Genomic DNA, 62,550 nt, shown 5'->3' with positions numbered 1-62,550 from the left:
TAACGACAAGCCAAGTCATAAAGGTAGCTAACCATGAAAATAGCGGCAATAAACTCCAAACTGCATGAAGCTGTCAGTGTATACATCAAGTTGCTCGAAAATATGGAAGACGACTCAGGCCATCTCCAATCAAAAGGGCTAAAAATAGCCCCAGGGCTAAATTTTAGCCCTGAATTCTGTACTATTCATTTATCTGACAGCAACCATCTCCAACCTGTCAAGGCTAAATTATAGCCCTAAAATATATTTTAACATTTTGGATATGTTATATATATATATATATATATATATATATATATGTTCTTATTTTTTAAAGTCAATTGACTTATAGTAATTGAAATAATTTTTATGATAAAAATTATTTTTTCGGCTGTATATTTTTTTTAAAGAAAAATAAAAATATCTTTAGCTAATTTTGAAATGGAATAAAACTGAAATCATATTTTTAATATTTATTTTATTCATGACAAAAGCATTTAAAAAGGAACACAACAAAGTAAGAAAATGCAAACACTTGTCAGTGACAACCCTAACAATTTTTGTTGGACTTGGACCCAAAGACCATCTTCCGATTGACTTGTACCATTGACGAAATTTTGGGATACTTTCACGAAAGCAACGGTGAGTGCTTCATCTTCCAACAGTAACCTATTCACACTTTTTTTCGACGAACTAACCATTTTTGATAAAAGTAAAATAAATGAGAGATTAAGAATAGGGAGAAAATGAAAGATTTAGAATAGAGATATATATATATATATATATATATATATATATATAGAAGGAAGATGTGAAAAAGAAGGTTGAAGTCATATGTATTTATAGTGTAAAAGTTTTTTTTTTTTTTTTTAAACCCAACGGCTAGCTGACGTAATGCTTTTATCATATTCCACTCCCAGACGTGGGCCACAGCATTCTGATCTAATTTTTTTAAAGGGGCATGCTTGGGGCTAAAAATAACCCTTTAAACTCACCTATAGCCCTAATATTTAGCACTTTGGCCCTTAACTTGTTGGGTTGGAGTTGAATTGGGCTAAAAATTGCCCCCTTAGCACTTTGTCCAAGTGGGTTGGAGGTGGCCTCAGATCCCTCCGGAAAGAAATCTTAGCAAACTCAGGAAGTGAAGAGCACCAGAAACTCTACTGGAACATAAAGAAACGGGTCTCTTCAACAAACGCGGTTTTAATATTCTTGTAGAAATTTTCTAGGTTTACCATACATATTGCAAATTTAATTATTGTAACCGGTGGTCGAGTTGGTAACAACTTTTAGGTACCCCCGATCTATTTTAGGTGACTGGAGATAGGACTGTCAATTCTGACACAACCTGATAACACGACTCGAAATCCGCACAAAATAAAACTGGTTGAACCCAAACGATTAAAAAACTGATCGATTAGTTGCGGATCATCTCAGCATGACCAATTTAATAAATGGGTCAGCCGCAGGTTCACAAAGTGAACCTGCATAACCCAGTTATTAAATCAGTTTGGTTATATATTTTATATAATCCGTGTAGACGATCCATTTAAAAAAAAGAAGAAGTAATATTATATGTATATAAGGGTCGAATAAGTCTTTTCTTACTTTAAACTAGGATTATCATTTCACTGTATATATTATAAATTCTCAAGTGAATTATGTGATATGGATAAATTAATAATAATTTATTAATATTATAATTTTTAATTTAAAAGTGACTTGGAAATTATTTATTTGTATTTATGTTGTTAGAGCCCAAGTCACTTCTCGTAGGTAGTGAGTAATCTACCTATAGAGAGTGAAATTTGGTGAGAGTGAGACATATAATAGGTCAAAATTTGTTGACGTGGGCCTTCATTACTTTTACCTATTCCAGGCTAGCTATAGTACGTCTATTATATTTTACTTTTTTTTTGGTTAATGGATATGGACCGGCATGTGAATCGAAAGGACGAGAAGTGAGGAAAAACAGCAGCAATAATGACGTCTGTTTAGTTTTTTGCTACTTGTTTCTTTTTTCATTTGGAGTTTTTTCTCCTGCTCTTTGTAGTTTGTTGGTGTACCCTTGCTTTTGTCAGAGAGGAAAGATCGCACATTGGAAAAGTGACAAATAAAATATAACTTATAAGTGGGTGGATCACACCCAATTGTACTGAGGTCTTTTGTAATTAAAACCCAACACCTAACAGGTGGTTAAGTGGGGATAGTATCGGTACAATGGTCGGCCACGGGCCACGCTTGTTGCTATTTAACATGGTATCAAAGCGGGTCTCTCTCCAATTGCGTCTCCAATTGTCATGAGCCCAAATTTGAGTTCCTTATATTGCCATCGGAATATTCGGATTGGATTGTTACCAAGTGTTCAATGTGAGTCTTAGATTGTTATATTGACCAAATATCCAATATGAGACTTGTGTCATAATTTCCAATGTGGGAATTGGATTGTTAATTAATTTCACGTGCAGACCTAGAGCTAGGTTGCACGTGAGGGGGGGGGGTGTTGGAGAGGAAAGATCCCACATTGAAAAAGTGAAAAAAAAAATATAACTTATAAGTGGGTGGATCACACCCAATTGAACCGAGGTTTTTTGTAATTAAAACCCAACACCTAACAGGTGGTTAAGTTGGGACAGTATCGGTACAATGGTCGGCCATGAGCCATGCTTGTCACTGTTTAACATGTTGGAGATGAAAGATACCACATTGGAAAAGTGACAAATAAAATATAACTTATAAGTGGGTGGATTACACCCAATTGTACAGAGGCTTTTTGTAATTAAAACCCAACACCTAACAAGTGGTTAAGTTGGCACAATATCGGTACAATGGTCGGCTATGGGCCACGCTTGTCGCTGTTTAACATGGTATCAGAGTGGGTCTCTCTCTAATTGCGTCTCCAATTGCCATGGGTCCAAATTTGGGTTCCTTATATTGCCATCAGAATATTCTAATTGGATTGTTACCAAGTGTCCAATGTGTTTGAACCCAAAATGAGCATTTTGGCCTGACAAGGCGTGTCTTGGAGAAATTGAGCCAATGTCAGTGGCTCAAGCTATATATTGTCGACGAGTTCGAAATATATTATTTAGAGGCTAAATAAAGCCTATTTGCAGAATTATGGAAGATTATGTGAGCTGCAAGAAAAGGAAATGATGGAAGCATGAAAATGAAAAGTCAACTTTAGCACATTTTCCTACTTCGGCTAGGAGAAACCGAGCTAAATAAGGAAGGAGGGGCGGCAGATTAAACAAACGAAATCCAAATGAGATAAAACTTTCTAGATTTATTCTAGACATCCCAAGGATCATTTCTTATGAATAGTGCAAGAGGTAGTTTGGAGTGGAAAACCTTCAAACAATCAATCCAGTTTTCTAAAAGACAAAAATGGAAAACCGGACCTGCAAGGAGTCCAACAGCGTTTCCGGCCCAATCACATGGAAGTATAGCTCTGAAATTTTACCAGAATGATCTACACTCATGGTGGATCATTTGATATGAAGAAGTCAAAGGCCCATTCTGAATTCTTGGTGGAGATATAATTAAAGGAATAAAGAAGCAGAAAGTGACTCAAAACTCATCATTTTCAATTCCATTAGTGCTCCATTATCTCCATTCAGTGCTCCATCATGATTTGTTTAAGGCCAACCACTTTGGCATGGTAGCCTATATATAGAGGCTACAATGAAACAACACACAACACAATTCTCATCAACTAATCTCTACTAATCTCTTACCGATGATCACACTCCAGTCCTAGTCTTCTCAGGAGCTGACTGTCAGTGCCACCAAAGCCTCTGTCAATGTACTTCAGTCCTAGTCTTCTCAGGAGCCGACTGTCAGTGCCACCAAACCCTCTGTCAACGTGCTTCGGTCCTTGTCTCCTCGGCAGCCGACTGTAGTACCGCGACCACAATGGTTACATAACCAGCCAAGCAAGGGTAACGCCCTCGCAAACCAAACAACAACAAAATTCATCAACTAATCTCTACGATTATCCAAGCCTCTCCGAAGCAATCCCCCTCCTTCTCTTACCGGTGACCACACTCCAGTCCTAGTCTTCTCAGAAGCCGACTGTCAGTGCCACCAAACCCTCTGTCAACGTGCTTCGGTCCTAGTCTCCTTGGGAGCCGACTGTAGAACCGCGACCACAACGGTTAAGGAACCAGCCAAGCAAGGGTAACACCCTCGCAAACTAGCCAAGTTAAAGTCACGCTTTAGCAAGTTCTCCCCACTTCCCAGTGATTTTCGCTATGCTCGATCTACGACGTCAAGTATCGATTTGGTGATTTTGAAGAAGCTTAGTAAAAGTCCTCACCACGAGGCACAAAGAATCCCGCGACGAGGTTAGTGCTCTCCTTGTCCACAATCGCTCGAAAGAAGTAAGGTCAAGGGACACCCCCAACGATCGCACCCAAACGGTACTGGCACGCCCGCGCAGAAAAGAGACTATTGACCAGCTGCAACAAAACTGGAGCCAAACACAATGTGGGACTTGGATTGTTATATTGACCAAGTATCCAATATGAAACTTGTGTCCCAATTTCCAATGTGGGAATTGGATTGTTAATTAATTTCACTTGCAGACCTAGAGCTAGGTTGCACGTGAGGAGGCGTGTTGAAGAGGAAAGATCCCACATTGGAAAAATGACAAATAAAATATAACTTATAAGTGAGTGGATCACACCCAATTGTGCCAAGGCTTTTTGTAATTAAAACTCAACACCTAACATGTGGTTAGGTTGGGACAGTATTGGTACAATGGTGGGCCACATGCCACGCTTGTTGCTGTTTAACAGCTTTTGCTGGGTTCTAGCTCTTTTTTGTTTCTCCTTGTTCTTTTAATAAATTTGAACTTAAAAAAAAAAAATTAGATAACTGAACTTTCTTTTGCACCCTTTGTAGAGAGGGGGGAGAATGGTGAGTCAAGCAGAGGTGCAAGACCAAGCAGATGAAGCGGAAATGTTTCACAGTTGTGAGCAGAAAAGTATTCAATGCAATGTAGATCTGAGATTTGCAGTTCCACCACTGATAAATTTCACCCTCCGTGTTCTAACCTCTATATATAGGTGATTCTATAAAGCCCTGGGGTTCTGCTGTGGAAATTGATGAGTCTCAAAACAATCGGAATGATCATCAACCGTCTATGAATATGGCTGTTGTGTTCTTTGGTGGCCTTACCCTGCTGCTTATCCTCGTCACCTCTTTCAAAGTTCCTGTGGTCCTCCAACCAATCCATTTGAGAGCAGGAGAATTCTCAAGTTCTTTTTGTACTGTGTTGTTTGCCTCAATCTTTTTACCACCACGTTTCTTCTGGATTGCCTTTCTCATGGTTGCAATCCTAAGCCCCTGGTATCAATCACTGAAGCGCATGGTGAACTATGTTTATAACACCCTTCCAACGTATGCCAACTCTCCAATTCAGTTGCACCACCCAAAACCAAGGTTCTGGATCAACTGACAATGAAGAGGTCAGTGCTACGCAAGTTGAGCTTCCCAATTATCAAGTCTTGTTCAAGGTGCATCAGGGCTTCGTCCACCAATGCTCGAGAGTGTCATCATTGATGCTGCGACTCAGAAACTTCAGGAGTGACCATGCTAGGCGTTAAGATGCCTTGATGTGATATCGTATACACACTTTATGGCCCCACTGGTTACTGTGTATATACTTAGAAATTTGTCATTATATTATTCTCGATCTGTGAACTCTGAATCAATGACACTATGGATTTATTCGTTTGTTTATATCTAATTTTCTTTGTTTTAGCTCTTCTATAGTTCTATATCTATTTCTCTATTTTCTAATCCTATTTGGTAACATTTGCAGAACAGAGCATCATTTGGCATTTAGTATGGTACTACACATCCACCGTTGTGGAAGGTAGTGACCGATGGCAGTCCATCAAGAATAGATTACTGGGTTCCACCTCCGCCTATGTACCCACCTCTATCACTATATCCAGAGACTTTCTGGGTTGTAGGATTATCCCATTTACTCAAACCTTCACTTATCTGTACAACCCACATCCCAATTACTACTCATAAACCACAACATCCTCATTGCAATGGAGAACTACACTTGGCCTTTGATTCCTCATCTATGGTTTGAATATCTCGTGGGGTGAAAAGAGGATAGCTTGGCTGGAATGGATTCTTTCATTCATTATTCGTAGATGTAACTAATAGAGTATTAATTGTACAAGGAAACTATCTCTACAATTACGGAATACATATGGCAGCAAATAACTAAGGATAACTGCATCCCTAATATACAGGATATACAAGATTTACTTCCTAACACTCCCCCCCAAGTTTGAGAGTGGATATCTCGAACTCCCAACTTGCGAATCATAGGAAAGAAAATTTCATTTCCCAAAGCTTTTGTAAGAACATCAGCCAACTGATTTGAAGAACTTACAAGTTTTGTAATAAAGGAACCATCTTGAGTTTTGTCTCTAATGAAGTGACAATCCATCTCAATGTGCCTCGTTCTCTCATGAAAGACGAGATTAGCAGCAATATGTAATGCTGCCTTGTTGTCGCAATATAACAATGCAGGTTTCTGATGTAATACTGTTACACCCCACATCTGTTGTACCATTTTTACTGAGTTACACGAATTTCTATATGTTTACCGTTCGCGGTTATAATTTTAACGTTTAGGGGGTGGTTAAAAATTGACTTTTTATGGGTTAATAATTTGAGAAGATTTCCTTCATGAAAGTTGTAGAGGACGTTAAACCGAGCGCGTGCATATGTGGTACGTAAAAATCGGAGTTCGTATGCAAAAGTTATGAGTGAAATACGGAAGTTACTATTCATGGTAAAATTTGGATAAATATAGAAAGTTACCTCTTTCTCTCTCCTCTCCCCCGATTCTTCTCCCTTTCCCTTAGGGTTCTCTTCCTCCCTTCGATTCTCCACTTTCCGGCCACCAACCGGCGTGTAGCCGGTCACCACAGGGGCGCCTCAACCCTCTCTTGACACTAGCGACCTAGGATTTTGGAGTTTTGGTCGTGAAAGTCTGGTTCGAAGCAAGGATTGCTCCGGTTGCAGTTTTGGGATTTCACCGATTTCCGACCATTCCGGCCACCTCCGGCCACCAGGTTAGCATCGAAGGTTCGGTTTTTGATGGAGATCATTTCCCCTAAGGTAGTTCATTCCAATTTACATTGTAGAGGTCGAATTAACGATTTTTCATTTCTAGGGTTCTTGACGTTTCGGGGCTTTTCTTCACCGGTTTGATTCGACCACTTCGAGGTAAAATTGGATTATGTTGCAGTTGGGAAAAATTTTGGGCCTGTTGTGTAGATGCTAATGCCGGAATTTGGTGGTCATCGGAGGTAGTGGTCGCCGGCGCGTGGACCCCACGCGCTGCCACTGTAGGTGGCGCATGGTGGCGCGTAGAGCTGCATTTTAATTGTAGTTTTAGTTCCATATATTCTATAATGATTGTAGAATGTGATGTATGAAGTTTGGTGGAAATCGGAGGAATTACAAATTGAGTTTAATCGATTAATTATTGATTTTCGCGAATTCGATCGCTGAATTTCCTCGAATTCACTTTAGACCTTACATCGATGAATGGTTAATGTGGGAGTCTTAAGGATGGATTTTGTGGAGAGTTAAGGAGATGGATTTTTGGAAAGGGGGATGTTTTGAATTTCCAATTATAAGTATCGTAAAATTAAAATTCCGTCCTGTGAAATATTTATATTTATGAATGCTATTCGTACAGGACGAGAGGAGTCTCCATACGAGGAAAATCACGAGCGACGTCAGGATTGACCGCATATTGTGAGTGGATGTGACGTCTCGAACCCGAATTCACCGGGTTACTAGTCATTTGGACGGTAAACAACTTTTACTTTCACTTTTACTGTCGTTTCAATGCTTTTAGGGGGCCCTAAAAGTTGACTTTTTGTTTGGGTCAAAATTTGAGAAATTTTCCTTCATGAAGATTGTAGAGGACGTTAAACCGAGCGCGTGCATATGTGGTACGTAAAAATCGGACTTCGTATGTGAGAGTTATGGCCAAAAATGTGAAGTTACTGTTCATGGTAATTTTTGATTAAAATAGAAAGTTACCCCGGGTAGGTTTCCATTTCCGGAAACCCACCCTTCCTCTTTCTCTCTCCACCCCCCCGAGCTCTCTCTTCTCCGGTTCGGCGATTTTTCTCCTCCCACCGATTTCCGGCGATTCCGGCCACCAACCGGCGTGTCACCGGTCACCAGAGGAGCGCCTCCTCCCTCTGAGCACCCTAGCAACCTTGGTTTTCCACGATTTGGCCGGAAAACCACGGATCGAAGCCAAACCCCACCGGCTGCAGTTTGGAACTTTTGCCGATTTCCGGCGATTCCGGCCACCTCCGGTCCCCATTTTTCCGTCGAAGGTTCGGTTTTCATCACTGATCATTTCCCCTATGGCCTTGTATCACGATTTGTTGTGTAGATGCCGAATCGACGAATTGAAATTCTAGGGTTCTTGAGGATTTCTGGGTTTTTGTTCATTGATCGATTTCGGCCGTTTTTAATTGTTATTTGGGAATGTTGTAGTTGAGAAGTTGAATCAGTGTGTTGAGAAGGTGCTACTGTCAAATTTTGGTGGCCATCGGAGATGGTGGCGGCGGCGCCGCCACTGTGGGCGGCGGTAGCGGCGGCTAGGGTAGCTTATAAATTTCAATTTTTAGCTAGTTAAATTCTATAATTATCATAGAGCTTATATATGAAGTTTGGTGAATTTTGGAGGAGTTTGGAATTGTTTGTGAATTTTCAAAGTTTGGAGTTTTGTGGTGGAATTATGGGAAATCCGACGGCCGGATTTCCCTCGTTTTCATTATGGAATATGTAAATTGAGGAATTAGAATTGTGGAAGAGATTTGGGTTGAATTTGAGAAGTATTGGAGATAGGGATTTTCGGATTTCGTTTAAGTTCGTAATTATTTTATCGGATTGCCGTTTACGGAAATATAATTGTGTACAGGGCAATGTCGCGAGCTACGGTTAGATGAAGGAACTCGTTTGCGTGGTTGCCAATAGTACTGTGAGTGGACATTTGTTTTTAAACTAATTCCGCATGCAGTATTATTATTATTTTCTTCCAATTGAGATTTAATTATGTTTTGAATATTTGAGATTTAGTTTTATCGAGATTTATTTATGGATTACGAGATTAGTATTGAAATTCCTTCCCGAGGGCTTTTAGTAGATTTTTGAGATAGTCAATCATGAGTTATTGAATTGAGGAATGATTTTCGGGAAGTGACTGATTCAGAAAATATTATGAGGATTCACGAGTACGAATGTTTCATCGAATATTTGAGCATGATTGATTTATCGAGATTTATTGAGCTTTGAGCTCCGTACTTATCAGCTTTGAAGTTACATTGAGTTTTCTTCCGAAAGCATTTATTGATTTACAGAGTATTTGATTTTATGCTTTCGAGGATTTATTGAGATATTGAGGTTTGATTTAGTGAGTTAATCCTGAGTTATGCTTTCGGTGAATTATTATTGATTTATTGAAGTAATACCGAGTTTCTTTCCGAAAGCAAGTAATTGAAAGCGGTTATTTTCAGTTTCTTGAGGAGGCTATTCAGTTTATTAAGGAGGCCAGTTTTGGCGCATGCGTATCTTACCTAGTTGGCAGTCCCTTCTAGGTAATGGTCTGGTTGGCAGTCCCTTCCAGACTACAGCTTGGTTGGCAGTCCCATCCGATGCGTCACCTGGTTGGCAGTCCCTTCCAGATGACATGAGGTAGTTGGTCGGCAGTCCCGTCTACTACCTGTGGTTAGTCGGCAGTCCCGTCTACTACATGTGGCTAGTTGGCAGTCCCATCTATCCACCGCCTCCTATTCCGGTTGGCAGACCCTTCCGATGCGTCATCTGGGTGGCAGTCCCTCCTAGATGGCATGAGATGACTAGACAGCAGTCCTTTCTAGTCATCAAACGAGCCTCATGAAAATCATGTTTTTATAAGGATTGAGGATGAGATTTTAAGAGACTTCAAGATGTTCTTGTTACGCGATTGAGATTTCAGTAAAGAGGATGATTAAAAGTATTTCCAAGATTGTTACTGCATGCGAGGTTTTAGAGAATAACTTGGGAAAGCATTAAGTTTTACTTATTCATTTGAAATTACTTATTTTTCGTCCACTCACTCTAACGGATTTTAAATGTTTTCCCCTGGGCCCTTCGGTTTTAAATGCCCAGTTTGCAGGCCAGTTTAGCTTGAGGTCGAGCGTACTTGGGGTTGAGGCATAGCTGTCATAGCTTCCGCATTATATAAAGCATCGGTCATTTATCTGGCTTTCTATTCTCTTGTTCGCCTGTATATTAGATTGCTCTGATAACCTATGAGATTAATATTCTTAAATTCAGAATTGTTTATGAAATGAGATTTGTGAGATGTTGTGATATAGGGAGCAGGGTGGCTCCAGGAGAATAAGGATGGATGATTTAGAAGTGTGGATGTTTTTTTCTACAGGTGTTGGGTTGTCCATTTTTAGGGGAAATTCTGTCAAATTTTTGGTAGAATTCCTTCTAAAGTGGGCCCCGCAGGGCCTCTTCGGATTTCAGGGTGAAAACCGGGGCGGGTCCTGTCAGTTGGTATCAGAGCACTAGGTTGTAAGATTCTGTAGACTTGTTTCGATCTGGTTACCTTATATGCTTGATGTTACTCAGTACCTCCCGAGTGATGGCCCGACTGCAGCGGTTCCCCATCGTTTACTCTTCGGTGCTGAAGTATTCATCAATTATGTAAGGTACGTGGTTAGTTGATTTTCCTTCAGGTGCTATGCCTCTTATACGCCGACCTCATAGGGATCTGTCTGCATATCAGATTGTTTAAGTGTCTTGCACCTTTTCATGGTGATGGTGATGTTAGATTACTCTACAGGTTTGAGTTATGTTACGAAATGTGATCCGAGGGAATGTGGTGGTTATCTCTCCCTCGATGCCAACAAGTTTGTTGGGGCAAGGTTTAAGGTGCAAGACTGGAGTTCGATTTCATGTTTGATTGTTAGAGTTGAGTGGGCATAGATTTGGGTTGTCTCAGTTTACTATAAATTGCTTTAGAATCAGAATTTTTGATGGAAATGGAACTAGTAATATTAGTGGTTCTGACGTTGAACCAAGTTTCGGGAAAGATATTTTGTGATGTGATTGGTTGTTAAGTAGCATTTGAACATTATTGGAAGTTTTTTTGTGGTTCTTTGGGAACCTCAGTGTTGGAAACCATTTACAGAGAAAATTGAATAATTATTCTGGGTTGTTATGGCTAGAGTCTTTGTTTTCAAGTGACTTTGGTCACTGATGATGGCAAGTGAGAAGTAATGATAGTAATTGAGAGATATAAGTAGGACGAGATTTTTAGAAATTGTCATTTTGGGTCGTTGACCTAACCAAGGGGTATGAGCATAGTTTTGCTTGAAATAAAAGAGATTGATTTTTGATATCATGACTTATAGTTTTGTCTATCTGAGTCTTGTATGGTAGCGAGTAGGGAGATTAACAAGAGTGGGTTTTTGCAGTTATGTGCTTGAAGTGCAAGAATTGGAAGAATGCTTAAGGTTTTATATTAGAGTTACGGTTTTGGTCGGTAAATAATTGGGAGAGTTGGAATCAACTCTTCGTATGTGGTATTATGCAAATGGATTCTTTTGTTTATCCATTTATGAGTGAAACGGTTGTACGTAAATTTGGGGAATAGTGATAGTGATATAGTTGGGTGTTCTTAGAAGTTCAAACGGAATTACTTTGTGATACGGAATCTGATTCGAGTTTTGAATCTCAGAGCCTTGAAGGTTGAATTGTGATAAACTCTTAGTGGAAGTTTGTCGGACGAATGGGTTGTGTTATGATATTAGTGGATGGTGGAATAACTTTAAGGAAATAAGTTTTCAGTTGGCTCTGGAAATGTTTTAAGTTAAGGTTTGACCAGAATTCTTGTTATATGTGGGTCAGACGTAATGCGGTTTGTCTTGGCAGTGACGTATTTCAACAGTGATTAAATGGAGGAATTGGATCGCCAGGTGGTTGGAAAAATTTCAGATCCAGGTACCGCTTTGTGTGAAATGAGATGTTGGACGGGTGTCTGTTTTACATCAAGGTTGTTGTTCGAGGAAAGACTCTGTGAACGGTGTTTGTCATCTAGGAATTTTGGTGGTTGCTTGAGTTGCATACATATACTAACAGATTGCTTTGAAGGAATTAAGTGAATTTTACTACCTTGGTACCGTTACTGGTGGAATTGGTTAAACTGTTTGAGATTTAATTCACACTTTAATTGATATTTCTACCGTATGGTGGCCCATATTTGGAGAAGTACAGGAAGTTGTTAGTACGATTTATATTCGGTCACCATCACGGGTTTATAGGTACGTTGACTTAGCGGGATGTTGGAGTTGAGTTTGGAAATTACTTGTTTGGACCTTGGGTTTTATCAAGGGTTTCAATTTACTCTTGAAGTACTAAATTGTTGAGCGAGTATGGTTGAGTTGTGTTGTTGGATTTATGCTTAGCGAGATGAGGATTGAGAAATTTTGGTGCAATCTTAGTTAGCGCGGATTAGTTTTTGAAATTGTTGTTGTAGCTGGAATATTATTGAATAAGTGTGCTAGAGGGTGGATCTTCAGCTACTTTATCCGCAGTTTAGCGATGACAGCGTCGCTTGGGGATACCGGCTTTAAGCCATGTCAGGAGAGTTCGCTATACTCAAGTACTTGTCTGGTACAGAAATTTTGAACATGAACAGGTGTGCGAAATGTGTCGCCTTATGGCCAGCAAGGTATATATCGAAGAAGTTTCTCTAGTTAACTTAGATGTCATCTCAAGGCTTTGATCAATGTTTTAGTTGGGTATCAAAGTAGCGCAAAGTAGCGCAAAGGAAGTGTAGTGACCCGATAACGTACTTGATTAAGAACTTATAGGTTGGTTCGAAGCTACTCTTTGATATGTTTGACGACTATGGGATCTCTACGTGCATGACATTCGATCAGAAATCCAAGCACAAATAGACAAAGAGGAAGTGTGGTTTTTGTGGTTGCTAAGGAAATTGGTTGTTTCAGACATGTGGGTTATCAGTGAGCATCTTGTGGTGTTTTATTAACTGTTGGACCTTCCATAAAACCGTGTAGGAATTGAAATTGTATTAAGTGTGGGTAAATGTATTATCATCATGTTGTTGGTGAACAAAGTGGATCTTCACTGTACGAGTTATATGAAAAAGAGTATGAATGTTACTATTCAAACTGAATAGTTTGTGATATTGATACCATGAGTTATTTGGACTAGTATTTGACCTAAATTTCTTGACGTCGAAGTTGTGTACTTGTGAGTATGTACTACTATATAGTTAGGTAAGACAAGGGTATCCAACTTGGAACATTGATACATTTGGGGTTCTAAGTATATGTTTTTGGTTGCTTGTGTAATCGAGATTGTCGAGATTATTAGCTACTCCAGTCGTTGACTTAAGATTGCAAAGGGAAAACTTAATCCAAAGAAGATTTGATTTTCGTTATGCAGTTTCAAGGTGTAGTTCGTTCAAGTAACATCGACCTTGATTTAGCCTTGAGTTTTATTCTGGAAATTTTAGTAGGTGTTTCTGCTCATATAGTCGAACCATTTACAGGTTGCTTCAAACATAATGCTTTGACGATGTTCTCCCTTAGTTGTTAGGGACTGTCAGTAATGAGTGGAAGTAAATCTACCTACTAAAACACTGAATTTAGTAAGAACGCTGTGGGAATTATTCATATAGCAATAATTGGCTAGATTTCAGCTAGAGAATTGTTTCTTATAAGGGTTGATCTCCATGTTCTAATTGGTCAAGTTTTGGATCAGTTTTGAAGGTAATTTCTACATGATTTGAGCAGACTTGCACATCTTTTCTGTGCTTTATCATCGCCACGGCCGTACGATTGGTGTGCTATTCATCTTGTGACTGTTTACTATGGATTGGCGTGTGCACCCATCTCTACTTCAACAGTATGGAATTTCGAGGACGAAATTTTTATAAGGTGGGGAGATTGTGACGTCTCGAACCCGAATTCACCGGATTACTAGTCATTTGGACGGTAAACAACTTTTACTTTCACTTTTACTGTCGTTTCAATGCTTTTAGGGGGCCCTAAAAGTTGACTTTTTGTTTGGGTCAAAATTTGAGAAATTTTCCTTCATGAAGATTGTAGAGGACGTTAAACCGAGCACGTGCATATGTGGTACGTAAAAATCGGACTTCGTATGTGAGAGTTATGGCCAAAAATGTGAAGTTACTGTTCATGGTAATTTTTGATTAAAATAGAAAGTTACCCCGGGTAGGTTTCCATTTCCGGAAACCCACCCTTCCTCTTTCTCTCTCCACCCCCCCCGAGCTCTCTCTTCTCCGGTTCGGCGATTTTTCTCCTCCCACCGATTTCCGGCGATTCCGGCCACCAACCGGCGTGTCACCGGTCACCAGAGGAGCGCCTCCTCCCTCTGAGCACCCTAGCAACCTTGGTTTTCCACGATTTGGCCGGAAAACCACGGATCGAAGCCAAAACCCCACCGGCTGCAGTTTGGAACTTTTGCCGATTTCCGGCGATTCCGGCCACCTCCGGTCCCCATTTTTCCGTCGAAGGTTCGGTTTTCATCACTGATCATTTCCCCTATGGCCTTGTATCACGATTTGTTGTGTAGATGCCGAATCGACGAATTGAAATTCTAGGGTTCTTGAGGATTTCTGGGTTTTTGTTCATTGATCGATTTCGGCCGTTTTTAATTGTTATTTGGGAATGTTGTAGTTGAGAAGTTGAATCAGTGTGTTGAGAAGGTGCTACTGTCAAATTTTGGTGGCCATCGGAGATGGTGGCGGCGGCGCCGCCACTGTGGGCGGCGGTAGCGGCGGCTAGGGTAGCTTATAAATTTCAATTTTTAGCTAGTTAAATTCTATAATTATCATAGAGCTTATATATGAAGTTTGGTGAATTTTGGAGGAGTTTGGAATTGTTTGTGAATTTTCAAAGTTTGGAGTTTTGTGGTGGAATTATGGGAAATCCGACGGCCGGATTTCCCTCGTTTTCATTATGGAATATGTAAATTGAGGAATTAGAATTGTGGAAGAGATTTGGGTTGAATTTGAGAAGTATTGGAGATAGGGATTTTCGGATTTCGTTTAAGTTCGTAATTATTTTATCGGATTGCCGTTTACGGAAATATAATTGTGTACAGGGCAATGTCGCGAGCTACGGTTAGATGAAGGAACTCGTTTGCGTGGTTGCCAATAGTACTGTGAGTGGACATTTGTTTTTAAACTAATTCCGCATGCAGTATTATTATTATTTTCTTCCAATTGAGATTTAATTATGTTTTGAATATTTGAGATTTAGTTTTATCGAGATTTATTTATGGATTACGAGATTAGTATTGAAATTCCTTCCCGAGGGCTTTTAGTAGATTTTTGAGATAGTCAATCATGAGTTATTGAATTGAGGAATGATTTTCGAGAAGTGACTGATTCAGAAAATATTATGAGGATTCACGAGTACGAATGTTTCATCGAATATTTGAGCATGATTGATTTATCGAGATTTATTGAGCTTTGAGCTCCGTACTTATCAGCTTTGAAGTTACATTGAGTTTTCTTCCGAAAGCATTTATTGATTTACAGAGTATTTGATTTTATGCTTTCGAGGATTTATTGAGATATTGAGGTTTGATTTAGTGAGTTAATCCTGAGTTATGCTTTCGGTGAATTATTATTGATTTATTGAAGTAATACCGAGTTTCTTTCCGAAAGCAAGTAATTGAAAGCGGTTATTTTCAGTTTCTTGAGGAGGCTATTCAGTTTATTAAGGAGGCCAGTTTTGGCGCATGCGTATCTTACCTAGTTGGCAGTCCCTTCTAGGTAATGGTCTGGTTGGCAGTCCCTTCCAGACTACAGCTTGGTTGGCAGTCCCATCCGATGCGTCACCTGGTTGGCAGTCCCTTCCAGATGACATGAGGTAGTTGGTCGGCAGTCCCGTCTACTACCTGTGGTTAGTCGGCAGTCCCGTCTACTACATGTGGCTAGTTGGCAGTCCCATCTATCCACCGCCTCCTATTCCGGTTGGCAGACCCTTCCGATGCGTCATCTGGGTGGCAGTCCCTCCTAGATGGCATGAGATGACTAGACAGCAGTCCTTTCTAGTCATCAAACGAGCCTCATGAAAATCATGTTTTTATAAGGATTGAGGATGAGATTTTAAGAGACTTCAAGATGTTCTTGTTACGCGATTGAGATTTCAGTAAAGAGGATGATTAAAAGTATTTCCAAGATTGTTACTGCATGCGAGGTTTTAGAGAATAACTTGGGAAAGCATTAAGTTTTACTTATTCATTTGAAATTACTTATTTTTCGTCCACTCACTCTAACGGATTTTAAATGTTTTCCCCTGGGCCCTTCGGTTTTAAATGCCCAGTTTGCAGGCCAGTTTAGCTTGAGGTCGAGCGTACTTGGGGTTGAGGCATAGCTGTCATAGCTTCCGCATTATATAAAGCATCGGTCATTTATCTGGCTTTCTATTCTCTTGTTCGCCTGTATATTAGATTGCTCTGATAACCTATGAGATTAATATTCTTAAATTCAGAATTGTTTATGAAATGAGATTTGTGAGATGTTGTGATATAGGGAGCAGGGTGGCTCCAGGAGAATAAGGATGGATGATTTAGAAGTGTGGATGTTTTTTTCTACAGGTGTTGGGTTGTCCATTTTTAGGGGAAATTCTGTCAAATTTTTGGTAGAATTCCTTCTAAAGTGGGCCCCGCAGGGCCTCTTCGGATTTCAGGGTGAAAACCGGGGCGGGTCCTGTCAGTGGACTTTTGATTTTAATTGATGCATGCAAATTAAATTCCGCAAGTTTTGAGTTTATTGATTTATCAACTTAATTATCGAGCATTTTATTTTGGTTTGGATTATTGATTGATTTATTGGTTTGAACTTTTGAATTAAGATTCATTATGCTCGATTTGAGGATTTTGATTTATGCGGATTCAGAATTTATACCATTTATTTTATATTTATATTCGGCTAATTGAGATTATTATGAGATTTACGAAATGAGTTTTCGATGAAGTAAAACTTTATACTTATTTATACCTTATTTATTTTGAACTTGAGATGATCTTGGCGTGCGGGGTCACGTCTTTATACACTTGGATTCTTATTTCGTGAGATATGTGGGGAAACTATACAGATTTATTGGCTTTCGACGATCTTCTTCCTCACCATACGCGGGTCATGTGATTAGGTCTCCTCCTCACCTACTTTGTGTTGGTGAGTGGCAGTTGAGGTAGCTTATTCTCCTCCTCACCTACTTTGTGTTGGTGAGTGGCAGTAGAGGTGACGTATTCTCCTCCTCACGTGGGTGATAGTCGAGGTCATATTCTCCTCCTCACACAATCTATGTGTGAGTGGAAGTTGAGATTATTAGTTCTCCTCCTCGCACAATCTATGTGTGAGTGGCAGTCGAGGGTAGGTAGAGCCTGAGGGGCTCCATTCCCGTATGGTGAACTCTTTTCCCCGTATCCTTTTGTTGTTGTTCTTGACTAGCGGGGCTAGTCGGTTTTTCTTGAGCGGAGCTTCTCGTGGTTTTCTTAATTATTGCATGCATCGGGAGTTTTAATGATATAAATGTGGAAAAGTATAAACTCCTTTTTCCTTTCAATTATTTATTTTTGTCCACTCAGGCTAACGTTTTTATATACTTTTCCCTGGGCCCTTCGGTTTCAAATGCCCAGATTGCAGTACTGCTGCTTGATGTACGAGTGTGAGCCATAGTGACCACACCTGCTTCCGCCATCACATTCTGTAGGTTACCTGTTTAACCTACTGCACTCCTTGTCCATTTATATTCCTAGAATGCTCTGATTACTAAGGGATATGTGACCCAAACTTGTATGAATTATATTTGAGGTCTATGACCTAACTTTGGTGATTGTAGTAACTTTTACCTTTCGGAGATTATGTATGATGTTATTAGCTTTGAGATGGGATTGGTTGAATTTGGGAGCAGGGTGGCTCCAGGAGTTATGGTTGGATTATTAGAAGTGAATTTTTGGTTTTCCGCATGATTTTGGGTTATCCATTTTTAAGGGAGGTTATGCCGAAATTTTTGGTAAATCTCCTTTAAAGGTGGGTCCCGTAGGGCCACTTCGGATTCCAGGGTGGAATTCGGGGTGGATCTTGTCAAATACACCTAAGTCTGTCAGAAGAAATTGAAGCCATGTTAACTCACAACATGCTCCCGTCATCGCTCTATATTTTGCTTCTGCTGAAGAGAGTGATACAGTCTTTTACCTTTTTGAACTCCATGAAACCAGTGAAGGTCCAAGAAAAACACAATAACCTGTAGTGGACCTTCTAGTAATGGGGCAGTGTTGAGATATAAAATAAAAAAATAAAAAAATAAAAAAAAATCGGTAGCTACATGGTTGCCGCAAAAAAGAAAAAAAGAAATACACTTGCACATGGATAAGCTTGTTTTATCTTTGACCAAGTTCAAACAGCAAGAAAGGGGGGCTGTTCAAGTATTTGTCGAAGTCTTTTGGCTTTGAATAACGTCAAGGATAAGTTCTGCTAGCTTTGAACCTTTGACTATTCAAGTATTGATTAATATCTCAACCAATTCAAAGATAACAAGTGATAAGGATAGACTTGTTATTTAAATTCAAATACAAAATACAAGTAGTTATCCATCCGGTGACACCTATCCAATGACTACAATATATAGGCAGCAACACCGGAGATAACAAGAGGAGAGACACACGGAGAGAGAAGAGACACACGGAGAGAGGAGAGAGAAGAGAGAAATATTCAGTAAACAAGAGGCCAAGACTCAGCCAAAACAGAGAGCGAAATCAAAGCAACTCGAAGGAGAAGTTCAGGTATACACTGCACCATGCTGCTCTTGCTTGCTTCGGCAGGGAATTAACAGGTTTTCTTCAAGCAAAAGGGGGCTGTTCATGAACAACCAACACCCTTTTGAAACAACCATGGTCGTTCAAGAACGGCCGAGCAATCTTCTCTTGAATTAAGACTAACATGGTCGTTCATGAACGGCCGACGTCTTAATGCAACATGGCTGTTGGGGTTTTAAATATTGGAACATATGGTCGTTCATGAACGGCCGAGTTCCGATATCACAACCTATGCAGTACATTCTCTTCCTCCAAACGTAGCACCATCACATAAAAAGTTCCCTTGCTGCCTTGCTTTTCTCCTTCCACCGTATAAAAACTTTTCCACCACCACTTCCAAAAAGAAATACAAATCTTAAACCACCAATCCAAAATGCCAAGCAAAGAAATACAAAGCCTCACCCTTAATGTTTCGCCTCTGTAACCTGCATACAAAAAATAAATAAAAGAAGAAAGTTAGAAGGCAGAGTCGCAGACAAAGGAAGAGAAATAAAAGAAGTGAGTTAGCAGGACTGCTGGTTTTTGCAGTACTTACCACATTGAAATTGATCTCTGGAGCTTGGCGGTGTAGACTCAATTGACCCTACATATGCAGAAGCTTTCGTGTCAGTTTTTAGTTGAAAGGCAAAGTCATAATCAAATTCATCTATTTGTTCTTAGAATTAATGATTTTAATTGACAAAAGGACAAGCTAAAATGGGTGAGTGGCTTTTGCGCGCATTTGAAGCGGTGGTGCACAAGGGTGGCAATCAAAGCAAGATATGTGGCAGTTTAATTATGATCAGCTGCTATGGTCAGAAAGATGATGACAAACTTGAACATGCAGCAATAAAGCAAAAGGCTTTAAACATGCATTTGCTTTAAACATGTATTGCATAATTATATATAGCAAACGGTGGTGATGAACAAGAAAAGACAAAGGCCCAGGTTTGATTATTCAAACATGCAGAGACATGCCATGTCAAAAGCGACATGCAGAGTATAATTAATCAAATTTCTATGGCAGCAAGGTCAAGCGGTGGTGAACAAATAAATAAGCCTAAGTATTGATTGTGGAAAAGTGGTCAAGACCTGCAGATAATGACAAATAATTTTGATAATTGAATGAGAGTTTGTCAAATCTTTCAAATATATGTAATCAAGCAAGTGTGCTGCAGATCGGTGTTGAATACAAATCACAGCCCAAGAAACATGATGCTACGTGCTCGTTTCTCAGTCAAAAGAAAAATTAAAAGAAAGAAGATGCTCCAGCTTTAGATTTCGACTAAACCCAGGCGATTAATAATCAGAAATGAAGCAATTGATTATGGGTGCATAGAAGAGTCGTACCAGTCTATCACCAGAAGAAGAGTTGCACCTGCTTTTTGTTCCTGCACACGACCAATCGACCGCAGCAGCAGATCTGGGTAAGATTGACTAAGGTCAGTCAATGTGCGAATAATAAATTGGAGCTAACAAGGGAAAATATGGAGATCGAAGCTGTTACCTAATCGCAGACGCAAGAGACAGAATGCAAGAATGGGGTACAAGATCCAATCCATTTATCCAAGCCTCCGCGGTACAGCTTCTTCTCCGTCTTGGACTACATCTCCGACTCGACTTCTAAATTAGGCTCTGATGATCACGCCGTCAATCTTGTCGAGTCTCAAGTTTTTCTTTTTGTTTATGGACTGGGCTGCCTTCATTGGGCTGGGAGTTTCACACTTGTGCAAGACTAAATTGGGCTCAAACTGGTGTGTATATTAAATTAACGGTTCTCCAACCTATGGGGCTTGCTAAATTTGCCCATCCACAAATGTTGAGGCCCATTGCCAAACAGTTTATTCCGATGTTCGGGTCCGACGAAGTTTGTTTGTTGACAACATAAAGCCTATTCATACGGCCCAGTACAAGAATTCAACACATCGGGTACCCAAATTAAATTCCGACGTCTGCAGAAGAAATACATTCGATGGATTCAAAAATAAATATATATACATCCGTCGACACAAAAATTATCTCAACACTAGAAATACAAACTCAAGAACTACAACGGTTTGATCCCTCCTTGAGGGTATGTAGGCAATCTAGCGACCTACTAGATGCAACCGCAAGTCCAAATAAAAAACCTGACTCCCTGGTTCATCCAATTCGAATCTCTGACCTCATCAGTCAAATTCCACCAAACACCAGGAAACGTCATAGCCTCCCCAAACAATTCAGACACAAATCTAATCCCTGGTTCATTTACACCAAATTCGTCCAAACACTATTCACATTCCAAAAGCCATACCCTCCAATGGGTCATTCACCCATTGGAAATCTTGAACTACGAATGGCTTGATCCCTCTCCCAGGGTACGTAGGCAACCCATTCAGACATCCGGGTGCAGCCACAAAAATAAACAAACACACACATCCCTACAATTGATTTCTTCATAATATGAATCAAAGGGTGTTTCCCTGTAATGGGGATTGTAATTAAAAGACACATTCTGTCTTGAATGGGTCGAACCCGAATTAATTAAAACTCTATTCTTTTAATGAATACGAGTGAAATTATGTTGGGTGACATTTACGCTCACCGTGTGCAATTTTTGCTCAACAGGCAGCCAGCCCAGTCTGAATCACAATAAGCCCGTAAGCCCTGACTTGGTGCAATCTTAAGATAAATCACAATACGAAGGGCAGCTTCCATATGAGATTTTCGAGGCTCATGCATGAACCTGCTCAATACATGCACTGGATACGTGATATCAGGCCTAGAAACATTGAGGTAGATTAATCTCCCAACTAGCCTTCTATAACGAGATGGATCTTTTAACAAATCACCTTGATCAGACTATCTTAACCCTCGCTCCATAGGAGTCTCAACCCTGCTCTTTGTAGTTTGCTGGTGTACCCTTGCTTTTGCTGGGTTCCAGCTCTTTTTTGTTTCTCCATGTTCTTTTAATAATTTTGAACTCCCCGAAAAAAAAAAAAATTAGATAACTGAACTTTCTTTTGCACCCTTTGTTGGGGGGAGGGGGGGGGGGGGAGAATGGTGAGTCAAGCAGAGGTGCAAGACCGAGAGATGAAGGGGAAATGTTTCAGAGTTTTGAGCAGAAATATTTGCAATGTAATGTAGATCTGAGATTTGCAGTTCCACCACTGATAAATTTCACCTTCTATGTTCTGAGTTACATGCATCTTGCAACCAATTTGGTAATGAAATGATCCCTTCTGTTATACTTTCTAATAGAAGCTAGAGCACTCAAGAACAACATAATGACAACAAGATATATTTGAAATTAATTAACCAGAAAGGAACAAGTTGAGCACAAATATAAAAGAATCTGAAGCTTGAAGTTTCAATATTCATATGTCACTGCCTCATTACTGGTGACTCAGAGCAACTCAAACAACATTTATGTATTATAAGTAAGCAAAAGTCAAAGCTTTAGCCTCTTTTTCTTCTCCAACTCCAACATATTTCCTATTTTACAGCAATATCTAAAACCTCCATAATTCTTCCTTAAAATTTTAGAGATTGCTGTAAATTTAGAGCAACTCCAGCAACTTCCCTATATTTTGATTTTTCTCTATTTTAGGGAAAAAAAAAGGCTATTTTGCTCCAAACAGATTCCCTATAACTATCCCAATTTTAAAGATAGTTAGGAAAGAGAAAATCAAATTCCTTAAATTTACAGCAATCTCTAAAATTTTAAGGAAGAATTATGGAGATTTTAGAGATTGCTGTAAAATAAAGAATCTGTTGGAGTTTGAGAAGAAAAAAAAGGTTAAAGCTTTTACTTTTGCTTCCCTATAATACAGAAATTATAGGGAAGCTGTTAGAGTTGCTCTTAGGGAATTTTGTTTTCTCTTTCCTCACTATCCCTAAAATGGGGATAGATTATTATTTGAGCAAAAGAGGCTTATTTTTCCCTAAAATAGAGAAAATCAAAATATGAGGAAGCTGTTGGAGTTGCTCTCATACTGCTTCTAAGTTTGGCAGTTATGGTAGCACAAATGAATCAGTATTTTTATCCCAAGTTTTAACTAAATTTTAACGATGTTCAACATGTGCATGTGCGTGTATAATTAGGTTTTGTAGTCTGTAACAAAAAATAAAAACAAAAAGGAAACAAAAGCCGTATAGTGTCAGAGTACTCTGTACGCAAAAGTTAATTCAAAAGGTAAAAAGAGTGTGGTTGGTGAGAAATTACTATATAACCTAGCTAGGAGTACTCCGCACGATATCCGTCTTTATTTTATTCTTAATTGGTTCAGTTTTCTTAATTTCCTTTTCTCTTCTTTGAGAGATTCACTCTGTTAGAACACGTAATACTTCAAAACTATAGAATCATTATTTGTGGATGCAATTAATGCTATTTGTAACCGTCTTTTGGTGTAAAAGAGAATCCAATATAAGATTTACAAATATTCCTTGACCGAAAGAAACAGTCACAACCGTTTCCAATGGGTTCGTCTCGATCTGTATTTGTCTCTGTGGAATAAAAACGTTCATCAGCCAATGGATTAGTGATATATACAGAAGCATGATTCCTCTCGCTCGCTCGCTCGTCACCCTAGCAATGTCGTCATATATATTGTCATTATCCATAAACAGATAAACTATTAATCTTTTCCATCTATTTAAGTTTTGCTGGATACGTGCTCAATTCAGAATTTTCCATGACCAGTTCAGTCCTGCCAAGATTCAATTCTCAAGCTATCGATTCAACACTTGTCACGTGAATACTTTGCGAGTAAATTGTCTGAAAAATGCGTGAATGATGAGTGATGAGTGAAGAATCCAGGGTGGTCTGAATGATGAGTGAAGAATGGATTTGAGACATCAGATTTTGAATTATCTGATTTGCTGGGATTGGATGGTGATGGTGGGACATTATCACCAGCCATTGTGATTATGGCTTTGTGAATTTGATGTTGAGAAGACTAGAGAAGAGTCAGGATTATGCGTCCTGCTCTGATACCATGAAAAACAACAGAGACAGATTTTCAGGAAGTGATGATTGTTGTATTGATCTGTATATCATATATACAAGGATACAGCTTGATTCTAGGATACAAAAAGGAAAACTATTCATGGCCTATGAATGGCTAATTACATAGAATTAATTGTGATGATACAGAATGAATGTGTTGAATGTTGACAGCTATACCAAGCTAATTTTGCTCTACTTTCTAACAGTCCTTTGATCTATTCAGCACTCTATTGATATTTTACGTTTCCTGCAACTCTTTTAAGCTTGCATATATGGTGTCTGTTGTTATGTCTTCTCTTTTGTGTCCTTCTCTTTAGCATACGTAATTAGGTCTCTTGGTTATTTGCTCTTTGTGTTCATTTCAATCCTTGTTTCATATCATTTTCTCTCTTTTAATTTTAACTAGATTATCTTTTGTTTTGTCTTATGTTGCAGCTGTCATCTCATCACCCTTTTCTGAGGTGCTCTAAAAAATATGGCTGAATTGAATCCTTCGGATGGAGATGCATCCACCAAGCAAGACATTGCATCGAATAACCACTCAGCAGTGACAGCGGTTTCAAGAACATGAACAAGAGCAAGGAGGACGGAACAAATACAGTACCATATTACAATCTTTTCTCCTTTGCTGATTTTGTGGATTACATATTTACATGTTAATGTCTACTGGTCCAATCAGCGCTGTTGGAAATGGACTCTGTATGTCCCTAATGACCATAGTCATGGGAGATATGATTAATTCGTTTGGAGAAACTAGGAATAATAAAGTAGTGGCTAATGCAGTTTCCAAGGGAATGAGGCCTAGTGTGACTAAAGCATTTATAGTCATCATTGTTTTGCAATATTTGCATTTCTCTGCTTTCACCAGAATTTGTATCAACAAGTTTACTTTCAATGAAAAGGAAAAGAAGAAAAACAAATGCTATTTTGGTTCTCTTATTCTTGAAAATAGGATAAGTACTGCATTAAACAAGTCTATACTGTTCTCTTAATTCTCTATATGTATGTAACTGTTGCGAACTAATCTAATAAAAGCTAATTTGGGAATTCAATATCGTCAGGTGGCTCTGAATTAAGTTCTGTTGAAATTGATTTTCCTTGATCTGTATGTCTACAATTGTACAATTATATAGCTAAGATCTGCTCTACTGTTACCAACATAATTCAATGCTATAAATACAAATATTCAAAACTAATCTACAGTTACACAATCAGTTTTGATTGTGGAGAGGTTACACAATCAGTTTTGATTGTGGAGAGGTTACACATTCAGTTTTGATTGTGGAGAGGGAGGAAATCAATGTAGGAGAGTGATTTGCTCTAACACCCCCCTTCAAACTGGGCGGCTTAGGACGCACAAGTTTGGTACACAGGAGATTATGCCGCTGCTTGTGAAGTGGTTTAGTAAGAAGATCAGCTGGTTGATTGACGGAAGGGACAAAATGAACCTGATGACTCCCAAGTGCTACCTTTTCACGAACAAAGTGATAATCTAACTCGATGTGCTTGGTGCGAGCGTGAAAGACCGGATTAGAAGCCATGTATGTGGCACTTAGGTTATCACAGTAACGCCGAATGGGGTACTGAATATGGACACCAAGTTCATATAGTAAGAAGCCTAACCAAGTTGTCTCGGCACTGGAATGAGCAAGGGATCGATATTCAGATTCGGCACTGGAGCGAGCAATGGTAGGTTGCTTTTTGGAACACCAAGAGACAAGGGTATTGCCAAGGTAAATGAGATAGCCGGAAGTGGAACGGCGAGATTCTGGGCAGCCGGCCCAATCGGCATCAGAGTAAGCAGAAAGGTGGGCAGGTTGGCGTTGAGGACTAAAATGGAGACCATGGCCTAGTGTGCTTTTGACATAGCGGAGAATACGTTTGGCTGCAATGAGATGTGGAGCACGAGGTTGACTCATGAATTGTGACACAGAATTGACCGCAAAGGCGATGTCAGGGCGTGTAATGGTTAGGTACTGCAAGGAGCCAACCATCTCATGAAAGGCAGTTGGATTTTCAAGAAGATCACCATCATGTGTGGTGAGGACTGCCTTTGCCGACATTGGGGTGCTCACTGGTTGACTGAGTAATAGATCATGCTTCTTTAAAATATCATGAGCATACTTGAGTTGATTGATGTGAAGGTCGTTGGAATGAGGCTTGACCTATAAACCAAGGAAATAGTGAAGGGGACCAAGATCCTTAATGTCAAATCCACGGCCCAAGGCATCAATAAAACTTTGAAGAAGCTGATCACTGCTGCCCGTAATGACAATGTCATCAACATAGAGTAAAAAGAAAATTGTATGCAATCCATGTTGATAGATGAATAAAGATGAGTCAGCTTTACTAAGTCGAAAGCCAACAAAAGAGCTCATGCATTGAAACCAAGCACGGGGTGCTTGTTTGAGGCCATAAAGTGCCTTGTGAAGCTTACAGACATAGGAGGGCCGAGAGGAATTGATGAAGCCAGGAGGCTGAGTCATGTAAACGTCTTCCTGAAGATAGCCATGGAGGAATGCATTTTTGACATCCAGCTGACGGAGAGGCCAACCCCTAGACACAGCAACACAGAGAACGGTTCGAATGGTAGCGGGCTTGATAACAGGACTATAGGTTTCACCATAGTCGATCCCGCGCTGTTGATGGAATCCTTTGGCAACAAGGCGGGCCTTGTAACGCTCAACTGAGCCACTGGAATATTGGTGAGAGAGAGAGGATGACAGTGAGAACAGACACAAGATAAAGGAGAGACGCAGGAGGACAAGATTAAAGAACACAATGTGAGAAGAAGATGAGACACAGGTAAGGATCCTAGACCTAGGCTGATACCATGTTGAAATTGATTTTCCTTGATTTGTATGTCTACAATTGTACAATTATATAGCTAAGATCTGCTCTACTATTACCAACAGAATTCAATGCTATAAATACAAATATTCAAAACTAATCTACAGTTACACAATCAGTTTTGATTGTGGAGAGGTTACACAATCAGTTTTGATTGTGGAGAGGTTACACATTCAGTTTTGATTGTGGAGAGGGAGGAAATCAATGTAGGAGAGTGATTTGCTCTAACAAGTTCTTTTACTTGGCTCTGGGGGCTGCTGCTGCATCATTTCTACGTAAGTAAATTGTGTTCCCTGCTGAAACACTATTTGTGTTGCATTAATAAATATAGTATCGCTTATTAGAAACTGAAGTTCTTGGATTTGCTTTCTGCCAGAGATGTCTTGCTGGATGATCACTGGAGAGAGACAGGCTGCACGAATACGAAGTCTATACTTGAAAACCATATTGAGGCAAGATGTTGGGTTTTTTGATAAAGAAATCAACTCTGGAGAAATTGTTGGGAGGATGTCAGGTGATACTGTGCTTATTCAAGAGGCGATGGGCGAGAAGGTATGTAATTACATGCCAGAAAAAGGCCACAAGTTTTTGCGTTTCTCCTATAACTCTTTATATTATTCCTTTTCCTGATTGCAGGTAGGGAGTTTCATTCAGTTAGTTGCAACGTTCATTGGGGGCTTCGGAATAGCATTTACTAAGGGATGGCTTCTAACCCATGTCATGCTATCCTCTATTCCCCCTGTTGTCCTCACTACTGCTGTCCTGAACCATTTCATGGTGAAATTGGCGTCCCGCGGACAAGCTGCATATTCAGAAGGGGCTACTGTTGTAGAGGAGACAATTGATTCAATCAGAACTGTATGAATATTTATTTTATTTTTATTCCTTTTGTTTTTAATTTATTTTTTCCTCTGTATAGAACTACAACTGAGGATTATTCCTCATGCAGGTTGCATCATTCACAGGGGAGAAGCAGACAATATCTAACAACAATGCCTCCGTAACTAAAGCTTACAAGTTGGCTGTGCAAGAGGGTTGGGCGTCTGGTTTGGGTTTTGGTGCGGTTATGCTCATGGTATTCTGTACTTACGCTTTGGCTGTATGGTTTTGTTGGAATAATGATACTTGAAAAAGGATATAAAGGAGGAGATGTCATGAAAGTAATTGTTGCTGTCTTGATTGGTTGACTGACTACTCCCCCTTCACTCAGTTTGATATTTAATGCTACAGAAATTATGAGGTATGAAAATTTTTGCTGCTAAATTTTCAGGTCTCTTGGGAAAGCAACTCCGTGCATTAGGGCATTTGCTCCTGGACAAGCTGCAGCTTATAAGATGTTTGAGACAATTAAAAGAAAACCGGAGATAGATGCTTATGACACTAATGGATGAGTGTTACAAGATATTCGTGGAGACATAGAACTGAGGGATGTTGATTTTAGTTATCCCTCAAGACTGGATGAGCACATACTACATGGATGTTGTCTCTCAATACCTAGCGGTGCAACTGCTGCTTTGGTTGGACAGAGCGGAAGTGGTAAATCGACTATAATCTGTTTGATTGAGAGATTCTATGACCCCCGGGCTGGTGAGGTTCTTATTGATGGTGTTAATCTCAAAGAGTTCCAACTAAAATGGATCAGAGTCAGACAGAAAATACGCCTCGTGAGCCAGGAACCAGTTTTGTTTACTGGTAGCATTAAACATAACATTGCATATGGAAAGGATGATGCAACTACTGAAGAAATAAAGGCTGCTGCTGAGCTTGCCAATGCTGCAAAATTCATAGATTTACTGCCTCAGGTTTCAAAGTTTATGCTTTCTTTCAGTATTTTTTTTCTTGTCTCGTCGAATTCTTTATTTTTCATAACGATGGAAGCTTTCTGAGACCATCCAGTGACATATATTATGGTGAATACCCTTCTTGTTACATTTAACTATGAAATGTTAATGGAAGTTTTAATTTATTTCAATATATAGTTTACCACGATTCCGTTGTTCTGATTTGTGGTTTTTGTGAATTGTTAATTTAGGGAATCGACACAATGGTTGGTGAGCATGGAACTCAGCTATCTGGGGGACAAAAGCAAAGAGTTGCTATAGCTAGAGCAATTCTGAAGAACCCAAGAATCCTACTGTTAGATGAAGCCACGAGTGCTCTTGACACAAAATCTGAAAAAGTTGTGCAGGAGGCACTAGACAGAGTAATGAACTAATGATTAACCGTACTCCTGTCATAGTAGCCCACCGCTTGAGCACAGTGAGGAATGCTGACACCATTGCTGTAATACATCAAGGAACGATTGCTGAAAAAGGTAATGCATTTGTTATAATTTTCTTGTGTTAACATTTGAATGCCTCAGTTTCTTAATATTCTCAAGTCATGAATACCTAAGGTACTGATCTTTCTCAACTGAGCAGGACCGCATTGGGAGCTAATTAGGGATCCTGATGGAGCATATAGCCAGCTTATAAGGTTGCAAGAAACTCGCACTGTGTCAGCTTATAAGCTTGAGCTTCGAAAACTCATGGAATCTCCAGAATACCTGAAGACGGAAAAGGAGCTTTTTCGCTTCTACGGCCAGCAAAAGGCCATGGTGGAAGAGGTAGCCCTCTCTTAAAAGAGCTGGGCTACTGGGCCATCCTAATCTATCATCAGTTTCTTAATATTCTCAAGTCATGAATACCTAAGGTACTGATCTTTCTCAACTGAGAAGGACCGCATTGGGAGCTAATTAGGGATCCTGATGGAGCAAATAGCCAGCTTATAAGGTTGCAAGAAACTCGCACTGTGTCAATTCATAAATGCAGAATCTCCAAGAAGAAACAGTACGTAGATCATCTCCAAGATGAAATAGTAGTCCTATCTCATTCGCACTCTCATTTGGTATTCCCGCTGCAAGCAGTATGCTTGAAACCGCACCTATAGAACCTGATGTTCCAGCTTCAGCACTATCAAAAGGGACTCCCAAAGTCTCACTTCGACGACTGGCTTACCTGAACAAGCCAGAGATCCCAGTTATATTTCTAGGTACACTAGCTGCAGCAGTTAATGGGGTAATCTTCCCTATTTTGGGAAGTTTGATGGCGAGTGTAATCAAAACGTTCTTTTTAGGGTTAATTATATAGAAGTACATTTTTGAATGTTTTTTTAGCCAGTTTTTTTTTCTCTCATAAGACCACCAGATTAAAATTGATGTTAAATTTTAGATATAAAAGCCAACATATTTACGTCAATGACACTAAAGTAAAAAGTCAACAATCATTATCTCTGTTTTCTCCGGTGAGGTCTCCGGTCGACCCCTGACGAACTCCTGCAGATCTCCGGCAGCTTCCGACGAACTCCGGCGACCACAAAAGCTACTATCACTAACATTAAAAGCTACTGTCACCAGCAACAAAAGTTACTCTGGTGAGATTTTCGACAACCTCCGGCGAGGTCACGAAAGCTACTGTCACTAGAAACAAAAGCTACTCTGGTGAAATTTCCGGCGACCTCTGGCGCGGTGACAAAAGCTACTGTCACCAATAACAAAAGCTACTTTGGTGAAATTTCCGGTAACCTCCGGTGATGTCACAAAAGCTACTGTCACTAGCAAAAAAAACTACTATTACTAGCAACAAAAAATGTTATCTCCAACACTAAAAGTTACTCCCACCAACAACAAAAACTACTGTCATCAGCAACAAAAATTACTCTCTTCCAGCAACCTTCGGCGAGGTCACAAAAGCTACAGTCAATTGTAACAAACATTACTCTCACTAACAATAAAAACTACTCCTACCAACAGCAAATACTCCGTCACCAACATCAGAAAGTTGCTCTCACCAACAAAGCTACTATCACCAGCAATAAAAATTACTGTCACAAGTAACAAAAACTACTCTCACCAACATAAAAAAAGAACAAACTATTTTCACTAACATCAAAAAAGTTATTCTCACCAACACCAAAAACTACTCTAACCATCATTAAAAATTACTCTCACCAACACAAAAAACTACTACCAAGCAAAACAAAAAACTACTCGCAAAGACTGAAAAAGCTATTACTAGAGACTAACAAAACTACTATCACCGACAGAGAAAGCTATTACCAACCAACACAAAAGCCACTATGAAACATCAGAATAACTATAACTTTACAATGTCGAAGGCTTGCAATGCTCAAAATTGAATGTAATGCACATATCTTAATCCATCAACATAACTTGTAACCATGAGCATCATTCACTAGAGTAAGCCATAAAATCCATACGAATTACCAAAATCAAACCAAAGTTATCAAATTGAATGACAAATATCAACAAATGAGTTTCTACCTTTTCGAAAAACTGTAACAATACATAATTCTTGGTCTTGAACAGGTGTAAAATTTCCAGATCCAAGCAATTGAAAATTGCGATTGCATTGAGGACTCGAATTTCACCAATCTCATCATCGGAAAAAAGCCAAACGAAATCATGCTCCAGCTCGACCCGAACCAGACCATTGAAGACAACTTTCTAGGGGCTAAGGTTGGTGGCAAAGCGAAGCTAGTAAAAGTAGCGGTAATTGCTGGAATCTGGTGTTAAAGGTTCAGAAAGCCGAAAAGCGGCGGATTCTGCCGCCGTATTTGCAGTACATCCACATTGTCGCCGAAGAGCTGGAGCAACTGAAGCGAGATTTTAGGCTGTATATGAACGTGGATGGTTCCACCGCAGTCGCCGACAACTTTTGCAACGCTGTGAGGCCTGTGTTTTGACTAGCAACTCTCTAATTTGGGCATTACGCCGGTTAAGGCCGCAATATCCAAAATTAGAGAGTTGATTGTGGCCTTAACTGGCATAGTCAAAACACCGAAAGGATAATTGGTTTAGTAGCCTTAACCGGTACTAGATACAGGACTCGACACATATAGGAAATGCATGCATTTGTGAAATTGACATCGATATTTGCAAGATAGTTAGTGTGAATCACCCGACACTCCCAAGTTCTCATTAATTTGAAAATCCAAATTTAATTTCTTGCTTGATAATTAGTTGTTTGCTTTTATTTTAGTTTGCATTTAATTTACTTAATTCCCAATTCAAAACTGCCAAACAAAATTCTACCTTCCATTGTGCATAACTCATTTGGGCTATAAGTTAGTGGCTTTGATTAGGTTTAGTGTGAGCTAAGCCGAGCATTGCCGAGGCTTTGTGCCTTGTGAATATTATTTCTCTTTATTTTATTTTTATTTTTCATTGTATGCTTTTAAGTTACTCTACCGCCAATTACCTCGGTTAGGTCCAATGCCTAATCCCCGAGGTACGATAATCAAGGTTCAAATACTTCCCTTACTTGACAACGATTCGAACGCTTGCGAGAGTTTATGAATCAAGTCAATGGCGCCGTTGCCGGGGATTAGGGTTTAATAGCCTTAATCCCTTGGTGAATCGGTTCTTTCGGTCACTTTAGCATATTTTTGTTTCTTTGAAAAAAAAAAAAAAGATTAATATTTATTGATCTAAATAGTTTATTATGTTTTGTGTGGTTATTTTTCTTTTTTCTTTTTAAGTTTTGGTTACTTATCTCATTCTTGGGAATCCATAGGTACTTATTTTCTATTACATTGAGCTATGGATCGGTGGAACTATGGATGGGAAGACCCATGGGGATATGAGCAAGAAAGTTTATATGGTGGAGGTTATCAAGCTTATGAGCCTAGGAAGGAATTCATTGAAGGACTACTAACTCAATTACAAGCTTCTCAAGCTCTCTTGCAAGCCTCCCAAGCTCGATTGCAAGCTTCTCAAGAGATTCTTATACATTCCAATGAGCAACTTAAGGCTAGTCTTGCACAAGAGCCACCCTTCACCATTTATGAGCATGAATCTTTCTTTGACCAAATGGAGCCTAATTCAAGAGAAAAAGTATATTATGAGCATCATGAGCAAGAGTTGCCTATTCAAGATCGAGATGGTGATGTTCATGAACAAGAAAGTGAGCTTGCTTATGAAAGTTTCAATGCAAGTGGGGTGAGTGACTACACTTCGGAGGAATTGATGCAATATTGGAAATCTAAGCTTCCAAATGGAGGGGAGATGCTTGAAGATGATTCCTAAGAGGAAGATGTTTTGTCTAGTGAGGAGGATGCAGAATTTGAAGTTATACACCATAACCCCTTGTTCATTGAGGAGGATGCGGAGCTTGAAGTCATACACCATAATCCCTTATTTGTTGAGGTTGATATTCCCATGGAGGAAGAAAGTCCTTCAATACTTTGTGATGATGAAGAAATTGAAGAGCCAAGGACTTTCTTGCCTCCTACATCTAAGGAGATCTATCATGAGCTTCCCAAGGTGGAGAGTAGAACATTGAGCACTTATGTTCTTAATGCGAGGATTGGGATCAAGGTACTTTTACCTCTCAATCCACCATTAAGTGGTCAATGTTTCTACAATGAGGTGATGGATTGGAAAGGAAATGGAACACTTGCACTCACCCTTTCCCATCACTCTCAAGAGCTTCTACCACCTATTCTTCCTATGAGCATCATTTCTACACCACTTGAGAAGGAGAAGGCAAAGAGATTAATTCATAGAAGAAAAATCGAGAAGAAGGGGAATATTAAGAAGCTACACTTTTGGCCACCAAATGGAGTATTCTTATGTAGCTCTTGGTCTTGTCTCTATGACACATCGATGAGTCCCTTAGCCCCAAACAATAGGGTGGTCGCACTTGAGAAGTATCCACCTTGACAAAGATCATGTTCTATAGACCGGCTTGGGGTCTTTAAAAACAAGCGCTTCTAGGGAGGCAACCCTAAGTGGTTTTGAAATTTCCTGGTTTATTTTGCATCAATAAGGCTATTTAGCCATATTTTTGGGAGGATGGGAGGTGTTCGAAGTTGGAAGTGTGAAGAAAGCAAGAATGTAGTAGTGTACAGTTTCTGTCTAGACAGTTCAGTTGACTTTGGATAACAATATCTTCTGACTTACATGGTACTTTAAGCTGAAATTTTTTGGGGATATTCTCCTATATTTCTGCTATTGACTTTCAAAATTTATACCTCTTTGAGTCACTGGAACTCAAGTATTTACTGGTCAATGCAAGGAGGTCAGAATAGAGACAGCTGTTGTAGAGTGATTTTGAGAAGCTACACCCTCTACATATTAAGTTATTTGGAGCTCAAATTTTTCAGAGGTGTATCTTCACATGTCCTCTATATTATGGTATAACAGTTTTCCATTTGAGCCTCTCTAACTTCAGATATGGTGTTCCAACCAACAGGGGTCAGAAACAGGGGACAACAGAAACTGCAGAACAGATTAGTGATTTTGGAGGCCAACGATTTTTGACTCAGAATTTATTTTCTAGTGAAATTTTAATAGAAGGTATCTCTGTGAGTCTACTTTCATTTTCAGTTGGTCTCACCCTCTTTTCACCTCTGGAGCTTTAGAAATTGCAGTATTGGTGACTGAGGGTCTGCAGCAGACTTCATTACAAACCGGCAACTTTGACCAGCTATAGATTTCTTCTCAGTTGGATATAGGTGGCTCATTATAGTTGGATAGAAAGCTCTTTGAGTCCCCTTTCCATTTCATATAGTATCACTTAATTATCTCTTTCTGAGTTGGAGATATGGGCATCTGCAGACATAAAGGTCATTGCTGGAAGTTTTCTACACTCACTAGTTTTTGTTCACTCGGGTTGGTTGAACTTCTTGCACTTCAATTCTTCAATGGAGTTGTGATGCCCCAGAAATTCGTATTTATTTTCCGAGGATTTTCCGGAATTAATTTTATAACTATTGGACGGTTTCGTGGCTCGTGGATGGAGCGGAAGTGTTTCGGGCGAATAATTAATTGAAGAATATGGTTTTAGGGGGTTGCCAAAGGTTGACTTTTTATTCACAGGGATTCTCCGAAAACTTCCTTCACGAAAGTTGTAGAGCGCGTCGATACGAGTTCGTGGATATGTGGAACGTGAGAATCGGAGTTCGTATGAGAAAGTTATGGCCATTGGAAGAAATTTCCATTTTGGTATAAATAGAAGTTTCCCGAAGGAGAAACTTACTATTTTCATTTGTTTCCTTTTCTGGAAATCCTTTCTCTCTCTCTTCTCTCTCGTTCGCACCTTCAGAATCGAAATAATCCGGCTGACCCGACCCGGACCCGGTCGATCCGACCCGACTTTTCCGGCGAACTGCGGCGGTATCCGGCGACGAAACTTTCCAGATAGGATCGTCTCCTCCGTCTGGTCGTCCCTCTGGTGTCCTCTAGCGCCGATTCTCCTCCACGGCGGCGCTGCAAGGCGATGTAGGTTGGTGTTTTCGGACCCGGTCGGAAATCCTTATTCCGACGTCGGCAAGGCTTCGAGTTTCCTTGGTTGGGCTCAGAGCAGCCTCGCCGATCGATCCTTGGTGGTTGTTTGGATCGATTCACGTGAAACTTCGATCAACTCAGTTGGGATCACTGTTCACGGCTTGTGAGGTAGTTTTCGATCCCTTAGGCTTGTTTTCTGACTTCGATCCAGTTATGAGAATTCACAAGCATGCTTAGATGAAGCTTTTTGATGTTGGGAGTTTTGTGAAATAATGTGTTTTTGGCCGGCGGCGGTGCACCACCGTCTGTGGTGGTGTTCCGGCGGTGTTCCGGCCACTTAAGGAACTGTTTCTGTTATTATATATGTTCTACTCGTTGATGCGAGCGTTTCGATATATAATATGCAAGTTTTGGAGTTCGTTTGGAATTGTTATGATTTTTGCAGTTTCATACCGACCAATTTATGCTATCCGTGAGGATTTGAGCGTCCGATCGACTTGTGGTTTGGTCACATCGATCGTGGACGTATTCCAGAGACTTTGGGAGGTCTCGGATGTGGTTTCGCCTCGATTGGCGCCACTTTGGGGATTTTGGTTCAAAACAAGGGTTTCGGACTTAAATCATTTGTGAATCGTTACTAATTTGAGATCATTGGTGATTAGGTGCTTCTAAAGGTGAATTGGACGAGTTGTTGGTGATAGTGTTAGTTCGGTTCTGTATTGAAGACGCAGCGGGATTCTGAGGTGAGTAATCTCACGAAGTTCATATCACGAACGGGTTCACCATACTGTTTTGAGAGTTATTTAGTTAACTGCAAACTATAGATGGTATTAGTGGCTTTTCCGAGTAGATGACTATGTGTGTATATATATATATTATGGGATGTATATATATACATACGTATTCATGTATTAGTTGTGGATTTGTGAAACAATATGCATGAAACGATGCTTTTTATTGTTTTGGGTTGTGGCTTTTGGAAAACAATTGGTGGGAAATGGTATTTCTATTGTTTTGAAAAGTGTCTGAGGATTTGAGAGTCACAGGTTGTGATTTCTCCTTTTGAATTGATTTAACGTTTTGATCTGACGACCGGTGGTCTGAGGATTTGAGAGTCACAGGTTGTGATTTCTCCTTTTGATTTGATTTGACGTTTTGATCTGAGGGTCAGGTTGGCCTAAGGATCCGGGGTTGCAGGTTGCATCCTCATGGCAATATTATATCGTAAGATTGAACCTTGGCCGGGTGACAGGTTACGATTCAGTTAGAGCTCTAGTCTGTCTGCCATCGTACTTTAGGGATCTAAGTAGGTTACTTAAGACTCCTGGGTACATACTTTGTCCAGGTTGGACCGATTTGTTGCTTTGTCCAGGTTGGACCTATTTGTTGTTTTGTCCAGGTTGGACCGATTTGTTGTTTTGTCCAGGTTGGACCGATTTGTTGCTTTGTCCAGGTTGGACCTATTTGTTGTTTTGTCCAGGTTGGACCGATTTGTTGCTTTGTCCAGGTTGGACCTATTTGTTGTTTTGTCCAGGTTGGACTGATTTGTTGCTTTGTCCAGGTTGGACCTATTTGTTGTTTTGTCCAGGTTGGACCGATTTGTTGTTTTGTCCAGGTTGGACCGATTTGTTGCTTTGTCCAGGTTGGACCGATTTGTTGCTTTGTCCAGGTTGGACCTATTTGTTGTTTTGTCCAGGTTGGACCGATTTGTTGTTTTGTCCAGGTTGGACCGATTTGTTGTTTTGTCCAGGTTGGACCTATTTGTTGTTTTGTCCAGGTTGGATCGATTTGTTGTTTTATCCAGGTTGGATCGATTTATCATATTTGAATTGTTAGGTTAACGATTTATATGATTTTGTCACGGTGTGACTTTCGTTGTTTCTTTTGGGAAAAGAGTATTGTTTTTGGAGGCATGGTATGTTTCCCTTATTCGCGAGTTGAAAGGTTTTCCTCATTTTGGAGTGAGTTGTGCATGTGTGGTTTGAGTTACTCATACGGGCTTGCAAAAGCTTACCGGGTTTGTTGTGTGGCAACCCGGTACACTATTCAAACGGTGTAGGGGTTAATCCTGCAGGTTAGGATAATCGAGGTTGAGGCAGCGAGCTTGCAGCTTTACGGTAGGAAGCCATCTTTGTGACTTTACCTTTGATAAGGACTTCCGTTGTATAGTTACTCTGAGCAGCCTTTACGTGTTATTTTGTTGTTGACAATTTAATTCGTATGCTTGCGTAATATATAACTCTATGGATGAGTGTATATTAACTTTGAGGGTTCAGGGCATCAATATCTGTGTAAGTTAAAGGGAAAAAGATTCCAGGTATTTTGTATTGATGACTGGACGTTTCACGCATATATAATTATGGGGTTATATATATCGATTTTCATGTGTGTAAAATCAGGGGCGTGACAGGAGTTGATCTTTTCACGAGCACCTTGAGCTAGTATGGAGCATACGTAAAGGAAGTCAAGGCCTTGTGCCTTGAGGTTAGTGTCTCATATTTGTCTTCTCCGAAGGTTGTGAGCAATGGAGGTTCTACAAAGAGGGTTTTCCGTAACTTTTCTCCGCATTTAGATTTTTATTTTCATTGTTAATTTGTGTGCCTTCCCCCGGACTTCACTCTCATGCCTAAATCTGACACGGATTTTAGCTTTCGATCTCACTTTACAACATTGAGGACAATGTTGGTTTTAAGTGTGGGGGTGAGGGCTCGAGTGCCTTATTAAAATTTTTTTTTTAAATAGATAGCTTTTTGTAGTTATATTTAGTGGCTAATGCCTTTTCCAACCCCAATGACTAGTTATGGACTTAACTTGTTATGATTGTGGATAGATTGAGCATGATTTAGGACTTTGAATTTGTTTTGTGATTAAGTGTATATATGATCTATGCTTGATTATATGTGTGCACTTAGCCTGAGGTTAGGTTGGTTCATCATAATTAGAGAAGCATATAGGTGATTTGATTAACTTACATGCCTTATTTGTGAGCTTTTGAGCCTAATATCCATTGTGTATGCATTGTTCATTCACTTTTTCTTCATGTGTGTATAATTTCATGACATTGCGTATCTAGAACTTGCTTGAGACCTCTCGAGGCTACTTTTAGGTTATGACTGGATAGAAATGATTGAGGCATTTTAGGTTAATACCACCATGGCCAAAGAAGCATGTGCCCAAAGATATTTACCACTAGATTGCCACTTTGAGCCGATGTATATAGTTAGCCTTTTTGTTCATTCGCACAACAAATTCCTACCTAGCGTATACACTTTTATCCTACCCTTTCATGGTAGTTGGTGAAGCGATTTGAGAGAATGACTTTATGTTTGAGTGCTTCAAAAGAAAAGAAAAGTCAAAAGTGTAAGGTTACAAAAGAATAAGTGTGGGGGTGAGTGATTTGTATAGAAAAGAAAGTTCTCAAAAAAAAAAAAAAAAGAGGGTATAACATAGTTTAGTTAGCGGATTGTACATTGGGATTAGAATGAGTGATTTAGCATTCGAAAGCAAAAGTCTTAAATCTCTACAAGAGAGAGTTGCTTCACCGATTTCCATGGACTTTGTCTTTCCTTATCCTTCATTTCTATTAGCCACTTACCCTTAGCCCCATTACAACCAAATAAAAGACCTCTTGATCTTGAAAGTTGTGGGCTACCTAGCGGAGATGAGATCGAAGAGCAAGCTTATGGCGGCGCGTGTTGTGAAATTGCTTTTGAATGAAATACATGTAACCTCTAAACACTTGAGCGATAATATTTAGTGAACCTATGTGAGTTTAGTGGGTTATATCGGGTCTTCTATATGCATATTTGATTGTGGTGGATTGATTTGACACATGGTCAACACATGTATATACTTGAGCATTTCTCACATGTGCATCTTAATTGCCTTACAAATTCATAATTCCTATGTTATGTTTTGTCAACCTCATGATCATTTACATAATTAGTTCTCCGAGGGTTATGGTTGGAAAGGCTAATACTACACTATATTTATGTTTGAGTTGGTAGATTCTCGGATTATGTTTCATTTATTTTGCTTAGGGACAAGCAAAGTTCAAGTGTGGGGGTGTGATTACACGCATTTTTATACACGTAATTGCACTCTAAATACTAGAATTAAGCTAATCCTCAAATTAATTAATATGTAATTAACCCATTTTTATTTATTTGTAAAAAATAAGCGGAGTCACGGATATCGGAAGAAATTGGCGCGAAATCAAAGCAAATAATGAAGAAATGAAGAATTTCTGTTAATTAATTATTCTTTTCATTAATTAATCATTGGATAATGATTAATTAATAGAGGTTTAACCATCAGAGCATCATCACGTGCAGAAGCATGCAGCAATTAAACAATTATTTGTTTAATTAAGTTCAGCCACTCAGAAAATGACACGTGGCAGTCCGTAATCATCCTACTCTCTCACGCGCCAGTATGCCAGCCCTGTTGTCTTCTTTTCTTTGAAGCCAATCTGTTGCCGACACGGTAGCATGAACTTATCCCTTCTCCTTTTCGGGACGAAGCCGACCACACATTACCATATTCCCAGCCACATATATACCTCTCACCCTATTCTCTCACGGAGAACCCTAGAGACACCAACAGCCGCACCACAAAAACAGAGGCAGCCCCTTTAGGCTGCTCTCTTCCCACTCCTCCCCTTCCATTTCTCTTATTTTCTTTACTTTTCTTGTAGGTATTTGAAGGATTTCTCACTCAAGCTTCAAAGAATCATCATCAAGAGCACCACAACTCTATTTTGGGTAGTTGGGTGAAGAAATTACTTGGTTCATACTAGCTCATAGCTAGAAGTGACCAAGCTAACTCTCCCCTCTCTTCCTTATTATCTATTCCATAATTTTATTTGCTATTGATGATGTATTTGACTATGGATAGTGAGTAGTTCAATTTTGGGAGTTAGGGTTGTGAAGCCCTAACTCATCTTGTATAAATATTGATGCTTTAATTTTAATAAATGCAATTTCCATTGTGTATGCTTTAAATATGAATTTATTGGTCCTTAGAAGCTTGTTTCTAGGCTTTGTCACCCTTTGAAATTATGTTGTGGGCAATTGTGATGAGTAGATTGATAAATTGACAACTTATTAGTCTTGTGGCATCTAGGATTTGAGTGTGGTGACCATTAGCTAGCTTAATTGTAGCTAAGCTTGCTTGGGTCTCTATTATCTTGCTCTCTAGGCCTCTAATTTTGGATATTGCGGCCCTAACCGGCGTAATGCCCTAATTAGAGAGTTGATTGTGGCCCTAACCAGCATAGTCAATACACTGAATGGATAATTGGTTTAGTAGCCTTAACCGGTACTAGATACGGGACTCGACACATATAGGAAATGCATGCATTTGTGAAATTGGCATCGATATTTGCAAGATAGTTAGTGTGAATCACCCGACACTCCCATGTTCCCATTAATTTGAAAACCCAAATTTAATTTTCTAGTTCGTTAATTAGTTGTTTAGTTTTCTTTTCGGTCGCGTTTAATTTAGTTAATTCACAATTCAAAACTTCCTCCAATTTTCGACTCATTTGTACCAAGGATTGACTTGATACACAAAAATTGGAGGAAGTTTTGAATTGTGAATTAACTAAATTAAACGCGACCGAAAAGTAAACTAAACAACTAATTAACGAACTAGAAAATTAAATTTGGGTTTTCAAAATAATGGGAACATGGGAGTGTCGGGTGATTCACACTAACTATCTTGCAAATATCAATGCCAATTTCACAAATGCATGCATTTCCTATATATATCGAGTCCCGTATCTAGTACCGGTTAAGGCTACTAAACCAATTATCCTTTCAGTGTATTGACTATGCCGGTTAGGGCCACAGTCAACTCTCTAATTAGGGTATTACGCCGGTTAGGGCCGCAATATCCAAAATTAGAGGCCTAGAGAGCAAGATAATAGAGACCCAAGCAAGCTTAGGTACAATTAAGCTAGCTAATGGTCACCACACTCAAATCTTAGATGCCACAAGACTAATAAGTTGTCAATTTATCAATCTACTCATCACAATTGCCCATAACATAATTTCAAAGGGTGACAAAGCCTAGAAACATGCTTCTAAGGACCAATAAATTCGGATTTAAAGCATACACAATGGAAATTGCATTTATTAAAATTAAAGCATCAATATTTATACAAGATGAGTTAGGGCTTCACAACCCTAACTCCCAAAATTGAACTACTCACTATCCATAGTCAAATACATCATCAATAGCAAATAAAATTATGGAATAGATAATAAGGAAGAGAGGGGAGAGTTAGCTTGGTCACTTCTACCCAAAATAGAGTTGTGGTGCTCTTGATGATGATTCTTTGAAGATTGAGTGAGAAATCCTTCAAATACCTACAAGAAAAGTAAAGAAAATAAGAGAAATGGAAGGGGAGGAGTGGGAAGAGAGCAGCCCAAAGGGGCTGCCTCTGTTTTTGTGGTGCGGCTGTTGGTGTCTCTAGGGTTCTCCGTGAGAGAATAGGGTGAGAGGTATATATGTGGCTGGGAATATGGTAATGTGTGGTCGGCTTCGTCGCGAAAAGGAGAATGGATAAGTTCATGCTACCGTGTCGGCAACAGATTGGCTTCAAAGAAAAGAAGACAACAGGGCTGGCATACTGGCGCGTGAGAGAGTAGGATGATTACGGACTGCCACGTGTCATTTTCTGAGTGGCTAAACTTAATTAAACAAATAATTGTTTAATTGCTGCATGCTTCTGCACGTGATGATGCTCTGATGGTTAAACCTCTATTAATTAATCATTATCCAATGATTAATTAATGAAAAGAATAATTAATTAACAGAAATTCTTCATTTCTTCATTATTTGCTTCGATTTCGCGCCAATTTCTTCCGATATCCGTGACTCCGCTTATTTTTTACAAATAAATAAATGAGACTGTGACCACTTACTCATTTTCAGCTTAAAAATTGCCCACTTACTCTAATAAGAGTTTTTTAACCTCATTTACCTAATCTAACATCCATTGACAATTTTGCCCCTATTTTAATTAATAAATTACATCTCAACTCTCTCTCTCTCTCTCTCTCTCTCAAATTTTGGTTGTGGATCGGAGCTACAAAATGGCGGCATCGAGAAGGCTCCGGGACCTACAATCGCAGCCGGGAAACAAGATATGCGTGGACTGCTTGCAGAAGAATCCGCAATGGGCTTCGGTCTCCTACAGCGTCTTCATGTGCCTAGAGTGCTCCGGCAACCATCGCGGCCTCGGCGTCCACATCTCCTTCGTCAGATCGGTGACCAGTTCAAACATTTTTCAGAAATTCAATACAGACCTCAGTGATCTCGGCGCTGGTGTCTTCGTCCGGTGAAGCGGCTCTGTGGTTTTGGGCCAGAGCAATCGCCTGTGACTTCATCCCGGTCAATCCAATCTGGTGCCCAGAGCAATTTTTTTTTTGGTATACTTTGAGTTCCGAGAATGGGGAAGAAAAAAAAAAGTGAACTTATACAATTGAACATATAAATTGATCAATTGTGTCTGTGTCATTTTGGTCATTTCACTTTAGGGTAATAATATGATTATTGAGAGGCAATAATAATATTACTGGGGGGCAATAAAATGTTTATTAGGGCAATAATAAGATTATTGGGGGGCAATAATAAGATTATTTATTTGGATAAACCTACTAAAACATTCAAAATTTAAAACATATTCATTTTTCACTAATTATTGATCCCCAATGAACTTGTTACTGGGGGGCAATAACATGATTATTGGGGAGCAATAATATGATTATTGGGAGGTAATAAACTCAGACGCCGGAATCCTATCACCAGTCCAGGAGCCAAATTCCGGTCATCGGTTGCCGGATTCCTGTGACCGGTCGTTGGAGTCCCGTCACTGGTCACCGGAGCACAACAAAGTGGAGGATGACTTCTTTCTCTAAATGAGAAAGCAGGAGAGGGCAAAAAAGTCTAAAAAATAAATAAAAAGAATTAATTGGGTATTAGGGAAATAATCCCTTAAAGTGTTTTGGGTAAATGGGGTTAAAAAACTGTTGGTGGAGCAAGTAGACAATTTTTAAGGTGGAGCAAGTGGGCAATTTTTAAGCTGAAATTGGGTAAATGATCGTTTCCCCTAAATGAAAATGGGTTAATTACATATTAATTAACTTAAGGATTAACTTAATTCTAGTATTTAAATTGCAATTACGCGTATAAAAATGCGTGTAATTATATTTTCGTCTCTCTATGTTTTAAATAAATTATTATTTTATTTTTTTCACTAAACAACTATTTTCTTCTACGATGGAGGCCGTTTTGCTACCCACTCTTCTACGACAAACACCATTTTCTGAAGCACAAGTTTTTGCTCTCTATCTTCGTCTTCGTCAAATTCGATTTTAATATCTTTGGGTTTCTTAGGCTCTGCTACTTTTGCTTCTTTTCCTGCAGCTACTTGTCTTAATTACCAAGCTAAGCATCAACCAATCTGAGAGGACCAAAGCATTTTAGTCTCCCCATGTTGGTTGGATCGGATCAATTCTCGCAGAGGGGATTCTTTGGTCGAGTACGTTCTCCATCAAGTCGGGTTGGGATTGGAGATTGGAAAATTGGGGAGGTTTGGTTAAAATGGAAGCTGGAGAGAAGCAAAGGATGGTTTAGTGGAGAAACGACAGTTTTTGGTGGTTGGAAAATTAGTTGGGATTTGGGTTCTGAAATGTTGGGGGGTTTGGATTCTTGGAGAAATAAAGCAAGTAGTAGAAGAAAACGATGAAAAAGATGAGGAAGAAGAGGTAGATCAGAGAAAATGTGCCTGGCCGTGTGCGGAGGGAGGGAGGGAAAAATGCCAAGTAATCAGCATTTAATTGCTGAATTCCTGCCCTTGTTGTCTCCCTATGCCAAGTAATCAGCGCTTAATATCGATTGCATATTTCAACGAACTTTACGAGGCTGTGCTTGTGCAATTCTAAAGTTGTGGAGCAGATGATTGGGCTGCACGGTCAGTGAGAGGCATGATGTCTCTGCAGCGCATGTAACTCAAGAACTGTCCAGGCAGCTCTTCGAGAAGCGATTGAACTGCTGAAATGCGCCCACCTGTTAGAACCACAATGAATTGTTGTCTTAATTGCGAATAAATAGATTCTATCCATATTCAAACATGATGAATGTTTTGGAGAGTAAAAATAGAGATGTTTGGGACTTACTCTGCACTTCTCTCATAGGAACAAATTGTACGATGTCTCTGGTAGCCACACGGCCTGTTGAACTTGATAATCGCTGTCCATTGTCAGCATCGAGAATCTGCCAAATACAAGATTCAGACATGCATTCAGAACAAAGAAATCAAATTCTAGTTGTTGAAAATCCAACATATGTAGCATAAGGAGAAAGTGATGATTCGTAAAAAGAAACAAAAGCATACCTCCATTTGTTTGAAATCCGCACTTCCTACTCCAACTACTAGAATTGAGAGGGGAAGATCAGATGCCCTCACCAAAGCATCTGTTGTTTCCTGCAGGTCTGTAAGTATCCCATCCTATAAAAGGTGGCATCTATGTTATCACAATAACAAAGATCACATAAAACAAACACTTGCAAATAAAATTCATCCTTCTCTTACCGTTATGATCAGCAACACATAGTACTTATTGTTGTTGTGGAAAAGAGAATTGCCAGCAATCTCTGCAGCCCTATTAACCACTGGGCCAAACAAAGTGGGTCCTGATAAAGAAACATTGTGTAGGGCACTGGCATAAGCAGTCATTATGCCTTGAACTCCTTCAACCTAAATAAATGAAACATTCACCAAGATAAGAAAATACTGGTTAGCATATAAGTTTGCAAACCAGAGTAGAAAGCCCTATGCAAGGAACCAGACTCTTGATTTACCTCAAAGCCAGTTGCAGTTCCATCCAAGTTAAAACAGTGCGATACAGGTCCTCCAGCTGTCCTTCCTCCAAAGCCCCAAGCAGGAAAGCGTTTATCAGCATCATAAAACTGAATGACTTCCCCAACTTCCATTATTGCCTGCAAATAATATACTTGATTACATTTGTAGACCACACCACTCAACTACTCACAGAACAAACCTTCCAAGGTTATTTCATTAAATGAAGACACTAATGTATTGCATGTTATTAGAAACAATTCGTCAATCACTAAAAACATTACAAAAAATTTTAGTTATTAAAGCACCACAATTGCTAACCTGCTGGTAAGAATTCAACCGGCCATACGGATCAATGTAGTGCAACGAATCATGTTGTTGAGGGTTTCCATTTGAAGCTGTGAGAAAATTCAGTATCAAGTCATGCAAATACATTGGAAATGATAAACATTTCGAAAATACCACGCATTGCTTACCCGTAAAGTCAACAGCAACCATGAAGTTAAGCTCAAATCCACTGGAAATATAATCGAGAAAGCTGAACTGTTGCTTCTCATTAAATTGATCCACAAACAACTGACCCTTTGAAACCTAAAACACCATATTATAAAGAAACAGTGAGTAAATTGGCATGTAAGATACAAGTATATGAATTGGAATGCAAGCTTGAATAAACACCTTTTCATGACCATGAGAAGATGGAACGACGAAATTCACCCCACTTCTTTCTTTGTATAATCTCTCCAGGTCTGCCACCGATTTTTGAAGTTTCCTATATTGGACAAAGAGGTAAATTCAAAAAGGTTAGTCATCTTTCTGGTACAGGCAAAAATACAAAGTTGAGAAAAAAGTGTTTAAAAAAAAAAAAGAAAAAGAAAAAAGTAGAACCAATAATTTTAATAATTACCCAATAAGAACATGATTGCCATTGCTGTTGAAATCAAAGCACTCAATGACTAATGGATTATCCTGCACCAAATAAAAGTTTTATGAATTTTTCTATCTTATTTGTCAAACTAATAGCCGTATTTAACAGGCAAGCAGAATTGGCAAGCTTACCTTGCTTCCAAACTGCTGCATACTCAGGGATAGTGGTTTCCAAATTGGATTTAAATTGTTATCCACCACTTCAGTCTTGCAGATTGGAACAGAACCTCCACTCTCAACAATTCTAGATACTCTTAAGAAAGGATCCTATAGTAAAGAAGTTGAAAAGAAATATAAGAATCCCAAAAAAATTAAGAAGAACAAAAGAATGTATCATGTAAAAAGATCTTAAGACTTGGTTTCATAACACGTACACTTTTAGAGAAGAGGTCTTTGTTTTCCAATTGGGAACAATGGAATTTTATCTCAACAACACTCTTCGAAGCCATAGTTTCTTCAGCATGGACAGTGAGTGTTCCGAAATTTCTCAAACCTCTCCGCCCACTTCTGTTATGCAGATTCAAGGTTAACCTTCGACTTTGTTTGGTCACTATCTGCAATAGAAGAGAATGATGTTAAAACATTTTTGCAATATAAGATATAGAAATTGATAATAACAATGACAATATTGATCTTTACATCGTCTTCACACACACTGCACCAGCTCAGTGAAATAACCTAGCTATATCGATGAGCTCTCTTTATTTGAAGATAATTTACCTCTGAAAGAACGCAACTGCCTTCCCCAAGAAATTCTTGATCCTCCAACTTCAGCGTCTGCAATGCAACACAATGAGATGATTATGAAGCGAATTATGCCTTCAATAGAGTTTGCATACAGTTTTTATTACTTTTTATTCCCACCGTGATGCTAAATTTAAGGGTCAGTTACAGCAAAAGACAAAGAAGCTTTGAAGGCTTTGTTTATCTGTTGCTTCCATCTTGTCTGAAGTGCTAAGTTCCATGCTATTCCTAGGTTTTGCAAAATTGTCCACAATCCTAAGGCTATGCCAACCATATACAAATATATATATATATATATATATATATATCACTTCCTAAGGTTGTTTAATTACTATGTATATTTTTCGCATATTCATTTTATTCGAGCAATAAGCAATTTACTACACCTTCATGGTAAAAATTGTAGAGTTTAAAAAAATAGCCGAGTAGTGCATAACAATTCAGAATTGTGTTTATAGAAAGCCTTGATAGAAGACATGGTAATACCTTTACATTTACATTGTGATATTTTGTATCGACATCATAGATGTGGAATCTGGGTTGAACACAAAACAAGAAAAAAGGAAGGTCAGGCAAGCAGCCTAATCAAACCGATGCAATTGATATGCATCTAAGAAAAGAAATATGAGGAACTTACATCAATGGCTGCACAACCTCAAACTGATATGAAACTGTAATTTTCTCAATCCACACTGGATTCAAACTATTCAGTATTACTTCAGTTCTCCCTAGTTCCTCCAGCTTACCATGTCCTTTCTTCACATAAACCACAACCATGGGATCACTCTGAAATCAAAAAACAGTTCTTAAAAGAACAATATTCCTCACCATGACAGATTACCCATGTTAAATGTCATATAAGTACATAACATAGAACCATATCAAACAGAACAGGTTTTATTTTTTATTTTTTCTTGATTGATTAGAACTATGGTAGCCCTTCCATGTGTAAGGGTAGTAGTAGTAATAACAATTATTGACAAGCAATAGCAAGATAAACAGGTCATGCTCATGTAGTCACGTTTGCAGTATTTTTATTACTACGATAAAAAGCAGAGTGAAAAATGCTGTTTAAGATTTAGCTAATATTTCAATTACTGCTATATTTCAAGGTGACATAGATATATAAACTTACCTTTGACATAATGTCACGATCAAGCAAGTTAGTTGCTGACAGCGATAACTGTAACACAGATGAGAAATCCAACATTACATTCCAAAGAAGGAAACAGAAGGCCCAACTAGAAAAATATATGAAAATGAAGAGAATTACAAATAAGAGAACCATCCATGCACTTTAAAGCTCCTAGTGATTAAGAAAGCAGAGACACAAGATTTAACTCATCCATCACATGTATACCAAAGTTTAAACCATACATAATCTTCACACACTTAATTTATCAATTATAGAAGACCAGATGGTAAACTATATCGAGTAGTATACTTCATAGTCCATTAGAGCTTCATTACATTGTCCAGCTTAACGGTTCATTGCTGTTTCAAGCTAGGTGGAGTAGTGCAGAGTGAATCCTCTAGGAGTCGCATTAACCACCTTTAGCAAGTTGATATATATACCATTTGAAACGACAACGACGTATTTGATGAAAAAGGCAGATAGAAAAAGAAAGGAAGATAAAATGGATTAAGGCCTTTGGTATTCTTGAAGATGGCCCTAGTTATATCCACATTGTCTCACATCTCCTGGAGACCTTCATGTCCACATCCACAAGAAATGACGCCGTTTCTTGGTTAGTAGCACAGCATTGTGACTATTGCCACACCTCCAAGTGAGAAACAATACTTTAAGATCAATCAACGGTTTTGTCCTGTGCTCTCAAGTCAAATTGGCATAAGATAAACAGAATCTTGCTAATGTCCAGTTTCTGAGAATATGTTGTAGGCATTTTCCAGACAAGGTGATCAAGGTGCAGTATTTCAATCAACATGCAGCTTCAGATGCAACTCACGTAAAACACCCATTATATATGCAAATTACTTAATAATGGTCAATGGGGTCGTTCACAAGGCAAATACAGCCATTATCTTATAGTAAACAGTTGGAAATTTTTAAATCTATAGTGAACCATGTAGAAACTTTCGTGTTGAACATTCGAGAATACTTGCAGGCCAGGTTATTACAGATCGTGCAGATGGCAATTGACCAGATTGACCAAAAACATTGGCCAAATTGACCCGCAGCATGCCATCTTGAACTCAGCCATATGAGTTGTGAAAATAACAATACTATACCCAAGAATCGTGCAGTCTTCTACTTTCCAGAAAGATGGAAAGCAACTTTAGGAATCAAAAGTAAAGTTGCTTTTAAGTTGGCTCAAAAAACATTCTACAGATTATAATAAAGAAAAAAATACGAAAAATTTCACCAGGAAAAATTATGGGCTGCTAATAAAATATGAGATTACTAGTACAAGAACAGTTCAACCAATTCAACCAAATCAGTGTTCTGGGCACCAAAGTTGTTCACCTGTTTTTTATATTCTACTAACCTTATTCGCATGCATGTTTCGATTTTTACACAAATCTAGATAAATCCAGAACCACCGAGCAGCACTGAAATACTAATATTATTAATTCTTCTAAAAAAAACAAAAATCGAGACAATTGAATCAGGATTAATAAACAAAAAGAAGCATCATGCATCATGTTCTAGGATTTTGTTTACATGCCAAAAAATTAACAATAAGCAACAGTAAAATTGGGGCTAGTCCGAAATTAAACAACTCCATGGCAAATGTAGGTTACCTCGAGCGAAGTGTGCAGTGGAAAAACGCCTCGGGAGCGGTTAAAGAGCTCAACGGCGTCGTTTGAGTCAGCGTCCCTGTTGATGGGCCTCTCTTGATGATGGGCCCCTCCCACGGCCTGCTTGCCACCTTTCACGTCGGAAAAACACCCTCCCATCTCTCAACCTTCTTCTTCTTCTTCTTGTTCTAGATTTCTCTCGTCTCTTTCCCACAAGATTCTAGTTTGGTTTCGCGCCTTTTAAATTTCTAGCTACCTTTAGAACCAGGGATTATATATAGAGAGTGCTATCTCGGTTCACGATTTCTTCGCCGAAGTTTACAGAGACCGGAAACTGGCCTCGTTCCACTACTCTACTGAAAAACAAAGGGTTTATAGAAAGAAACGCGGTTTTAATCTTCTTGGAGAATTTTCTAGGTCTTCCAAACTTATTTTGCTTAGAAATTGTTGCGAATTTAATTATTGTTTTCCAACAATCAATTGCTTAAAATTATTGTAACGGTGTAACCAGTACCCGTGTTCGAGTTGGTAACAGATTAAGGTATCCCGATCTATTTTTGGTGATCAGAGATAGGATTGTCAATTCCGACACAATTCGATAACACGACTCGAAACCAGCACGAAATAAAACAGGTTGAACCGACACAATTAAAAAATTGATTAGCCGCAGGTCAACCCACCATGACTCATTTAATAAACGGGTCAACTGCGAGTCAACCAGCCAATACGAAGTGAATCCGTACATTTACTAAATGAATTGGGGTATATGTTTTATATAATCCGTGTAGACGATCCATTTAAAAAAAAAATATTATATGTATATAAGGATCGAATAAGTCTTTTTCTCACTTTAAATTAGGGTTAACATTGACCGTTAACATTATAAATTCTCAAGTGAATTCTCAATTGTGTGATCTTGACAAAAATAAATTATTATTAATATTATAATTTTTGATTTAAAAGAAAATTACTTAATTAGACTTGAAAATTATTTATTTGTATTTATGTTTTTAGAGCCAAGTCACTTCTCGTAGGTAGTGGGTAATGGGTTATCTACAGTGGCGGAGCCAGAAAATAATCTCAACTGGGGCACTTAAAAGTTAAAAAAAAAATGAAACTTAAACTTAAAATATATCAAGATTGTAATAAAAATAATAATTAAAAAAGTAGGGGAACGATCAATATCTAGTTTTCTACTAAAAAAAGATCAATTTGATCTTTTTTTTAAATTACATATTTTATTAATAAAACTTATAGTTCATAGATTTTAGACAATTTTTCATAATGGAAATATAATTTATATTTGAACTTTGAAACTATATGAAATAATACTATTAATGTTTTTTTCTTGAGAAGAAATACTAGTATTAATGTTAGAAAAAAGAAAGAAATAAAAAAAATTAGAACATTGCTGCTACCAGCAATCGAAACAGGGACCAAATTAACATATGCATGTGCCTCAACCACTACGGCAAAGGCAGCACTCAGGTCAATTGTTGAACCAGATTGTATATATGCTTAAAATCTCACTGGGGCACGAGACCCACCATGCCCCAACGTGGCTCTGCCTCTGGTTATCTACCTATTGGTGAGACATATAATAGGTCAAAATTTATTAACGTGGGCGTTACTTCCGCCTATTTCAGTAACGGGGCAAAAAATTTACAGAAAAATTCATTAGTAGGGCAAACGTACTAGCCACGTGATACGCCCAGCCAATCACGTCTCTCTATTTTTTAATTATATTTCAAAACAACTCATGTTTAATTATAATGAAACACCCAAAATATCCCTTTATATAAGTAATGATTTGCTAAGCGTACCATCACGTGGCACGCCAGCCCTACCTAAAAATTTGACCGGTATGTGAATCAAAGGGACGAGGAAGTGAGGAAAAACGGAGGCAATAATGACGTCGGAATAAGAGGGGAAGATGTTGCGGTTGAGATTATATTTTATCGGTGAAGATATATTTCATTTCATTACAAATAGTGTGTTTCTGTATTTGGAACAAGAGGGGGAGGTGTTGCGATTGTTATACTATTTGACGATAAATTGGAACTTGCGGTGATCAGAACCATTCCCTTTTGGAAATCTCTTTTGAACTCTTACGATTCAAGTTATCATTTGAAGTTGTGTTTATCATGAACTTGAGTTTATCCATTTTGGACTTTCCTCCAAAAAAACTCTTATTTTATTGGAAGAGAGTTCAAGATGACTCGAGAATCAAACGAGGTGTCTAGCAAATCACTTTCTAGCCTTCTGTAGCCAAATTAGACTATTGTTCAATTGCTCTCTCTGGTAACTTGTGCAAATAAAAGGTCCTGTGTTGTGTTCGATTGTCATTGGCAAGAGTGAGGCGGAGAGCACCTTTTCAAGTCTTCAACAGCTTTTCTGGACTCTCCTCTTTTGAGAGGTTCTCCTTTCGCAAAAAGAGTGACTTTTATCCTTACCAAAAAAAAAAAAAAAAAAAAGAGTAACCTTTATGGCTGTTTGTACTCGAATCAATCGGAAACAGCTGACAGTACCGTGACTTGTACTTTTACATATCCACATTAGAGGAAAATTATAATATGATCCTGAATTATAGTATACGTGGTGATTTAGGGTGATATTATTGGCCCATGTGGCTAGTTGTGATTTCTGATAGGTTTTTTAAATTAATTTTTTTCTTCCTTTTTTAACCTCCCTGCATGGTCTCCACCACATTCGAATAAAATTATTGGTTGAGACCACCACATGGCAGTGCCACGTGATACTCTAAAATCACAGAATAATTCATTCCAGATGTCCTCCCAGATCCGAGTCTTCTTCCTTTCCCCAGGTAGTCTTTGTGGAAACTAGAAAGTACCTTCAACCAATAAACCAATGGACATAGGCATAAAGATTACTGTGCATATATCCTGGTTTGAGATGATCAAGGATTCGAGGCAATATATACACACACACACACTTATTGTAGATGTATAATATTTTTACTAGGTATTCTGAATTCTAGTTCTCGATGTTATTCGGTCATAAACTGAATATATACAACCAGTCTGATGGATATTAGTTCTCCACAACTGATTCAATTCCGTTTGGTTGTATACTCGTAGACTAATTCTATATATGGTGGTTTGTAACTTGTATACTTAAGCCACCCGTTCAAGAAGCTAGTCACTACTATAGAGCGCTTTCAATTTACTACCATCGTCATTTTCCCATTACTATTTGAGTTGCTCGGAAAATATATGCTTGCATAGTTGCATTGAAATACATGAATGAATAATGTTATCCATTAATTTACATTGAATATATATATATATATATATATATATATATATATATACACACAGCCGTTCTATACTAAGGATGTCCTTACCTTAGCTAAAGAATGGATTTCCATATTTTGACCACTTTTTTATCACATATTCACATCTTAACCGTTCAGTTTTTAGGTCCTAATGTATAGATCATCTCTACAAATTTTCAGCCAAATTGATGATCGTTAAGGCATTCAAAACTGCAATTTACAATTATGAACACGAACGGTTCCGGTTAGACAGATTCGGTTCGTTTATTGATTTAATCGAGTTCGATACCTTAACGATCATCAATTTGGATGAAAATTTGATGCCCTATACATTAGGACCCAAAAACTGAACGGCTAAGATGTGAATATGTGATCGAAAATGGGTCAAATTATGAAAATCTGTTCCTTAAGCTAAGGTAAGGATATCCTTAGTAGAGACTGTATATATATCTATACAGATCCTATCCAGAGTGGAGCTCCGCTTTGAAATTAACGTGTGAAGTTCGAGTTTTTGGTCACTTTTCTATCGCATATCTACATCTCGACCGTTCAGTTTTTAGGTACTAGTGTATAGATCATTTCTGCAAATTTTCAGCCAAAATGATAATCGTTAAGGCATTGATAATTGTCTTAAAGCTAGTACGGTTTAGGTTGACAGATTCAGTCTGTCCATCAGTTTAAGCGAGTTAGATACCTTAACGATAATCAATTTGGCTGAAAATTTGCAGAGATAATCTATACACTAGTACTCAAAAACTGAACGGTCGAGATGTGGATATGTGACCGAAAAGTGACCAAATACTCAAACTTTACACGTTAATTTCAAAGCGGAGCTCCACTCTGGATAAAATCTATACATATATATATATATATATATATATATATATATATAGGGCCCTTCCACTAAGGGATCCCTTTTTTAGGTCTTATATATATATATATATTTATATATATATATATATATATATATAAATATATAGGGCCCTTCCACTAAGGGATCCCTTTTTTAGGTCTTTTATAAGGATAGGGCATTAGACCAACTTTTCGATCACATTTCGGCATCTCAACCGTTCAGTTTTTAGGTCCTAATGTGTAGATCACTTATGAAAATTTTCAGCCAAATCGGTGATCGTTAAAATATCAAACTAGATTAAATCAATGGACGAACCAAATCTGTCAAACCTGAACCATTCATACTTATAATCTTAAATTGATATTTTGAATGCCTTAATGATAATCAATTTGGCTGAAATTTTGCAGAAGTGATATACGCATTAGGATCTAAAAACTGAACGGTTGAGATGCCTAAATGTGATCGAAAAATTGGTCTAATGTCATATCCTTATATAAGACCAAAAAAGTGATCCTCACTAGACGGGCCATATATATATATATATATATATATATATATATATATATATATATATAAGTGTTCCAACAAACTGGAATCCAATAACAAACAACATTTATATGACAGTATCATCCTTTCTAGTCAACATGATATGGTCTTTGGAGCCATGTTAATTTGAAATTGGCAGGAAATTCCCAGGTAAATTCTAAATTTTCCGTACAAGATTATCAGTAGTGTGGAATTACACGGGAATCCATGCAAGCATTGCATCGGAAACAAGTTGGATCGACGTGGACGTCAAAGTCAATCCAAGTAAGTCAGTCAACGAGATATCATTTCATTTCTCTCGATCCATCTGCACAGAAATTCGTATCCATTTCATAATCAGAGAGAGAAGAGAATAGTTTAGATCACTCATTTGTAATCAAAGCTCGTGCGTTTAAGTGAAAACTAGCGAGGACCGACTTTGAATACTCGGTGGTTGCTAGAAAATTTTCAATTCATTGAGAATATTCAAGAAAATGTATAACCGAGTAACTTGAGGTGATCCTTAATCCTTTCGAAACTTATTGCGAAGATTCATGGAGTAAAATGTCGATACAGTTACTTCACCCTTCAAATTCTCATGGTAAAGGATTTTCAATCCAGTACTTACCTTTCAGCTCTACAGAATAGAGAGCTAGGGAGAGAGAGCTCGAGAGAGGAAGATACAGCACCAACACTATAGTTGAATTTTCTAATTCTCCGTGCTGCCGGACACACTATTGGACTTTCCTACAAGGGACTTGGATCATGGATTACAACTCAGGCCTAAAATTACTCTTTTATTCAGACGACTCTGGTTTGTTGAGTGCTTCTGCCGGGCAGGGGATCATATGGCTGGATGACTCTGGAAATATGGATTATTCAAATTAAACTTCTGTAGGAATCTATTTCATTCCGCTTATTTGTTTCGGTATAGTTAACATGCATTGTGATCTATAGTCCCACTAATCAATCAGTTATGGCAGACAAACTTACATGCATCCTGCAACCAATTTGGTAATGAAATGATCCCTTTTGTTATACTTTCTAAAAGAAGAGCACTCGGGAACAACATAATGAGGACAAGATATATTTGAAATTAACAAGAAGGAACAAGTTGAGCACAAATATAAAAGAATCAGAAGCTTGAGTGCCTCATTACTTGTGAGTTGTGACTCAATAGTACTGGTTCCAAATTGGGCAGTACGTTATGGTAGCACAGGTAAATCAGTATATCTATCCCAAGTTTTAACTAAACTTTTAACGATGCTCAACATGTGCGTGCATCGGTAGGTTTTGTAGTCTGTAACATGAAACAAAAAAAAGGAAACGAAGGCTGTATAGTGTCGGAGTACTCCATACGCAAAAGTTATTGTTATTGTTCTTCTTAACTCAAAAGGTAAAAAGAGTTTGGTTGGTGAAAAATTACTATATAATCTAGGAGTGCTCCGCACGATATCCATCTCTGTTTTATGGAATATGAGGAGACAAGCTAGTGTACTGGTAGGTATGAGATACCCTCATTTACAACTATTTGAATAAAAATTTACAAGTATTTGAACCAAAATTACAACATTGAGAATAAAAATTACCATATTCATTTACACTATTTACATATAGTTAAACAAAAATTACAACATTGACAACGAATTTGTTCAAAAGCTTGTAAAAATGTCGTAAGATGTGTAATTACCATTATTAGAACTAAGATTACAACATTGACAATGAATTTGTTCAAAAACTTGTAAAATGTCGTAAGATATGTAATTACCATTATTCGAACTAAGATTACACAAAGTAGGACTCAAATTACAACTTTGACAATAAAATTTGTTTTCACTTTTGTAAATGTGGGTATGAGATACCCACCACTACATTATAATTTTCCTTCACTTTGTAGTTGAGACGACATGCACATAATACTTCAAAACAATAGAATCATTATTCGTTGATGGAATGGTATTTGTAACAACTTTTTGGTGTAAAGGAAAAGCCAATATAAGATTAAAAAATATTCCTTGACTGAAAAAGACAGTCTCAACCTTTTCCAATGGGTTCGTCTCGATCTGTATCTATCTCTGTGGAATAAAAACGTTCGCCACCCAATGGATTAGTGATATATACAGAAACATGATCCCTCTAGTTCGTCACCCTAGCAACGTCATATCTATTGTCATTATCCATAAACATATAAACTATTAATCTTATCCATCTATTTAAGTTTTGAGAGCAATTTAGATTTTGCCATGACCATATTCTCAATTTATCCATCTATATACAGAAACATGATCCCTCAATTAATCTATTAATCTTATCCATCTATTTAAGTTTTGCTCGATATTTCTCAATTTAGATTTTGCCATGACCAGTTCAGTCCGACCAAGATTGAATTTTCAAGCTATCGATCCAACACTTGTCCTGTGAACACTTACAAGTAAATTATCTGAAAAATGCGTCTGCATAATCGTACCAACTTACAGAAGTGCATAATATAAGTAACCTACATGCATGATTAATTCACTAACCCTATCCAATACTTTGACCATTGACTAGTCCCAGGCAATGGAATTTTTTTTTTCGATAAGGCCCAGGCAATGGATTGAAATTGATGAATTGTACGCAAAGAAAGATTAAATTGGCGGGAAAATGCCAAGTCAGTTCCACGTACCTGGATGAAGTTCCCATGCGTACATGCATGCCACACACGTGGAGGTTGGTCAAGTCAATCTTAGTCAGTCAATAAAAACTCATTGTTCAACGTAGAAAACCTGCACGAACAGCCCAGTACCAGTTGGTCTAGTGGCATAAATCTCTCATTTATAAGTGAGAGTTCGTGAGTCAAACTCACAATAGATTAGTTGTTGTATATGAGTTATTTATTTGATAAAAAAATAAAATTAAAAAAAACTGCACGAACATTTTCGATTTCTTTTCCTTCAGATATTATCTCATGACTACATGAACGCAGTACAGCTCTACAGACAGAGAAGAAAATCGGAATCAATTCTGCGCGACATTTGAAATCAAAACTTGTAGAAATTTCATTGTGAAAGTGAAACTTGCAGGAAAGTCTGTGAATTGGCTAGATCAGTGCTGATAGGCAGTTTGGGACGTTGTTCATAACTTCACCTTCAGATTCAGTCTTGAAGGCTTGAAGTTAATACCCATCGTCTTGAAGTTTCCAATTCTTTGGTGCAGCCAGAAAGCCAGACCGCTAATTTGTAAAAATGGATTTTGACTAAATTAAAAATATTTGAATGAACGATTACGGCCCGGCCAGTTCCCTCATTGCCTCAGTTCATTCATTGCTTTTCTAGAGCTCAACTGTTGTGAATCCAGTTGAATATTTATACGTACGTCGAAAGACTGATCATGAACTTGAGACTTCATTAATTATGATTGCACGAGGTTTCCCAGCATTCTTACTTTGATTATTTTCCCAGCATTTAATTATCAGATAAAAGCATAAACGAAAAAGAAGTATGAAGTTTATAATTTCAAATACAAAGAGCGTTTGTCAGAAATGAAGTGTTTTGTTGATGTCATAATTTGGTTTGACAAATACTTTTGACTTTTCAATCCATTCCACGCAGTACGCGTTGAAATGTCAAAGAGTCCAACGTGGACTCTTTGACATTTCAACGCACTTAAACCTTTCATTGAGAAAGAAAAGATAACCCTAAGATGGAAATAATCATGACTAGTGAGATGCCTCACTTTGGTACTCCAAGTCTTCAACCTTGGATCTCTACCTCTTAAGTCTTGGACGGTTACCTTGTGATTGACTCACCATCTTGGATGGCAAGGCAAAAGCATATCACGACCTCACTACTAGAATAGCACAGTCCAAAGGAACCAAGAGTCTCAACCCCCAAGACCAAGAGTTCGACTCCCAAGCTTAGAAGCCTCGACCTCTAAGGATCATGACCACGAGCTCCAAGGCTAAAACCTCGACCTCCAAGCTCACGCACATGTAATCGTCATGATAAGACATGGAGCACCAATCAAGAAGCAAATCTTACCTAATTGGACAAGTGTCACAATCCCATGACCAGCATGGCCACGAACGTGGGTTAAAGATGATGTGATTAGAAGAGACCATAAAATGGTGACATCTGTCACCCACTCTGCCACCCACTCAACCAAACCCATGCTGATGGCATGTCAGAAAAAGAGCTGACACCCTTATTTTCGGGGCCAAGCCCATACTCCAACAGTGTACCTCAACCACCTCCAAGCCCTATAAAGAGAAGGACTCTTCCTTCATTCAGGGTCTCGGAATCACTTTCCAAAAATACCAACAAAACTTCTCCTCCTTCTCACTTTCTGATTTGATCATCGGAGCCTGACGGGCCAGCACCATGTTGAATCGACCAGTCAACCCTATGGAGAGAAGATAAACCCCACATCCAAGATCTTACCCTACTACCCCACCTAGGACTTCAACTTTCTCTTCTCTCCGAAAGCTATGCCAAAATGCATAGTCCTTTCCATAGAGCTCCGCCAACTCGAGGTGGTGGAAGCCCAACATCAGGTGAAGGAAGTCCGAGACGAGACCATCAGTTTCACCCAACAAGGAGCTTGGGAGCCCAACATCAGGTGGAGGAAGCCCGACGTGAGGCCATCAGTTCCGCCCAAGAAAGGAGCTTGGAAGCCCAACATTAGGTGAAGGAAGTCCGAGACGAGACTATCAGTTTCACCCAACAAGGAGCTTGGGAGCCCAACATCAGGTGGAGGAAGCCCGACGTGAGGCCATCAGTTCCACCTAAGAAAGGAGCTTGGAAGCCCAACATCAGGTGGAGGAAGCCCAACATCAGGTGAAGGAAGCCCGAGACGAGACTATCAGTTTCACCCAACAAGGAGCTTGGGAGCGCAACATCAGGTGGAGGAAGCCCAACATCAGGTGAAAGAAGTCCAAGACGAGACTACCAGTTTCACCAAACAAGGTAGCTTGGAGACCCAACATCAGGTGAAGGAAGCCCGAGGCCATACCTTCAGTCACAAGTGCACGACCAGGGCTACTCACGTAGTCAAACTAATCGAAGGAAAAGATAGGCCCACTTGAAGAAAACAGCCCCACCACTTTACACTTGGATTTCAACTGAACTTCCGTTGACTCGTTGATGCCGAAATTGGCACCAACAAATGGCGCCGTCTGTGGGAACCTTGAACGCTTGGCGCGTGTTCACTGGTTTAGTTAAGAAGGAAGCGCGTAGTATACCGGAAAGACCTTCAATGTCTAGAGCCTTACGTACGACTACGAATGAAAGATGAAACAATGACAAATTGGGCAAGGGTGGACATCCACCTACGAGGAGGAGCACAAGGTCGAGTATACCGTGCTTGCAAGGAATAGAGGAGAAGTCCGCCAACCCTTGCCACTAAAAACCTCGGCTTCCACCTTCTACACCAACCGGAGGTTGGACACTCAATGTTCATATCTACAAATCTTTGTCCACATGTCTCCATTTGATGAAAGATAGCCCACTCCTGAGTATGATGTTGTCGTATGTGTACCCCCCCAACATGCCACTGATGAGGAGACCAAGGGTGACCAACGTCGCAAAGACAAACACTTTGATGGTTTGGCGAACACGGGGCAACCATCACCACCCAAGGTTGATGAACACAATTGATCCTCATATCACCCCTGCTAATCATTATTATCACTGGATGGTGACAAGCGAATTATCATCGTTGGAGCGCCATCACTAGAATTCAAGCCGGGAACTGATGATCAGACAAAGTCTGTAGATTTGATGAATGGTGTAGTCAAGAGATCCACACAAAGATCACACACGCTACCTGACACGGAGAATCTTTCTACTAGAAATCCAGCAACGGCCCTACCTTCAACATCCAGGTCATTAGATGATAGCTCACAAGGACGCGTAGGAACCTCCGACGCATAGTCAATGACGAGCAACTTCAATTCTTGTGACATTGTGCAACCACCACTCGATGAAGTAGCAGCCTTGGATCGAACTAGAGGCCTCTAACCTCCAACGCCTGGCAGCCCAGGACACCGGCGTAATAGGAGAGAGTTGTAAAAGCTTTGGAGTCGCTAGGAAAAGCGAAAAAGTTACCGCTAAATGCCTGACGACAAGACCACTTGTCCATCAAAGACGAAGGACTCAAATCCACTCATGCTAGAAGTCATTCACCGTTGTTGTCATAAAAAGTATCGAGATGCATGATAGGCGACGTCTCGCTATCCACAATCCACTACTCTGATTGACGTTGGTATTCAACAAGGTTAGAGCTCAATCGCCAATCACCACCATCATACGAAGGTGGGAGAAACTTTAGCTCACAGTTGTAACATGTAGCTAAAGGATGCACATGACCAATGCTTCATCAATGCTGATATGCTTGAACCACGATGCTCACATACCACGGAGATTCAATTAACTCTTAAGAACAGACGTGATTTGGCCTTACCCTCTACCTTTATTGGCAACTCAGGATCCACCGACTGATCATGTTTCAATGCTCGGATAATCTTGAAATTTGGAGTTGCTGGAGTACCGCCGCATGAGTCGAATTAATAGACGGGTTTACGAGTCTTGCATGCACGGCGACAATACCCATTCACCAATATGGCGAAAAATTGGTGGCTACGAGAGCCAACCCCAGAAGAAGGAAAAGCTTTCAACCCCACCATCTTATTGCCCTTAGACCTGTACTCCCATCGAAAAGGTCTCGACATGCCACTACTCAACCCTTTTGTTGCCAAAGGCCTGCATCAAGAAAATGGCCACATGGAGACACCGTCCGGAACAAGTCACATTCGAAGGAGCAAGCTACACCTCAAACGGTACACCCTACTCTAAATTACTTATTTGTCTTATCATAAAGTATGATCACATGCACCATTATATCCTCTTTAAAGATTTCCTTGATACGCCAAGAGTGATGAATCTTCGAACACCAATAGGAATATGTTAGCCCTAGAGAGCCGGGGGCTCAATTCTATTATGTATTGATTTTTACATCTTATATGGCGTTCTATGTATCTACTATATGTGTCTCTATACTATTCGCATGCTATAAATCATGTTGAGATCGGAATTTGCACAAATGAATTAGCTTGAAAATATATCCATCTATTCAACAATTCGGCAAAGACCCCCGTGCTAAGCATATGACTAATTAACTCTGGTTACATCAGCTCATTACTCAACCTGTGTCAATGCCCAGACGCGGACCAAGTGGGGTACCAGTTCCATAAATCTATCTATATACAAACTCCGAGAAGTTTATTGGAACACAAAGGTATAGCTATCTCAATAGAAGTCCATCTAAGATAAATATAGTAGTAGTTTGTATAATAGACATCCTTGGTATTCCAACAGCCCAAGGATTTGAGCCACCGGATGAAAGAGTCTCGCTGGCCAAGACCAATTCACAGAGCTAGTGCCTTCAAGGTCTAACCCACTTGAGCCACCGATGAAAGAGTCTCGCTAGCCGAGACCAATTCACAGAGTGCCCTCGAGGTCCAGCTCACTTAAGTCATAGGTGAGCAAGTCTTAAACAACTGAGACTAACACACATAGTGCACTCGAGGTCCAACTCACTTGAGTCGCCAGGTGAGAGAGTCTTAATGGCTGAAACTCGCAACGAACACTCGAGGTTGGTCGACTCTCAACTGCCACGACCACCAGTTATGAGACTTTTAGACCGAACAATAGTTAGAGGTCTTAGACTCCCTCAAAAATTATGCTAATATTTTAGTTATGGCAAAAGTAGGGACAATGCACTTATGTGCTAAATTAGAGCCAATAGTTAAAGCTCAGAGGGAAACAAAAGGAGGTCATTTAACCTATCCTCACCCTTGTCAAGAATGTTACCCTTCTCTCTATTGGAGATCAGCCACAATGAATTCAATCTCATACCGTGGACCTTCGTAGCTCGACCTTCAAACTACCATAGTAATGGCCTATCACATATAGAAACTCACCCCCACACAACGAGGTTCACTTTTTACATCCACTCTCGGTCTTTCACTAAGAACCACCAACTCAAGCCTAGATTCACCAAATTCTCCCTCATATTGAGTTCCCTACCCAACATAAGCCTTGCTTGGCCAGGGAACTGGGGGCTTGTTGATGTCATAATTTGGTTCGACAAATACTTTTGACTTTTCAACCCATTCCACGCGGTACGCGTTGAAATGTCAAAGAGTCCACGTAGGACTCTGACCTTTCAACACACTTAAACCTTTCATCGAGAAAGAAAAGATAACCCTAAGATGGAAATAATCATGACTAGTGAGATGCCTCACTTTGGTACTCCAAGTCTTCAACCTTGGATCTCTACCTCTTAAGTCTTGGACGGTCACCATGTGATTGACTCACCATCTTGGATGGCAAGGCAAAAGCATATCACCACCTCACTACTAGAATAGCACAATCCAAAGGAACCAAGAGTCTCAACCCCCAAGACCAAGAGTTCGACCCCCAAGCTTAGAAGCCTCGACCTCTAAGGATCATGACCACGAGCTCCAAGGCTAAAGCCTCGACCTCCAAGCTCACGCATATGTAATCGTCATGATAAGACATGG

The 62,550-nt window shown here is 39.1% G+C and overlaps 1 protein-coding gene, 1 long non-coding RNA gene and 1 pseudogene across 4 annotated transcripts; 1 reads left to right on the top strand and 2 right to left on the bottom strand.

Moving 5' to 3' along the window:
- Window positions 1–18,631: 18,631 nt before the first annotated feature.
- LOC112196015 lies at window positions 18,632–20,560 on the bottom strand. Its single transcript, XR_002934881.2, has 4 exons — window positions 20,402–20,560; window positions 20,245–20,317; window positions 19,451–19,498; window positions 18,632–19,340 (listed from the first exon to the last, which is right to left on the bottom strand). It is a non-coding gene; the product is annotated as an uncharacterized LOC112196015 (long non-coding RNA).
- A 3,888-nt stretch (window positions 20,561–24,448) lies between these two features.
- On the top strand, window positions 24,449–31,474 carry LOC112199171 (annotated as a pseudogene).
- Window positions 31,475–43,197: 11,723 nt separating this feature from the next.
- On the bottom strand, window positions 43,198–49,670 carry LOC112198216 (protein BONZAI 3). 3 transcript variants are annotated; one of them, XM_024339297.2, is made up of 16 exons: window positions 49,321–49,670; window positions 47,693–47,740; window positions 47,195–47,343; window positions 47,044–47,092; window positions 46,534–46,590; window positions 46,188–46,367; window positions 45,946–46,080; window positions 45,794–45,855; window positions 45,565–45,658; window positions 45,363–45,477; window positions 45,208–45,284; window positions 44,889–45,026; window positions 44,620–44,784; window positions 44,422–44,535; window positions 44,204–44,300; window positions 43,198–44,093 (listed from the first exon to the last, which is right to left on the bottom strand). In XM_024339297.2, the coding sequence occupies exons 1-16, from the start codon at window positions 49,474–49,476 to the stop codon at window positions 43,966–43,968; spliced, it is 1,764 nt and encodes a 587-aa protein (XP_024195065.1). In that variant the 5' UTR covers window positions 49,477–49,670; the 3' UTR covers window positions 43,198–43,965. The 3 variants fall into 3 exon arrangements, with proteins under 3 accessions (XP_024195065.1, XP_024195066.1, XP_040374782.1); XM_024339298.2 differs by having other exon boundaries at window positions 43,198–44,075; XM_040518848.1 differs by lacking the exon at window positions 47,693–47,740.
- Window positions 49,671–62,550: the final 12,880 nt, after the last annotated feature.

Source organism: Rosa chinensis, chromosome 4 (genome assembly GCF_002994745.2).
Source record: "Rosa chinensis cultivar Old Blush chromosome 4, RchiOBHm-V2, whole genome shotgun sequence".
Taxonomy (NCBI): Eukaryota; Viridiplantae; Streptophyta; class Magnoliopsida; order Rosales; family Rosaceae; genus Rosa; species Rosa chinensis.
Note: the sequence above shows the minus strand (reverse complement) of the source record. Positions and strands in the feature narration are given on the sequence as shown.

What these genes read in the sequence shown, in the direction of transcription:
- LOC112198216 (XM_024339297.2), bottom strand. Translation starts at nt 49,476, where the DNA reads ATGGGAGGGTGTTTTTCCGACGTGAAAGGTGGCAAGCAGGCCGTGGGA. An exon ending in CACTGCACACTTCGCTCGAG is followed by an intron (nt 47,741 to 49,320) that starts GTAACCTACATT and finishes TCTGTGTTACAG; the next exon opens with TTATCGCTGTCAGCAACTAA. An exon ending in TGCAGCAGTTTGGAAGCAAG is followed by an intron (nt 45,856 to 45,945) that starts GTAAGCTTGCCA and finishes TATTTGGTGCAG; the next exon opens with GATAATCCATTAGTCATTGA.